The sequence below is a fragment of the Schistocerca americana genome, chromosome 6 (assembly GCF_021461395.2).
Source record: "Schistocerca americana isolate TAMUIC-IGC-003095 chromosome 6, iqSchAmer2.1, whole genome shotgun sequence".
In the NCBI taxonomy this organism is placed as follows: Eukaryota; Metazoa; Arthropoda; class Insecta; order Orthoptera; family Acrididae; genus Schistocerca; species Schistocerca americana.
Window position 1 is genome coordinate 71,808,659 of NC_060124.1, and position 72,089 is coordinate 71,880,747.

The window sequence follows — 72,089 nt, forward strand, 5'->3', positions numbered from 1 at the left end:
TGCCCGGAAAACTTTAGCTTGGGTTGATGAATTACCCCAAAAAATAATTCCATATGACAGTATGGAATGAAAGTAAGCATAGTATTCCCCTATGTCTGATACAATTCGCATTGCAAAGAGAGATTTGTTAAGACGCTTCAGCAGTTTGTGGTGTGCTCCTCCCAGTTGAATTTATTATCAAGCTGTAATCTCAAGAAGTTAACACTGTCCACTTTTTCTATCTGTCTGTCATTTTATGTTGGGCATATACTCACGGGAGACCCCTTACAAATTCTGAACTGCATGTAGTGTGTTTTTTCAAAGTTTAGTGACAAAGAATTGACTAGGAACTAGTGATTAATGTCCACAAATATTTTACTAGCCGCTCTTTCTAAGACTACACTTGATTTGCTATTTATTGCAACGTTTGTATCGTCGGCAAACAAAATGAATTGGGCATCTGATAATGTTACCGATGAAAGGTCATTGATATACACAAGAAAAAGTTAGGGCACTAAAATTGAACCCCACATGTAATTAGTTCCCAGTTGGATGATGCCTGATATCTTAATACATGTCTCTTCCCTAATAACATCTTTTGTTTCCTGCCAGAGATATAAGATTTGAACCATTATGCAGCATTTCCTGTTACACAGTCAAATATCTTTGACACATCACAAAATATACCAGTAACCTGAAATTTTTTGACTAATGAATTAAGCACATTTTCACTGCAAGTGTAGGTAGCCTTCTCAATATCAGAACCCTTTTGAAATCCGAAATGCGACTTTGACAGCATGTCATTTGAGATAAGGTGGTTATAAAGCCGATTGTGCATTACCTACAATTTTTGAGAATGCTGGCAAAAGTGAAATTGGATGGAAATTTGATGCTATGTCTTTATCTCCCTTCTTAAACAGTGGCTTAACTTCAGCATATTTCAACCATTCAGGAAATATTCCACTGATAAACGACAGGCTACACAGATAGCTTGATGTGTTACTTAACTCAGGATCACATTCTTCAATTATCTTTGTTGATATTTCATCATACCCACTAGATGTTTTTGATTTTGAGGATTTTATGATGGACATTATTTCTGCTGGGGTAGTGAGGTTCAAATTCATATTATGGAAGTTACTTGAAATGTCTGGTCTGAGGTATTCCATAGCAGCATCTACAGAACCTGACAACCCCATCTTTCCAGTAACAGTTATAAAATGGTTGTTGAAAAGTTCTGCAACACTATGCACATGTGTCACCAATGTATCATTTACTCTTAATGCTATTTATCCCTCTTCATGTCTGGTTCTACCGGTCTCCTCTTTCACTATATCCCATATTGTCTTTATTTTGTTATCTGATACGACTATATTTTCCTTGTAACATATTTGCTTTGATGTTCGTATTACAGTCTTTAATATTTTGCAGTATTTCTTGTAGTGTGCTATAGCATCAGCATCAGAACTGTTTCGGATTGACAGATACAATCAGAACCACAGGTATGAAACGTGAGTGATGCTCCCCTGTTAAGACGATTTTGGGGAATGAATTTTTTCTCTATAGCAATCAACATGAATTACTCAGACAATCAACGGCGCCCCGGCTGATGTGATATTTCCCACGCTTACAGAAGGCATTCGATACAGTCCCACACTGCCGTTTAAAGTAATAGCTTACTGAGTATCGGACGAGATATGTGACACAGATTATAGTTGGTTCGCAAGGAGGAGAACGGGAGCTCCCGCTTCTCATTCGTGAGAAGGTGGTAGAAATCGATCGACTTCGGCCCGCTAATGTTTAGTGTGCGGCTGTTGCCAACGTCAGCGATTTTAATACAGAACAATGCGTAAGCAGCCATTGTGATGTGATTGTTGCGCCGTATTGTGCTATGTCGCATATTAGTATATTTACTCCCGAGTGACGAAGCGGTTCCTGGACCATCACTGGTAGCGCCAGATGCACTTTCCACTCGTCGGAAGAGAGCAAGCGAACGATACGGAGTGCAGCAATAACAATAATTATTAATGTCAGTGAAAATTGTGAGCAGAGGGGCAACAATAAGGAGTTGCTCCGCCCTCTTTCCCAGTCAATGAAACGAACAGTGATGTACACAGAAGCAAGCTTCAGCACTGTGAGAAGAATTTGGAAACTTTGCTAAAATAATGCTGGGAAACCACCATAAACTCGCAATAAAAGAGGTAAATTTCAATTCAAATTATTCAGGTCGATAGTGCTTTGAATTTCTTCCCCTTTCTCTGAATTACGTTAAAGTGGCTATCTTATGTGTGTGTCTGAAACTGCCGTTATTGACTGGAGGAATTTCTGGTACTGTTTCCCTTATGAGGAGACTTTTTGAAACCACACATGCAGATGTTTAGGTTCTAGTCCCAGCTATTAATACGTCTTACAATCCTTTACCCTGGTGGGCAGTTAGTCGTTTAAGAGTGATAAAGAATTTCCTATGAGTCATCACGTGACTAAAGCAGCAATAACAACGGTCATTATTACCACAATGTATGTCTCACTACCGGCTATTGTTAATTCCGAATTGTTTATGAGAAACGATACGGGATTCGAGCACCTTTATTCAACATGGAACTGGCAGTTTCGATTTTACGAATGTTGTAAACTTTAGTTACGCCGTTGTCTCAGTTTTTACTTTCGCACACGTGGAATGAACAGCAGCTGACAGTAGTACGGCGGGCAATAGATGGCATTGTCAACACCACTTCGAGCATAAACTGACATGCGAGCGCAACTGTAATGGGAGCACTACTTGACGCAAGCGTGACTTATTCCTCCCTCACTGCCCCTTATCACTCGACAGCCTTTTTGCGGAAATCGATGGGCGGAGCTTACTTCCTCCACTCCTCCTCAGAATTGGTTCTTCCTCTTGTGAACTTCCTAACAGATAGAACTCAACACGCCATTCTTAACAGAACTAAATCGACATATGTTAATGTGATGTCAGGCGTAACCCAAGGAAGTGCCGTAGAGTGGTGTGTACAAAACTACCTTTAATATTGGCAGCTACAGCGGAAGTAGTAGTGGTGGAGGTGGGAGCGGAGGGGGGGGGGGGGGGTCGGGAGGAGCCCGTACGGAAGACATCACAGCATTTCGCTATAATCACACAATAACACAATAATATTTGCAGCCGCAGGAACATGCCGAAGTTAACAGACCTCCAGCCCACCACATTTCCCGTTTGCCCTGTGTTTCATTTTCAGGCAGCTTGCTATCGGGTGTAATCGTTGCACCATGTTGAGCCATGGGCGGCTTATGATCGATTTCGCGTGCCTTGATTTCGGGCGTTATCCACTGGCGCTACTATTGGTAGCGTGAATCCATCGTAGCTTGTCGCTGATTATCTCTGGCGGTGCGAATCCTAAAATACGCCTTGAGAAGCTTTGGCGGGCAGTAAGAGCCAGACAGCGGAATAGAAGGCATTACAGGCCGATCTCCTTACATACCGGATATATCGTCTCTGCTTATGTGAAGACTTTGTGTAACTGGTGAAATTGGAGTAAATGGCACTGTTTGTGCCCACTGATTCGTTCGACTTTGTTGTTCCATGCTGAGCGAGACTGGATATTTCTGGGATTATCAAGTATCTGCTACATCGTGTGTTTATGGTTAGTATTTCTCACACTACTATATGCCCACCTCTTTGCCTGTTCTTTGTGGCTTACTGAATTATTTGTTTGAGTGTAACTATATGATTGCTTTTGCTTCAGATTACTTATATTTATGATCAGTAGAATATTTGGCTGTATATATGACCGTGCCTGTGATGGGAATTTCTGTGTACTACTGAGAGAGTCATTGTGGTGCATTTGTGTTGGCTATACACAGTTCGAAAAACTAAATTCAGTGGTTAAACTTAGTGATAGATTTTTCCCATTGCTATGGCTGTCTGCTTTCTTGCGCCGCATTATACTGGAAAAGTGTTGTGACAATAATCAGCGGCCGAAATGTTGCAGGCTTAATTATGATCTGAAATGTTTTTAAGGATTTTGAATTTAATCTCTTATTTCATACTTTTTACTCTAACAGAAATTTCCTGTGTTTAATATATATGTTAAAATTGTGTTGTACATTTCCATGTCTAAATATCAGGAAGCATTGCTTGTAAGATCTGATTATTAAGTTCCGCCTGGTAGAGGTAAGCTTGTCAGTTTCCTTATGTAACCATTTGGTTCACGCAAGGTTCCTTGTCGTGTGGTTTGGCTAAATTACTATCAGCTCTTGTTCTCTGAGAATTTATTAAGTTTTCCTGTATCACATTTTATTCAGCTGATTAGTTTAAGAGACATTACCTTAACCATTACTATGCGTTCTTGATTTTTGTAAATTTGGTTGAAGAAAAATTTTTGAAATTTCGTGGCATATTAAGAGGCCTCATACTGGGCATTTCTGGAGAAGGTGGCTGTTAATACTTTCTCAAATTGTTTGTTTGGCCTATGTTTCAGCTAAGTGTTGTTTGTTAACAGCCCTACTTAGTCTTCTGAGCTTCGTGGTCTGTTTCTGAGTGGCTGTTGGCCGCGGAGGCTTGTTGCTGTTATGCACCGCCTTGGTGTTCATTGGCTGGCTCTGCGGTGCGTCCGCGATTGCCTTAGTCTTCCGGTGCACGCTGCCTGCTAATAAATTTAACGTTAAGTGCTGGCTATATTACTTAATGTTCTGATTTTTTACTTAAAGTGGTACATCCCCTTTGGAATATGCTTGTATTCCCCATATTATGAATTTCGGGCACCTACGTTTTTTTTCTAAGCTTGCTTAAGCACAGGGTACTGTATTGGTTATTATGTTATGCGAATATTTCCAAATAGTTTAACCATAATTACTGGTTTCATCATAAATTGGGATTGTAATTGCCTCAAGTGGGGACAACCTTAATCTATTATGGTGTTTTGGTGCTTGCTAAAATTGACAGTAGATTGTATGTTGATTTCAGCAGTTTATTTGCCCTCTGGTGTGTTAAGGGTCAGTTTGATTAAAATTTTCTTTTTACAGTTTTGTATTTATTCTGGCAGTGTGTTTTGTGGCTTGTTAAGATAAAATCATTTTTAAAGCCGATTATTCCTGTAAGCAACTAATTATCTTTGCCCTGTCACTCGTAATTATTTGTGATCTTTGTATTTATTTATTCACGCTATTTAGTGGTGGTTAAAGAAATTTAACTATCCAAACGACAAATGACGCTGCTATTCTATGTTAGCCCTTCCACGCTTTCCTTCTCCTTCCCATCCTGCTTTTAAGGATTTCACATGTGACTCTATGATCTACGCGGCACGAGTTATTGTTTTATTTGTTATTACTGTTACATGGTGTGGGGCACTGATCAATGTCAGCAAAGAGTTCGTCGCAAGTTTTAAGTCGAAAAGTTTCGCGTATTTCTTGGCCATGCGATTGCCGATAGAGGTCAGTCAAGAGAAATGTTTTGCGCATTAAGTGCCTGCTTGGAGGCTGAATAACCTAATAGCGGCCCGCTGCTCTCTGTTAAGAATGCAATCGATGGAACTGCTGCAGTTCTCAACATAAACGAAATAGGCTGTTGTGAAGATTGGCAAGGAAATGTTCGAGAAATAAGAAGAAGCTGGAATAACATCGACGCTTCAAACTCTTGAAGAATATTGTATGGATAAACGTATCACCAATATAGATTCATTGCCGAGAGTGCGATTCAGTGTCATCTTTATGATTGCAATCGCAGAAACGAAATTCCAACACTCAGCATGTTATTAGTAACCGATAAAGAATCAGGAAGTTTCCAAGGCCCAGTTTTCTCATTTTATTACATAAAACAGGAATAGTGAAATTTCAAGCACCTGTCATAGCAACGAGAGTGATATAAGAGGAGTTTTCTCCTTTATCACCACAGAAATGATGTATAGGCGGAAACATCTGCATTTTTAATTGCTCAGTTCGCATGCTAAGTAGCTACATAAAAAATTATAATTTCGTAAGTTTTGATATTTTAGTAAGAGGGCGGTATCAGCAAGCAATGAAGTTCGTCTCAGGAATTCCGTATACCTAGTGCGAAATAAACATTGTTGTTTACTATATAATTGGTGGAGTACTGAAGTAAATTTTTTGTATCTTTTTGTTATTTCTCCCAATAGTGGCTGGCCTATTTATCATACTTTTCCTGACTGCGATAAACACGCGTAATTGTTATATTTTGTTGAATGAGAAACATGTAAGTGGATCAGAAAAATTAAATACACGTTAATTACTGTATAAAAGTGGCGATCCCCTTCTTGTAACGAAATCATATGAGCGACCACTTAGTACTTGATGCGGGAGCGGACAATTCTGCGTCATATTTATCTGAAATTATCTCATGTTAGGAAATTCTTAACTTTACCTGCAGGGAGAAGGAACGAAAACTTTGAGGTTTGCTGATGACATTGTAATTTTGTCAAACAGAGAAAAACACTTGGAAGAGCAGTTGAATGGGATGAACAGTGTCTTGAAAGGAAGATACAAGATGAACATCAACAAAGGAAAAACAAAGATAATGGAATTTTTTGTTACGATTTTAGGGCGCAAAACTGCTGCAGTCATTAGCGCCATGCTGTGGCTTTGCACTCGAACCCCCAGAGGGGTCAAAATGTTTTGAAGAATGATTCAAGCGACATTTACTTTCGTGACATCTATTTATTTGGCATGTCCTTTCATTATATTAAAAAAACAGGGCATTTCGCCTAATTCATTATCACTTTTTCCGTTTTCACCTTTAAAGCCCAGGAGAGTCATATTGACCCCTTCAGAAAGAAGCTATAATTTTGTTTATAGTTATTCCATACATGTATCTCATGCATCCTCAAGCCTCGGCTACTTTACTCTGTAGTGCAAAAATTTACTTTCGCTCATATTATGGCCGTATGAAATGACAACAATGGACTCGATTCACCGTTGTTTGTCATTCCCTTGTAAGAATCAGTCTTTCAAAGGTGATACTGAGCTGAAGACTGAAAATAATAGGAAAGAGTATTTACGAGTTGAAGAGATTGAAAGAGTTATGGAGTGTGATTCAGATGATGCCGAACATTTTTCTGACGGTGCAGAGGAAGAATTTTTACCACAGACACAGACAGAAAACGAATCATCTTCAGATACAGATAATAGAAGTTTATTATTATTATTGGTGCTAACTTATAATCACCATAGTCTTATCTATGTATAGTGTTTTTGTACTTAATTTAGATTTTATGGTGCCCTTCTTACATTTGTTCTACTATTCGTGCTCTATAAATCGAGAAGAATCGTGCAACAGAAGAGGAGATAATCCAGTTCTTCAGAGTGTAGAACAAGTGACTGATTCTTCATCGTCTGATGAAAGACATAAAGATGGAACAGTCTGGATAGCAGCAGTGCCTAATTCAGTAGGTGGGTATCTTCCTCATCACAATATTTTGAGAGAATCTCCTGTACCTACACCACATGCAAAAAGTGATGAACTTGTATCAAGTGCTTGGCACTTGTTCACACACAGTTATATAATCAAACATATCTTCAAATGCACTATAACTAGATGTACCGGTGTGTACAGCAATCTGAGCCACCGCCTCTGAAGGTCTCGCTGTATGGTCCTACAACATGCAATGTGTGGCTATCATGAGCAATAGAAAGGGCGCAAATGATGTATGTGTTGATCTCTATTCCAATTTTATGTACAGGTTCCGGAACTCTCGCAGCCGAGGTCAATGACCATGGAAGAGCTAGAAGCATTTATTGCAATTATCTACGCTCGTATTATGAGTGGTTGCCGAAGTACAGACCTTCACAGCTGATGGTCAGATTTCTGGGACCCACCATTTTGTAAGGAAACCATGAGCAGAAATAGATTCTGTGAGATTATGAGATGCCTGAGGTTAAACGACAAGTCTACACACTCTGTACGATTACAAAATGATAAGTTTGCATTGGTTTCTGCTGTCTGGAAACAACTCATAGAAAACTAAACAGTGTGTTACAAACCTTGAAGTGACGTAGCAATAGACAAGCAGCTCTTCTCAAGTAAAACTAGGTGCCCATCCAAACAATTCATGGCTTCAAAGCCTGAGATGTATGGGCAAAAATACTGGTTATCTGTAGATGTTGAAAGCAAGTATATACTCAATGGTTTACCTTGTCATGATAAGGATACAGTACGATCCCAAGACGAAAGGATTCCAGATTATATAGTGATGCGTCTTATGGAACAATTTCTGGGCAAAGGCAGAAATGTCTGTAAGTACAATTACTTCACTTCACTCAAACTAGCCAAAACATTGAAAGAAAAATCAGCGTCCATAGTAGGAACAGTAAATAGAAAAAGAAGAGAAAGACCACGTGCTCTGAAGTCCTTGAAGAGTCCTCTGTATTCAACAAAAGTTTTAAAACATGACGAGATTTCCTCGACAGTCTATCAAGAAAAGAAAGCAAAAAATTTGCTAGTAATGTCTTCCCTTCATCCTAGCGTTACCATAAATACAAATGAGGAAAAAGCTCCACAAACAAAATGACCCCTCTGGGCGTTCGAGGGGACAGGCAAAGTCAGGGCGTCTGAGTGTTAGTGAAGGGTAAAAAACCGAAATTTAAATCGGCAGCAATGGGAGCGAAACTCAAGAAGGAACGAAACTAAAAACGGAAGGAAATGTTAGAAAACTGCTATTCAAAGGGGGTTGTTTTCCCCAAAAAAAGCTTCAAATGACCGATATCATCTCACTAAAACTGATAAACTGAAGGACGCGATCGGCTGAGTGCGTGTCATCTGCCAAAAGCGAACATAAATATGGCGACGGCTGTAAACGGGTGCGTGGCCGATTAAAATAGGGGTACTGAAGTAGAAAAATGTCTCACCATCCACATCGGGGAACAGTGGGGACAAACCGGGGGAGGATCGACAATTAAAAGATGTCGATGGCTAAAAACACAGTGCCCAATCCGGAGTGTAGTTGAAATTACCTCCTCCCGACGACGAGGCCGGGATGAAGAGGTCCAAGCACAGGGAAGAGACGATATGTCCCGTAATTTATTATCGGGAAGCGTAGAACAATTTTTGTGCCATAAAACAGCAACAGACGACATAATACACTCTGTAGATCAGCAAAGAGAAACCATGCGAACACCAGGCCGAGGAAGAGGACAGCATCTTTTGCCGTTATATCGGCTGCCTCATTACCGGGGATATCAACATGTCCTGGGATCCAGAGGAATGCCACAGAGGTGCCCCACAAGTGGAGCACGTGGAGGCAGTCCTGAATTCGCTGGACGAGAATGTGGATGGTATAAAGAGCTTGGAGGTTGAGAAGAGATCTGAGCTATTCCGAGCATATAATATAATGTATCCGCTGATGGCGACGGATGTATCGTACAGATTGGAGAACAGCGTAAAGCTCCACAGTAAAAACCGAACTTTGATAAGGAAACCAAAATCTAATAGAGGTGTCGCAAACAATGTAGGCACTCCCGACACGAAAGGTGATCTTGGAGCTGTCAGTATAAATAAATGTGGCAACCTCTATTTGTGCGCATAGATCAGCAAATGCCTGACGATAAAGTATAGAGGGGTACTATCCTTGGGAAGGTGTCAGAGGTCACGGAGAAGGCAGATCTGGGGGTTAAGCCAATGTGGCGCCGTACTCCCATTTGACAAGGAAGTTTTACGAAACTGGAAGGAAAGGGAATGTAGCAGTTGATGGAAGCGGACTCCCAGTGATAGCAGAGAGAAATGGCTAAATCCAAGGCAGCACGGAAAAAAGGTATGGGTCAGATGAGCAGTCATGGAAGACATGACTAATGAAACGAATCAGAAGGACAGCTCGCCCACTGGACAGCGTAAGTTAAGCAGGCTCCCCATGGGGTTGGTGTAAAAAGCTCCAGACGCTAAATGCAATCCACAGTAGTGGACAGAATCTAGACGCCAAAGAATAGAGGGCCGTGCAGAGGAATAAACTATACTTCCATAGTCCAATTTCGAGGGCACTAAGGCGTGATATAGGTGGAGGAGGTACCTCTCAGAACATGGAGTGTGTTGAGGGATCGCCGACAGCGAGTCGAAAGATATGAAACATGGGAAGAACAGCATAGTTTTCTACCAAAAATAAGTCCCAAGAAGTTAGCGACGTCGGTGAATGGAAGAGCAACAGGACCAAGGTGTAGAGAAGGTGGATAAAACTCCATACGACGCCAAAAATTTACACAGACGGTCTTACTGGGAGAAAATCGGAAGCCGGTTTTGATGCTCCATGTGTGGAGGCGATCGAGGCATCCCTTAAGACATCGTTCAAGAAGGCTCTAGTAGATCGCAAAATCGTCGACAAAGAGGGAGCCTGAGACATCGGGAAGGAGATAATCCATAATTGGATTTATGGAGATGCCTAATCGTACAACACTTAGCACGGAGCCCGGGGCACTTCGTTTTCTTGGGAGAAGGTGTGGGATAGAGTAGTGTTCACCTGCACCTTAAATGTGCGCTCTGTCATAAATTCTCAGATGAAAAGTGGTAGCAGACCTCGAAATCCCCAAGAGAACAGTGTGCAGAGGATGCCTGTCGTCCAACAGGTATCATATGCCCTCTCCAGATCAAAAAATACTGCTACCGTTTGGCATTTTCTGTGAAAGTTATTCATGGTGTAAGTGGAGAGAGCAACAACATGGTCAGCTATGGAATGATGCTTTCGGAAACCGCATTGGGCAGTTACTAAAAGGTTTCAGGACTCCAACCTGGTCTAAACGACGATTTACTATATGCTCCAAAACCTTACAAAAAATAAGCGTGAGAAAAATTGGCCGATAGCTGGAGGGTAGATCTTTGTTCTTTCTGGGTTTCTGAATAGGAATGACAATAGGCTCCTGGCATATTCTGGGAAAGGTACTGTCAAAGTCGCTTATAAAGGCGAAGGAGGTAGCACACACTAGAGTATGATAGATGCAGCATCATTTGGATGTGAATACCATCCAGTCCTGGAGAAGAAGAGTCAGAGGAGGTGAGTGCATGTGTGATCTCCTGCATTATAGCTTTCGCGATTTTGAGAGGAAAAAGCAAGTGGTCACTCTACCGCTACCCGTTTCTTTGGGAGGAAGGCTGGTGGGTAATTAGAAGAGCTCGAAATCTCAGCAAAGTGTCGGCCCAATAAGCTACAGATTGCGACTGGATACACTAAGATATCCTGCAAGACAGTTAGCCCAGAGATCGGGGAATAACTGGATGTGCCGGATATCCGTCGGATTCAACTCCAAATGACTGATGAATGAGTGAAGCTATTAAAACGTCTGGTGAAGAAGTCCCAGCTTACTTTCTTGATATCGCCTATGATGTGACGGTATAGCGCATGTAACTGCTTATAGCGGATACAGTTGGCCAATGTAGGATGATGGCGGAAAACGCGAAGAGCACATCTTTGCTCATGTATTGCATTACAGCACGCATTGTTCCACAAGGAACTTCTGGGCGCTGGGGCAAAGGGGAGATTGGGGTAATGAACGTTGGGCAGCTGTAAGATTAACTTCTGTAACATGAGTGACCTGATTGTCGATGCTAGGAAACTGAAAGTCATCAAATGTTGCTAGAGAGGAGAAAAGTGTCCAATCAACTTGGAAAACTTCCAGCATCTTGGGCGTATAGATGGCAGTCATGGCTGTAATCCAAGATCACATGCAAAATGGTCATTTGAGTATAGATCAGCAAGAGGAAACCATTCAAAGTGCTGAGCTAGCCGAACAGCACCGAATGTAAGGTCCAAATGAGAGTAGATTGACGTGGAGGCAGACAAAAATGTAGGTTCTCCAGTGCTGAGGAAAACAAGATCCACTTGGTGGAAGAGGTGAGTTAGGGAGCCTCTCAGACAAGGACGCAGAGATCCCCAAAGTGGGTGGTGGGTGTTGAAGTCCCCAATAAGCAAATAGTGGGCTGGAGCTGACCAAGGGTATGAAGGAGATCCGCTCTTGCCATTGGTGTGGATGATAGAATGTAAATGGTGTAAAGACAGAAGGTGAATCCAGAAAGAGATATACAGCATCAGCTTGGAAGGACCTGTGTAAGTGGATTGGGTGATAAGGGATAGAGTCATGGAGGAGAATCCTAAGTCCCCCGTGTGCCAGAATGCTAGCAACAGAGGGGAGATGAGACTGGACTGATTGGAAATGAAGGAAGAGAAAGCGGTTTTGGGGAAGTAGCTTTGTTTCCTGAAGATAGAAGAGGACTAGGTAGTAGGATCATAAGAGGTTCGACAGTTCATCCCGAGTGGCGCGAATGCTGTGGACATTCCAGTGGATAATTGTCATAGGGTGGATGAAAAGGGAAAAATTTCACCATGGTGGCCGTCAACTCAGCAACCGCTGAGAGCCAATAGCCAACAGTGTAAAATGGCATTCAGCCAGAGGCAGAAGATCCTGATCCATTGGTTGTTTGGGAACAGCTCCTCCCACCAGTGATTGGCTGGTTGATCATCCACCAGTGGTGGGTCTTGGCCACATGGAAGATAACCAACAGTGGCTATTGCTGGGTGGCGCTATAGAAGAGACACGCCATGGCGGAGAAGGAGGGTAACTGTGTTTCTTATGATCCTTCCTGGAAGCAGGACATTAAGATGAAGGAGGAGAGGAGGGTTGTGAGGTCTCAGTATGTAAAATTATTCACTAGTAGGGTCTTTTTTGGAAGTCAGAGCGTCCCATTTTGGGGCCCACGATTTAGCAGGAGCTGAGGAAGGTTGAGCCTTAGAGTGAGTGGGTGATAGTGGGGAGGTGGAATGGACGATGTGTGGCCTGGCCGATCTCTCTGTGTGGTGACCTCCTTAGTAGGTTGAAGAGAGGCGAAAACAGTGATATATTTACCCACTGGGAGCACAGTGGGCTTTCTACTGACGGATAACTTACGAGCAGCAAAGGTAGACACCTTTTCCTTCCCTCGGGTTTCCCGAATTATTCGTTCATCTTTAAAAATAGGACACTCTCTAGAGGAAGCAGCGTTGTCGCCCATACAGTTGATGCAGCTAGGGGATGAGGGTAGACAATCACTCTCATTGGCATACCTGCCACAGGTAAAACATTTGGCTGTAATGGAACATGACTGGTTGGCTGACTGGCTCTGACACTGATAGCAATGCGTAGGGTTGGGGATTAAGGACGAACTGAAATTATTTTCGATGGAAGCTGAAGTCTGGCAAACATCAGGAAGAGAGTGCGGATCTGTGTCAGTTCTTTTGCAACCTGTTTCATTACTCGATGTACAGCCGTTACTCCCCGATCAGACAGGTAATTTTGAAAGTCCTCAATTGATAATCGGTCGAGTGATTGGGTATAAACCACCGCACACGATGAGATTTACTTTTGGTGCGCTTCCACCCAGACAGGGGAGGTGTGTACCAGTGTAGTTCGAAGCAAGTTTTGTACCTGGAGGGCTGTTTCTAACAACAAGGTGCCATTTCGAAATCGGGGTCAAGACTTTACAGGACCTGCAATTGCGTCGACATCTTACTCAATAATGAAAGGATTTACTGTTGTGAAGTCGTGACCTTGATCAGATCGAGAAACAACTAGGAACTTCTGCAATGAGGGAAGAATTTTCTGTTACTGAGACTCATGTAGCTTACTTTTGTGAGCAGAAGTTGTAGAAGTAGAAGAAACCATAGCGACAATATCCCCCTTCATTACTGGCGTCTCTGATGATGCGTTCCTTCCTAGTGGGGGTCCTCTCTGAGGGCACTCCGGCCTTAGGTGACTGTCCACACCTCAGGTCACACCGTCTGAGAAACGGACAGAGGGACCAATCGGCACGTTCAGAAGGTACCAACTCGGGTAATCACCCCTCCCTGGGCCTGGCCTTTACCAGGTGGTATGTACGTCTCCTTCTTGTCAACCCAGCGTAGGGAATTACGCGCTACCCCGTTACCGGCTACGCGTGGAAACTCGTGGGTCGGCCTTCAGACACCCACAGGGAGGAAAGGAAGAGAAAGGGAGGAATAAAGAAAAGAATTTTCAAACACCACAGTGGAGAAGAATGTAAAGAGAAGAATCAAGGAAAAGAGGACAAAGTAAGGACAGAGACTTTCCGCATTAGAGATAAAAGAAGAGAAAGCACATCATACGTTCACAAGCGACCGTGTCCGGACGTAGGCACAAAACATACTCCCAAAGAAAGAGAGAAGGGGAAGGGAATGGGCGGGGGGCCCAGAAAGGAAAGAGCTGCACTAGCTCGGGATCCCGCGCTCGCCACACATGTATCAACAAAAGAGTTGTGGACTCCCTGGAGGGAAAGATAATGGAATGTAGTCGAATTATATCAGGTGATGCTAAGGGAATCGGATTAAGAAACGAGATATTTGAAGCAATAGATAAGTTTTCTATTGGGGCAGCAAAATAGTTACTGATGATCGAAGTAGAGAGGATATAAATTGTCGGCTGGCAATGGAAAGAAAAGCATTTCTAAAGAAAATTGTTAACACAGGGTGTAGATTTCAGTGTTGGGAAGTTATAGCACTGCAGCTGGATTAACGTAACTTGTGCAATCAAATACCAAATTTGGTTTATTACGCACTATGCCCGAACAGAACAAATAGTCCTGTCACGGAAAAGCCCTGTATAACACTAACGTCCGCTACTACTATACTATAGCCTCAAAGCTGGAGGCAGTTTGTATAGTGAAATTATTTTTATTCAAGCAATTATAGTATAAAGAAGCAGAGCAGTGTTACCCTCGGAGAGGAAATTTGTTACGTTGACTGTGTTGTACCTAACGGAGGTGGCTTATCGGAACTGTAAGTCAAAATTACGTAAATGTTTAAACAGTAATAAACAATGTTTTACCTATCTACACTGTTGATACAATAAAGAAAACGGTCGCCAACCTAATTAGACTAGAGAATGAGTAACATTCTTATTCAAGAACTGAAAATAATTAACTTCAATGGGCAAACACAGCCTATACTTTTGTCACTCGAGAGTGCAATGAACTCTGACACCTGCATATGTTCACGGTAAGGTTGGATCTGACAGAGCAGAACAAACTATTTTGCATAAATAAAACAGATAACCATACACACTATTACTTTCAGGGCTTATTCAAACTGAATAGTCTTTATAACATTACTATTAACATTCACTGTAGAATCATAAATTGGACATAGATTCACTATTACATTTCAAACTTTTTCCTATCTGACAAAAAAAACTGTAAATGTAGTTCACTGCAAAGTTATGAACTGGTCATAGGTTAAGTCTCTCTCAGATAAACACTTTTCTATGTAGAATGAAAGTTAAATGTATTTCACTAAAAAACAATTTCTCGCCGAATTTTGAAAAAAAAGTTACTGTTTTCATAGATAGTGGTCTTTCTATTAATTGTTTTTATTATGAGCATAAAGGATAAATATTGGGTCCTATTACACTATTAATATGCACTTTCAATACACAAGAGGAACCCAATATAGTACAGTATTTGACTTGAATAGCAAGAGTAATTAAAACTTTCTATAATTAAGTAACTTTGTACATTTCAACTACTTTCAATGGAGGGGGGCCCTTAATCTTGACCACTGTAGCAGAGCAAACTAAACACAGTTTCAATACACTAGAGAAACAAGTACTTAGCAAGCATGAATATATAACTCTCAACAGTTGCAGTTCTGAACTTTTACTGCAGTGAAACACAAATCTGAGATATTTGTAACATCCTTTCATCAAACAATATTTATTGTAGCACACTCTATTGCCATATTAATTTTAATATGCCTTTAATAAAGGACACTCGGTAAACACTTTAGCGTGGGAGTGACCCTAAGTGGAAATGTGACGGAGGGATAAAAAATCAAGGTAGGTACATAAATTCAGTTATAAATTACCTTATATTTGAGCACACTAACAAATCCAATGAGCTGATCCTTCACTGTACATTACAATAGTTCTTCTGTTTTATTACAGTGATTGCGCAATGTGGCAGCGATTGCATGTTGGTAGGTGGATTTGCAGGTAGAATTGCTGGACTCTGTCATTTCTAGGTGGCGATGATAGATATCAATCCGAGGCATTGGAAAGCGGCACGGAAAGCCTGACTCGTCACCAGCACAATATATAACTTTTACATGAGCAGTTGACAGTTTGGTAGCTCGTTCCCGACTGACTCTTGGCACCACGTTTTTATCCATGCCCACCACATTTTGCACGCACTACATGCTTCCGTTCCCGAGGGGAACCACAACACCCTTTACATACAAATTAACTAAGAACCCTAAGTGGAGGTCAGCAGTTTACATAACAACAACCAAACATATTAAATAAAACAGAACCTTTGCACATATTGACATTTCTATAAAAAATTATTTAAACAAAATTGTTCGACCTCAAAGATAACCAAAGAGATTATGTGAGAAAGACAAAACATATCATTTGCTCATATTTTGCGTATTACAGAGATTACACTTCATTACAGTATCGAATTAATCATACACTAATTACAGAAGTTCAGCGATGGGATGTTGAAAATAACAGAAAGCTAAATGAATTAACAAAGAGCATGTAGTGTGTAAGCTATGGTGTTACAAAGTCTTTTCCGAAGATATTTTTACGGAGTATAGCCACGTGTGGAAATGAAACATGGACGATAAACAATAAAATGTGGTGCTACAGAAGAATGTTGAAGATTAGACCTGTCAACCTTGCAACTAATGAAGAAGTATTGGACAGAATAGGGATTCAAGAAGTTTGCGGCAAAACTTGACTTGATAGGACACATTCTACGACGTCAAGGGATCACCAGTTTAGTATTGGAGGGAAGAGTGAGGGATAAAAATCGCACAGAGAAACCAAGAGATGAATACAGTAAGCAGACTGCGAAAGTTGTAGGTCGTAGCAGTTATTCAGAGATGAATACGGAAGACCACAACAACAATAGGAAACTATGATAGAGTTCCGGTTTGGAATGGATGAAGATTTAATTTACTCCTAGTATTTAATTCGCTTAATGTGATGAATTAACTTCAATAACAAAAAAATATCCCACACGTCGAAAATTCGGTAAAGTCGTTGAAAAATGCAGTTGCATAAACTATTCCTTGTATCGTGTTAATAATTAGCCACAAATAAAACTAGAATGAAAACATAGCACAGCAGAACACATTGATGCAAGTTCCATATTTGTAAAGTGAGTTGTCTGAGTATTTGAGCGAGTTGCATGAACGGAAGATTACAAATGTGTTGAGCGCGGAACGTGGCAACTACGCCTCACGCCTCCACGTGCTGCCTCCGATGTGTGCATCCTTAATTAATTTTGAACAGACTTTATATTGACCGTGTTCGTTATATATAAAGGAGGTAGCGGTTAACACAGGAAATTTTATGAAGCTCTTCACATAAGACGCACCTGTCTCTGGGAAAGTTGCAACGTCAGAAGACTTCAGTGAAACGGAAGAAAGGCCTGCGAAGGGTTTGACTGATGCAGGGACTAGCAATAGACCCTCACTGTACTCGTAAATAACCATACTGCGCATAAACAGGAGTAGAGGTCCATGTCATGCAACATACCTACAACAAATAACACCTATGTTTGTCTGTGAATATGGAAAGGGTTTCATAAATGAAGTCTATTTAGAAACTTCAGAAATCCTCATGACCAATAATAGTTTAAGTACTAATAATGGCGAACACCTGACAATGACCTTACACGTATCAATAGTGGCTAAGTGCCACATTAACAAATTATTGCCTTGTGCTTGTGAGTTGTTTCTTGAATTCCATCTTCAAGCGTAGTTAAGCCATCTAAATCTCTACTGGCTATATAAATGAAATCAGGCCTTGAGTGTGGTAAAATTTGCCATCACCGACGTGAGGGCAGCGTGACATATCTTCTGTCTCCGAGCTGTCGACCAACACTACTGAAATTTTACTCTCGCAGACAGACCTCGTCTCGCTCCCAAGTTTCGCCCTCGTACTGTTACCATCGATATCTGAATGCTTATTTATTTTCGTAGAGAATCGCAGAATCTTACACAATACAAAGAATAGCCTTAACTTGCCTATATTGTTTTCGATACTCAGTGTAATATTCAATCAATGTAATGAAGAGTTTTGACACACTTCTTACAACCGTCACTCAAAGCGATAGCTGCCGTCTAATAAGTGGGAACACCATCCACATAGACCTAAAATGGAACGATCACATAAAGTCTGCAGCTAGTGGTCTAGAGGTTACATTGTGGGGTTCTCGGTTGGAGATTTTCTTCGCTCTGGACTGGGTGTGCTGCCCTAATCATTTCATCTCTTCTTCATCACAAAAGTCGTGCACGTCGCCAAGTGGCGTCCAATAGAAAGACTTGAACCAGGCGGTCATAGAGCTCCGATGGGGTCTCCTGACCAGCCACACCATCATTTCCACGAGCCACACAAAACAAGTCGTACAAAAGGCAGATTCAAGCTATAGAATGCAGAATGGTAGGGAATGTAACTCAACCATGAGAAAACTGGCTCACAAAACAGTTGTTCCACAGATTCTTGAGTATTGTTCGTCACTCTGTGACCGTTACCAGGCTGGATTAATGGAAGTGATAGAGAAGATACAAAGGAGAGCAGTGCGTTTCGTTACGGAATCGTTTAGTTGATGCACAACAAACTTCAGTGGCAGAGCCGGCCGAAGTGGCCGTGCGGTTAAAGACGCTGCAGTCTGGAACCGCAAGACCGCTACGGTCGCAGTTTCGAATCCTGCCTCGGGCATGGTTGTTTGTGATGTCCTTAGGTTAGTTAGGTTTAACTAGTTCTAAGTTCTAGGGGGCTAATGACCTCAGCAGTTGAGTCCCATAGTGCTCAGAGCCATTTGAACCATTTTCAGTGGCAGACGTCACAAGCGAGGCGTTGTGAATCTCGCGGAAGTTTACTGTTGAGATTCCGAGAGTATACGTTTTGGGAAGATTCGGATAACACATTACTTTCTCTAACATGCGTTTCTCGAAATGACCACAATGAGAAAATCTGAGAAAGTAGACTTCATACTGAAGTTTACCGACAATCGCTCTTGAAATGCTATGGAACAGGGAAGGCTTGAGGGTACCAGAAGAAAATTCCGCCACATTATGTAAACTCGGTTGTTGACTATAGATGTTGATACAGAAGGCGATATGTGAACTAAGAACGATCTGTGACCTCGTAGGTTAGATTGGGTGGCTTTTCATTGCTTATTCTCGTCTAAATCTACTCTTATCCAAAACTCCCATTTTGGAACAACTATGCGAAATATCTTTCCAGCATTAGAAGTGACAAATCCATCGTGAATTTTGATTTAAGAACTCATAGTTTTTATGAGTGTAACTCACTTTGTAGTTATAAATTTCACACTATGGAAGTCCCTGTAATACGTGACTTCCCAGTTTCACCAGATTTGTAGCAATTAATACTTTCATTACATATAATCCCAAAATTAAAGGACATTACAGCCCCCTCAACAGGATAAGAATCAGCGGACGATAATAAATCAAACAATTTCCGGGAATCTGGATCATTTCTCTGTAGTACTGCTGATCTGTCAGCCATGTGCTTCTTAGTAGTCTCAAAGGATACGCCTCAAAATTGCTGGACATGGTCTAGAGCGCCAACAACACCTAGTCATGGAAGCAATCCATTTTGCCAGAGTGCCATGTGCTGATCCCCTACCGTGTGCTCAGCAATCAGAGTTTTTCACTGAACGCATCAGGGTCTGTTCTACAATCAAGTTTTGACAAGTAAGTTTGACATTAAGTCCAACTGTCTCTTGTAAACTGTAAAAAAGGCATAACTTCACATCAAGGTAGTGGCGGACGAAAGAGAAGGTGCACCAAAAGGCGGTCATGGGCGCTCGAGAATGCGGCAAGCTTACTTGCGAGCAGAAACTGATTCGTACCGGAACACGGCTGTACAGACTAAAATTCAGAGAGGAACATCTGCCTTCCCTCTCTTCATAGTGGCGTTAAGAATTGGATGAAAATTGGAAACTGTATGAAAATGTCGAGGTTTTTTTCAATATGACTATGGAAGCACCACTTGGAAATCTGGAAAACCGAGGTTAATCATGAAGGAGACAACCTTGAGAGATTAAAACAGTTTCCAGAAAACCACCAATATTTTTTGGGCATTCCCGTCTTTGGATCATTTTTACTGGCCTGTCAAAAAGGAAAATGATACGGACATTCATGTTGTAGTGCATATATACACATATTTTACTACTAATTTATGAACATTATACTACTTATCATATAAATGTATTTGGTCTCTTTTTCTTCTGTAATGGCACTCATATTGTTAGTTAGGATAACACACAGCTGACTATCGTTAGTGGGTAAATCATAAATCGCTGTATGCCTATGAAACCAAAAGTGACTAATGAAAAACAGGAACTTGTCAGACACCGAAAAATGTAGCTACTTCGTGAGTAAACCAAGAGCGATGCTAATTACAAAGTCGTTTCAGTGCTGGGTCTTCTTTTTGCTTTGGTTATCAACCCTAAGGTTGGACTGATCATCATCATTGTCGTCATCAGCAACCATTTGACACCCACTGCTCGATAAGTTCTCCACTGGGCGATTCATGCACTACTGCCCGGAGGTATTATTGCATTCATGTTGCGCCTACTGGTTTTATATGTAATTTACCCACCTTTCATTGGATAAGTGGTTCCGAACTTTTCTAATACCATTACCCTGAGAAAGATGAGGAAATACCTAGCAGCCCCGCCGCTCCCGTCACCATCAACAACATTAGACGAGAAAGTTAACAGTCCATATTGACGTTAGACACATTCTTTCTCTGGACCGCTCTTCGGCCAACGGTGATTGCTTCACCAATATCCTGCACTGACATTTAAGATTAACCAAGTTAAAATGCGTGCACTACACTTACCGTTTGAATGTTTGATTGCTTGAACCCTCTCCTCCGAATTGGCAGAGATCGTAAGAGCTTAGGCTGACAATGTGTCAGATCACCCCCGTTAATAATAATAATGATACTGTGAAGGCCCTGGGTCAATGTGATGGGGCAGTCGACTCCTTATAACAATCGAGTGGTTAGTCGATTCTTTTTTCGATCGGTCGGTTTTTTCGGCACTTGCCGACTGGCAAGACTCAGCACAACCAGGAGCACCTCCGAAGATGTCCAACGTAGCTTCGGACGAAACGTCAGGGATAGAAGAGTTGCATGGACCACGGCCTTATAACCTGGAAGACTTCTCGGCAGCTGAAACTTTCGGTCGTGAAAGCTATCATTGTATAACCAAATGAAACTAGTGCCTGGGGCCATGTCAGCTACTGTAGATGAAAGTTTTCACTCACTCACGGCGTTTGAGATGCTTTACTAAATGCGAGACAACCGATTGAAACAGGTCTCTGTCGGTTGCGACAGTTATATGAATATTTTCCTTCGCTCATAGGGTTTGAATGATTTTACTTACATCTTTTTTAGCCTGTTCAGTTACATTTGAACCACGACTAGGGTTGACAACATTTTTAGAGACAAATGAAGTATCTTATTTCAAGGAGATGAGACTGAAAATAATATTTCTAAAAATAAATTATATTCAAAATGTAGGTATTTACTTACACGAATTTTTGTACTTGTGGCAGTAAATATGAATTTTTTGATCATTTTAAAAGTTTAATATCTCGTGGTGCATTGCAGATTTGTGTATATATAAATGAATTATGACTCTTTATCACGTTTTTAATTGCTCCGTTTCTCGTCTGTTTTTTTCGGTACAAATCTTAACTAGTTTCCCGATAAGCCAGAGACTCGAAACTGGATGACACTGCAATATCAGCTAGCCTTAGAGTCTGGTGTGTGGCGGAGGATACTTTGTTTTTCAGTCTGTCCGTCTGTGTGTTCGGTATAAATTTTGCAATGGATTTTAAACTAGCTTCCTTACAAGCTACAGACTCTAAACTTTCAACTTAACCCAGAAATGGATGAAAATGCAGTATTAACTAGCCTTCTCTTCTGGTGAGAGGTGGATTTTATGTACTTGGTGTACCACTGCTGTTTCCGTGTTTTCTTGTGCTAGCCGCGAATATTTCGCAGTTAAGATCGACTGCTGCAAAGCTTCCCTGTGAGCTCTATTATCTCTCATTTTTACTTTCGCGGTCTTTTCACGAGATATTCCTATGAGGAAGCAATGTATTGGTTGGCTCAGTTCAAGAGAAACAGAAATCACTTTAATTCTACCACATGTCTCTGTAGTAATCTCATGAAAATGTTTTAAATCAGTTGAAAAATTTCGCACACATAAAATTTCACAAAGCAGAAAATAAGTATTTAAACACAGCAACTTTTTAATAAAAACGATTTTAAAACGGGCAAATAAATATTAAATAACCTCTCTTAGCCCCATCCAGATTCCTAACGTCCCGAAAATTTGTGCTTGTGAATGTTTAGTAGCGACGACACTACCCGCTACCCGTAAAACTGAAAACGTCGGTGGCTCATATATAGCTGGCGACGTAATTTTCTGTACAAAATATTTACCTTCCAAACCTATAAATGGCTCAATATTCAAATGACTATGAATTTGTGGACATCATCAGACATTGCCTATAAAAAGGAATGCAAACTGTCGCTAAAACGAGTCAAGATTCCTTTCTTCTCCATATATCATTAAGTGAACCATTGCGGTCATGTATACATCCACAGTTGTGGCTGCCATACATCCGGATTTCCCCGGACTGGTCCTAATTTTGAGGACGTCCAGAGACGTGTCGAGGGATTTTTATGCAACAGTCTTGGGTAAACATGGATTTTTTTCGTGTCTGTGGAAATTCGATTGATTCGAAATAGACTGTAATAAACGTTAGTTAAAATGCAGTAAAGGAGAGCCGAACAATAGGTAGCGTCTTCGTTTTAGTCTTTTAAAAACGCAGCGGCAAGCACGATTAGACACTCTCCTGTAAGCATACAGTATATTCCAAAATGATCTTTACAACTCTGACACAAATATTTTAGAAATCGGAATAGGTAGAAAAGTGCGTTTTACGGCATAATGTTCACATACGCGTAAAACTGTTTTTTTCTTATTTTCACATGTTAATTTTTGATTCCCCACCCTGCACAATGTGTGGAATGGTTTTACAGACCATAATAGAGCCCTGGGTCGTGCGGAACCCGATTACATTTTTTTTCTTCGTGCAGGACTTGCTCGAACTGTGAACTCCCATGGGAGCAGCAATAGCATACTTTAATGAGGACTGCCCAGGCCGTACATGGAACTGGAATATCGTTTAGATAACCTGTGTGCTACAGACGGTCCACGCATTTGAGGTGTCAATCCATCCCTCTGTCCTCCCTTTTTTGTGACAGTCACGATTTTACTAGCTCTGTCCCGAATATTTTCGAAAGTAATTCGGGAGATCTGTTTGTCCTGGATTTAACAATTATGAAATGATTTATCCCGATTTATACGTTCATTTCACCTGTATTGGTATGCTGATGCTGAAAGGATAGTTTCCCAGCTGAGTAACGTATGGAGCAGTGTCAAAACGCAATTTGTTGTAGAAACTACGAAAGCAATGTTAGTGATTAGAATAAATTATGATGAAACTTTAGTTGAATGTTATCATAATGCTGTTGAAGAATACAGACATGCTGAAGAAAATTTACAGCACTGATGAACACTACACGTTTGCTCGCACTCCTTCATCTCAGAAGGTACTAATAAAATATAAATTAATGATTTTTTATAACAGGTTAATGTGATAGTTTGCATTTGTTACATTCAATTAAGACTTTTTTGCGATATAAAAATATTTATTGTGTCCCAAATTTGGCTCCAGAAAATATGGTCACCTTAACATAATGAACTCTGTTGAGCTGCTACTAGATAGAATCTCACGTATGTAAGTAGATTATGCCGCAAACCGCGCTTTTCCACCTATCCTCATTTCTGAAACATATGCGATCAAAGTTGTAAAGACAATTTTGGAGCACCCTGTATTTTCTATACTACTTTATTGAGGCAGAGAGAGGCCGCGCACATAGGGCGATAGCATACACCGCAGCATCTCCCCGCCCGCCGGACAACTGAATATCCTGAAAGTTGTTTGCCTTCTACATATTGAGCTGTATAAAACTGATTTCATTTGTGTTCGTATACGTTACTGCAAATTAGTACTATGTCTGAGCATGAACGTCTATATAAAGCGCCTTCACAAATCCTTGTCACCCTCATGTGTAATTTACATCTGCCGGTCGGATGGAGACGTGCGCCCGCTGACGTCGTCGGTACTGAAACACAAGCGAGAAAACATTCTCATCTCGTGTCCCAGCTCCCCTCGTAACATCGTGGCCATCGACCAACTTATCGTTTACAGACTGTTTGTGTCCAGGAGAATAATCCGATTTGACCCAGATGGGCAGGGTTTTCGAAGTTTTTGTCTAGGATTGGCAATTTAAGTGATTCCAGGCCTACCTCAGTGATACGTGGGGTTAATTAGTTATACGTTAATGGCATCTGGAACAGTTTAATCCTCAACAATACGTGAATTAGTTTTAAAAGATGAAAAGAAAAATTACTCAATTCAGAACATAATTAAATGAACGTGTATCCTGCTTATTTTAACTTCGGCATGCCCCTGAGATATTTCACTTAAGACCACCCTCTGTCAGTACATCTAATTAAATTATTGCAGGCTGGTTTCACTCAGAAAAATGAATGGATAGGTTGGCCATCTAAAACTCTAAGAAGTGGTTTCAGTTAAAAGGATGAACACATGGTTCAACCAACAGAAAAACTATTGATTGTTTTCACTTGAAAAGAAAGAATGAGTAATTCAGTCAATATGCGAAGCTACAACGGTATCGAATCTTTTCAGGCGATTACTACCACTGACTCCTTTAACTCGAAAAAAGTGAATGAATAATAATCCAACCTAGAGGTGAAATTACAACCGACCGACACTATTGTTTTCATTCGGTTGCTCCCACATACAGGTTTCATTCACAAGAATGAATGAGTTGTCCGAGCAACTGAACGATTGTTTTCCTTTGGTTGCTCCCACAGAGTAGTTTCACTCAAAAGAATGAATGAATAATTCAACCAATACATGTAACTACAACCGAATGAGTCGATTGTTTTCCAACAACCGAATGAATCGATTGTTTTCATTCTATTGTTCCCATCACTAAGCAGTCATTACATAGTTACTGTCGTGCTGTGCTGTACTATCGTTTAGCTCGTTTACCTGTCGCAAAGTGAATAGTGAATCAATTTCTGATCCATTGATGGAAGTAGCTACAATTTGTATAAGGTTTTTTCTTGAGATATTTAAGCACATGTCGCGAATATGTCTCAATTTTAGTGTCACAGATGCATGGTGCAAAATATAAAGTAAGTGTATTGTGGATGGACTCACTGAGGATCATGATCATACATTCATTTCACAAGTTGTAAGATCCTCGTACTCTGTCCAGCATTAATGCTAGAATTTGAAAAAAAAATCTTAACTTACGTAATTAGTATTAAAGTCTTAATAAATTATGATAATAGTAATGATCGTTCTATTTTTACCCCTCTGAAATATTTTACACCTCAGGGAGTGATTCCACCCATGCTGAGAACCACTACATTTGATCATAGCCTTGCCGCAGGCGGTGCATGTTATGTTTGCGGTGTTGCACCACTCCCAATAACTTTACACTCATTTACAGCTTTGTCTTTCAATCTTTCAGTTTAATAAAACTAGAATACACTCTTACATATACTAAAATCAACCACCTTCCATCGCTCAGTGTCCTTGTGATCCGTAATCTATAAAAGTTATAAAAATTGATGTGTGTGTGTGTGTGTGTGTGTGTGTGTGTGTGCGTGTGCGTGTGTGTGTGTGTGTGTGTTCCACATCTCCTCCTAAACCTCTCAACCGATTTCAACCAAACTTGGTACAGATATCCCTTACTGTATGATAAAAATTCGCTGTCAGGTAAGAACCATGTATCATAGTTCAGGAAATAACGTCATAAATACCGATATACGCGAAAAACTGCCGCATTTTGTATGACGTTTAAATTTATTATTTCTCTGCTAATAACTCTATTCGCAACACATTTTGCAGACTGTATCCATATATTCCACTAAATGTACCTCCAGAAATATATCATTGTACACTACTTAGTTCATGAGATGAAGGCATAAACACTGATATACGTGGAAAAATGCCACATCATGCATTAAGTTTTAATACATGCTTTCTTTGCTACAAAGACAGTCCATCAGTCGATTCAACTTACGGAAATCCCCTCGCACGTGGCTGCGCTTTTGACAGCCTCCAACTGCGAAGAGTAAACAGCTGTAGGCGAAAACGATCACCATCTACAGAGCTATGAGGAGACGTTGCCATAGAGACATTTACAAAATCGCGTCGTAGACACGAGAAGCAACTGCGCCCAGCGTACAGAAACCATCCGGGATTTGCACAACAAACACAGTTCACTTTTTTTTTTCGTTTCTACAAGAAAATTAGCAAAATGAATACCCGAGAAATGCCATGATTGTCAGCTAGGAGACCAATATTCGCGGCAGGCTTGAGGTCGAACTCGGGGTTTATTAATACTGAAAGACAAACTGAACTTTCGGAGGTAGTGATGAGGGTTTATTATATCTAATACGTGGACTGCTACCTCTGAAGTTACTACTGAGCTTAACAGTCGACACAAAAATTGCAACGAGAAGTGCACAATCAAGAAAGCCAGTGTGGAGGTGCCGTTGTCGAAATAAGTCAATCCAAAGAAAAGCGGTTGGTGGAGCAAGAAATAGAGAACGTGTTTACCTAAACTTGGAAACACGTAATTCGATTGTAGCACCAGTGTTCAGGAAACTTTAATTACTCACGGTACATAGAGACGGGCCTAACCTTATCACGCTACACCAAAATGTCAGCCCCCTCAAAATCGCGTGGAACATAATATAACTGGGAATTATTACATGTTTATTTAATACATTATTATTATTATTATTGTCATTTATAATAGGAATTTCAGAGTAAATAACTATTCTCACCTACAATGTGATATTTGAGCTTTCTTAGCTGCACACGGACGCCTGATTCGTCGCAGAATCGTTGGAAAAGCAATCCTCATTTCTTCATCGATAGATTTGACTCTCTCTCTCTCTGGCGCTTTAATTTCAGTCAACGTCGAGGAGCCAATTTCTTACAAATACGTAGTTCAAACTGGTAGTAATACGTTAACTGCCATCATGGAGATAGTTGGGGATTCACTGCTTATTGACAACCAAAATGTATCCAAAGGCATTTGTGGTATCCATAGAACTGTAGCTGTGTTGTGGCTCACGGTATGGTGTGCATAAGTTTCCTCAGCTGCAACCAGTTTCGTCTCTTCCTTTCCTGGGGTTTCACAAATTACGCTTTTACTATTTACTTATTTAGCCTGGTCAGGTCAGCGCCATCTGGCAATATCTTACATCGGATCAAGGTTTTACATGTACAGTACCTTTTCTACATCATAGTTATCTAATAAATAACGATTTTAATATTACAAATAGTACTGAAATTATCCGAGTGTCTATATTGATGGTGTGAGTAAATAATACTGACTATGAACTGATAAAGTTAATATTGTACTACCTCTTGTTGCTGCCACTAGCAGTCATAACAATAATAATAATAATGACAATAAAGATGACAATAATAATGTGGCAGATAGAAAAAGAATGTTTTCTGACGCAGCGAGTTTTGGGGAAGGTAAATTTAAATGTACTGCACCAGCTAAGAATACTGGGAAATGGGGAAAGTCTGGCTGAAGAAGCGTGCAAGGGTAATCAGAGCGTACAGTGACAACGGTAATCATTATTGTTGCCTTAATAGATATTTCATTAACTGTTTTCTGAAACTGGAGATGTTCTTCAGTTTTCTAATATAATATGGGGGGTTGCTACAGAGTCGAGTTCCTCCTGCGTAGAAAGTGACTGAAAGACAGAGTGGGACAGAAAAGATTTTGCTCTGATGGGAACGGGTGTTTCTGCCACGTTATTCAGACAAGAACGTTAAGTTCAAGGAGAGATGTGGGGCACAGTGCACGTTGATAAAACATTACAGAAGACAGGAAGTATGGAAATCTCTGCACTTGTCTGCAATCAGGATAGATGTTCATATGAAGGTGAAATATGATAGACGAGTCAAACATCACAGTTACAACGAACGCAGGCATTCACAACCAGTTCCAAGCGCCGTGAACTTTCCTAAGTAAGACCTTGCAGGATAATATGGCTGTAATCAATTATTGAAAGGATAAGTGTTTGTACACGTTTATTTTTCATGTAAAGAGAGAGAGGAGCTTTTTGTACTTTTGTAGAGCTTAGAAAGATGCTGATATCTTCTTGCACCATGCAGTTACGTGCTCAGTGCAATTTAGATTTTCAGCTATTGTTACTCTTGGACTCTTTCCTGAGGGAGAAAAATTGTTATTTTTCCCATTGAGGTTTAAATATGGTGGGTGGTTCCGATATTTTGGGCTATTGAGCCTTTGAGTTTGGGATGGGTCGGGCTACGACCCTATACACTGTTCGCATTGTGATAGTGCATATAGGTCGGTACTGAAATTCTTGATAGCTATCTTCAAGTTCTTTGATTTTGCACTTAGATACAACTGAAGCTCATCAGCATATGTGCGATATTTGCAGTAGTACAAAACTAGTAACTCATCATTGGTATACAACGGTAAGACTATACGACCTGATGCGGAAACCTGGCGAACGCCTGATACAAGTGCCACGACTGTGTCTGTATACTGCTGGACATGATGCATTGCTAATGAGAAGTCAGGTATGGGCGAAACCATTGCATTGCACTTTGAGAGAAATTTTGGCTGCTAACTTTGGCAAATAAAATGTCGAAGTCGACACTGTCAAAGACTTTGCTGAAGTCTGAGAAGTATGTGATGGTCTTGTGCACCAATGGCAAGCTTCATATTGTCTGTTACCTTTATTAAGGCACACGTTGTGTTGTAATGTTTACGGAGTCCTGACTGGTATTCGTCAGGTAGGTTGTTTGTAGTTTCGTAGTCTGTTAGCTGTTCGTGCACAATATATTCTAAGGCCTCTGAGCGTGCAGAAAGAATGCGAATAGGTCAATAATCGGAGGGTGCTTTGGCAACTTTTGTTTTGGTAGTGGCCTGTTTCCAGGCCCGAGGAAAAAGGCTGCGGTTAAAGAGTGGCTGAAGAAACATGTTATAGTGGGCAACAGTGGGTCAGTAACAAGTGTGGTCGTTTGGACTACTGCAAGTAACATCTTTAGATAGAATTTATCGTGGCTACGATCTTTTATCCCCATGAAGTAATCAATGAGTCTATGTTTAGTTATGGTTCAGTAGCGGTTGTAGCTAATGTGAAGTACCGATTCAGTTCTTCGCCTAGAACAGTGCGATCAGTTGCAGCTTTTGCTTTGCCTATACCAAGACCACGCATGTTTTTGCATAGGGCAGGTGGTTTATTTTTCGTGTAGGTTAATGTATGGGCATACCTGAGTTTTGGATTTACCAATTCTATCTGGATACGAATTAAAACTCATAACTGTAACGTGTGATCCTCAATACGCAGAGCCGGTTTTAATGAGATGCCTTATAATATTTAAAATGGAGTACTGGGTCAAACCTCAATGTTAATATTATGTTCTTCGTTATTATAGTTAAAGTTAAAGGGCCTGGATAAACTGCTCTTATCGTTGCAGTTCTGGCAATTCGAAAGATGTTTTAATTATGATGAAAATGCTGGCTAAAACATTCACCGACCGGGAACGTGTTTGTATTTTGTCCTTCGGTGAAATTAACATTGACAGCAGGCTTTGGTATGATCAACAAGGACCTCATAGTAACGTTTCAGTTCTCATAGTGCATGGGCTGTTTGCAAGTTGGAAACAGCCCGTTTATTTTGATTTTGATATTCGCATGACGGTTGCCCTCTTGAATAAAATCATTGCCGCCTTACGGTTGTAACTTGCGTAGCCGACATGGGAACAAAAAAGGTTTCCGTTTGGAACGAGCATAGCGTGACACGCGTAAACGGTTGTTCCTCTTATCCTAGCGACACACGGAATCTTGTGTAGGGGTTCGCTGATGTCCCACACTTGCTGAAGCTGTTACGGAATCATTTGCTGAACGGCGGCGTTATTGTAGAAAATAAGGCAGTGACGAAATCCGTATTCGAGAGACTTTTGATTTTAGACAGTGGCGAAATGAAAATGTGCCCAAGTGAACTCAGCAGCACATGACTGTTAAGGGCAGAGACCAACAGGGAGTGCGTTTAACAGCCAAATTGCTATCTCACACGACTTATCAGGACGTTCGGTACAAATCAGAAGGACACGTCCTCAACTCTAGGATATTAGAAAGTAAGAAACCTCCAGCATGTGAATTCGGAATTCATTGCGAAGCACAAGAACAATGTCTGCACAAGTTCTGCAATTACTGTGAGAGCTTACGCGTTGCATCATCAAAACATACATTATCTTTTCAGAAAGGATTCATGAAATGTATTCGGTCACTTTTAGCTCTGTTCAGTGACTTAATAGAATACGATGACAAATATATACTTACCGCCAGGCTGAATCAGGACTGTCTGGAAAACTTCTTTTCTCTTGTAAGGGGTCTGGGATAATTTTATAACCATCCAACTCCAGTAGGTATAAAAACTAGATAGGCTATTATTGTTAAGTGTAAGTGCTTTCGATGTTCCTCCGTGTAACGCCTCTTTTGATGAACCTGATGAAGAAGAACATTTGTGACTGTAGCAGTGTTCAGCAGAATTCTTCCCGATCTGTCTGAAACACTTTCAGCGGTTGAAGGGCAGAAAGAAATTGAGGGGATACCTCTGAGTGCAGAAAATTATGAGAGTTCCTGAGTATCCGTGTGTTCGGACTTTACCGAGGAGGGAATTCCGTACACTGCCGTATACATAGCTCATCCTGGAAAGAGGAAAATCTGTCAGCTGGTTGTACATGATTTCTAGGGGAAGTTTACTTATGCCTTCAGAAACATGGCTTGAGACAATAAGCGAATTCGAGTCGACTTATGCTCAGCTTCATGGCAGTGACGATTTGTCTAGAGAAAGGGGCATTATTAGTAAGTTGCGTGCAACACTTTGTAAGGGGTCCGTAGGCCCTTACTATAAATTTGCACTCGGCACAGGTCGATAGGGCGAACAATCGATTGTGTCGTGTTGCGAGAGCGAGTGTGGAGTTGAGCCAGTGCCATGTTGCGGGCAGAGGTGTGTGGTGGCTAATTGTTGTAATGCGAGGCTTTATCGACAAAGGGAGTTGCCATCGCCGTGGTTTAACCCCTTTGTACTAGAATAATACGGGAAAGTGAAGAAGTATAATTACAGAAGTGGTTAGTGACATTTATAATGCCGATATTTTGGTTTCGCGTCTACCGCGCCGGCATCACCCTGGATTGCAGTGTTGGATTGCAGTGATGGATTAGCGTGTGACGATAATGAAAAACGAAGAAGCCTGTGCTGAGATTAGCCGTAATTAGATATGTATGACGAAGGCAGTGGCTGTCTCCTCCTTTTTGTGTTTTTGAGACGAATATAGGTTCGTAATTAGTGCAACTGTGTTGGTGTTTTTCTTGTTACCAGACATTTCATTATTACAGTATTGAGAAGGACGAACTGGAAAGTAACAACTTCCGTAGCAGTCAATTCCGATTGCCAGCCCCATTAGGTACACGGTCACATTAATAATAATTATTGGGCTGCTATTCGATCAGATCAGGTCGGAATAAATAAACGGAGGTGTTACACCTTGGTGAGCGGTTCGCCAACATACACTATGAGATAATTAGAATTTACACTAGAACTTGCACATTTACTCGTTTGCGCTAGATGTCATTAAAAGACGAGTAAGAATGTCATCAAAAAAAGGGAGAAAACGACATATGTCAGCACAATAATCAGTTCAGTAGTAGTCTTAATTGCTTTGTATATAAAAGTCGTGTATGTAGGTGCATACATTTTTGACTGGTCCCTTGTATATAGAGTGTAGTTGCGTGTTACATTATGTTTGTAAACATATCCCGAATTTTTTCACGTGTTTACAAGACTGACGTTACGAATGGTTTTTCGTATTTACAACACTGCTTGGTAGCTTCACTGCAGAGGAGAATTGGTATGTAAACTTGATTTTTATGTATATAATCGCATTTTACAGCAGCTATGCTCTCATGTAAATTTATGTCAGTGTGATTAAATTAATAGTTTCTGATTTATTTGAGCCAACGTTACTCATCTCAAGTGTGTGTGTCAGTGTGCTTGTGATCTGATATTGTACCGATGCGTAAGGCTTAAGATACTTTAGAATATAACAGATCAGTTTTACATGTAACATTTTAGCAGCAGAATATCAGTTTAGACTGCTAAAGTTTTATATAAGCTTGTGGGCGCCTGTTCCTGCGCTGACGTCACAAAGTCAGTCCGGGACAGAGCAGAGCGCTTAACTGCCCAACATTATCCTTGGTCACTTCATAGACAAAAATGGCTCTCAAGCCCGAGGCAGCATTCGAACCTGCGACCGTAGCGGTCACTCGGTTCCAGACTGTAGCGCCTAGAACCACACGGCCAATTCATAGACATTCTAAGCGCACCGCATTCGGTCACACTTAATTGAGGCGCAATACTTCTTCTACCCACTTTAGTCTTTGAGTTACCATAAGGCTAGTGTGACTTCGGGTATTGTCGTCAAGTAACGACATTGATGGTTTGTTGTTTTGAGCGCTAGATGCGTGGTCGCGTTAGAGGAGTGATGCCTGGGAAGTGATATCTTAAAATACGGCCGATGTATGTGAGAGATACAGAATGAGGGTAGACGCATTTTTGCAATGCTTAGCCTCGGGTGAAAGTTTATATTTCCGACTGTTTCAAATATAACACGAACTGAGATACCGCATATTATTACGGCTGTCACGCTTTACCGAATTTGATTCAAAATTCTTATGTACCGGAGTACAATTGTGACGGACATACTGCGACTGTTGAACACATTTGGAACATTTACTCTGCAGTCTTGTGACCACGAGAGATTGGAGTATCAAATCGAACTGACGTTAAATTGATTATGAGATGACTAATAACCCCATATCTAGAGTAATTGACTACGCAGTTAGAAAGTATCGTAGCTCGAAGTGGGTCACGATGTACTTACTTTACACTCTCACGCTCAGATGAGAGGTGAAGCGAGATTTTTGGCCGTCCACCTCTTGGTACGCTAGCGGCTGCGTGCAGAAGTGAACAGCGATGGGGTCAAACTGTAATTTTCCAGGTCACTGTGGTTGGAGACAGTTCTGAATGACTCGGATGTTAGACTAAGGAAGTACATATGGTGGCTATCGTAAAATGATACTCTGAGTTGGCTTATTGGCCTGCTTTTTTTCGCACGAGTGACGAGGGACCATGCAAATGGTTCAAATGGCTCTGAGCACTATGGGACTCAACTTCTGAGGTCATTAGTCCCCTAGAACTTAGAACTAGTTAAACCTAACTAACCTAAGGACATCACAAACATCCATGCCCGAGGCAGGATTCGAACCTGTGACCGTAGCGGTCTTGCGGTTCCAGACTGTAGCGCCTTTAACTTCGGCCGGCGAGGGAGCATGCAGAAGAGCACAAACATTGAGTTATAAATAAACAGTAGGCTTACTAGATTCTATCAATTACCAGAAAAAATGACCACGTGGCCTCAGTCTTTGTTAAGATTCGAATATACACAGTGGTGTATGGTATTACAGACCACGAAGTATGGAGCTGACATATTCTATTCTTCCAGTGGAACCCTTAAGCCGGCCGCTGTGGCCAAGCGGTTCTAGGCGCTTCAGTCCGGAACCGCGCTGCTGCTACGGTTGCAGGTTCGAATCATGCCTCGGGCGTGGATGTGTGTGATGTCCTTAGGTTAGTAAGGTTTAAGTAGTTCTAAGTCTAGGGGACTGATGACCTCAGATGTTAAGTCCCATAGTGCTTAGAGCCATCTGAACCATTTTGAACCATTAGGTTCAAGTAGTCGTCACAATGTGAGATACAGACGCATGGACGTGTAGACAAATGTGCGAGGAGACCAATAACCCTAGCCCAGAGGTCCGCAGAGAGCAGCTTTGGAAGTTCCGTCTTAGTGCACAAAGTTAACTGAGTGACTGCTCACTTACATAGCGTCTGCCGTAGGCTGTCGGTGGATATCTTGTTTGCTGGAACTCTCGAACTTTCCAACTTTGCCGATCCTTGCTTTGCTTGACGTTTGGATGCATCTATATACTACGCTGAGATTGTTTGCTTATGGATGATGCGCAATCAGTGCGCATGAAATCAGCGGTTTCTCAATGCGTGTGACCCCTTCATGGATTGATGAAAGCGGCTTGCACTGTGCGCCTCTGCCTAAGTTACAATGCTTACAGATAATACTCATAATTGGTTGATTATTTACGTTTTTCTGGCAACATTTCACGATCCGACCATTACAAAAATCAGAACTGTCATTCTTACACTGATCTGCATAATGCAACGCAAAGAATAGTGAAACTAAATTCTTAAATTTACCTCATTTCAATTTTTCCTCTCATTAATAATATAAAATCCTGTACAAGAACTCCAACCGATACCGTATTTCTTAAGGCATAAAGTCATTGCTAGCAACAAATATGATCTGCAGATGTGAGACCCATTACTACTCAAACAGTCTGATTCCTAAATTTTACGAAAGTAAGATGGCAAACACATGTGGACAACTTACAGTACATTTTTTTTATGTTATTACTGATTTGTTCAATCCCGGATGCCAGCGACAGCAACATCTGCGTCACCGAGTTTAGGGAGCTTCTACAACTGCTTGTCCGCGCATTAGACGAAAAAAACATACTGCGCTGAGAGAAAATTATGCATCGAAGGGAGGGTGTTTGCCCGCTGTGGCCGTACATTCATTCCTACTTCCAGCATGGAACACAGCCAGGATAATCTGGACCGCGTCCAAAATGTAGCCCGTATGCACGTCAGCAACACAAAATGGCCAGGGTGGGCGTAGCGCTATGGACTCCGTGCATTCCGCACTTCCTGGCGAAAGGAAATTATTAGCACGGTAGATTCTGTTTTAGTCAAGTGGCCGCAATAAATTGTCACGTAAAAGCCCGAACGTTCATCCTAACCCAGGAGGATCCATACCTAAATAGATATTTCCAGAGTAGATAGAACTATAAACTGCGAGAGCGCCAATTTATGAACATAAAACGAGGCGACAGCTATAAATGTAAATGTAAAAGGTAGTGAATTCGGCCATTATCCTTTCATTTGCGTCACCCATACTAAATAAGCTTACGTTTACGATTTTTGCCATCATGTTCCCCCAACTTGCAGTCATGTACCACGCGCTCGTTGTAAGGACTGACAATTGACATTCAACATGAACAGTCGTTGGAAATAGTCAGATCCATCATATATCTGGCAGTCTACGTACTGAACGGATTATAGCAGAAGGACCAGGTAATATGGAAGGCAGATGCTACTCTGAAATTCACTTGAAGAGCCTTTGGGGAGTAGAGTCCACCCATAAAGGTAAACATTACGAAACCCTCGTTCGAGCGATACTTCGCTATTGCTCTTTAATATGAAATGTTGCCATTTAGAACTTGTAGAGTAAGTAGAGAAAGTTCCTGAAAGAGCAATATGTTTACTCATATGTTCGTTTAAAAAACGCCAAAGTGTAACGGAAATGCTCATGAAATTCCAGTGGCAGACACTGCAAGAAAGGCGTTGTGCATCACGGTGCCATCATAAAAAAAAATACGATCCTATCCTCGGTTGCTATAAAGCTTCCACGTGAGTGACGATGACAGATGATTATTCCGCTATCTTACTAATGACTTCGTAGTTGAGAGAATCTTAAATTTGTTAAACCTAAGCCGGCCGGGATGGCCGAGCGGTTCTAGGCGCTGCAGTCTGGAACCACGCGACCACTACGGTCGCGGGTTCGAATCCTGCCTCGGGCATGGATTTGTGTGATATCCTTAGGTTAGTTAGGTTTAAGTAGTTCTAAGTTCTATGGGACTGATGGCCTTAGAAATTAAGTCCCTTAGTGCTCAGAGGCATTTGAACCATTTGTTAAATCTAAGGAATTATGTATTTCGCTACTGTGTCTTTTAATTGAAAAAAGAGTTCTTTCTCTTGTGTTATCCCTATTATTACATCTTTCTTGTATATTCCTCCTTCGTCTGTGTTCTATCTCTATCAGCTCAAGCGTTCAGAAATGCTGAATCTTCATTGCAAAGACGTATGGGACGTATGGGACCCTTACCAGGTTGGATTAATAGAAGAGATAGACATGATCCAGCGAAAAGCAGCGCGATTCGTCATGGGGACATTTAGTCAGCGCGAGAGCGTTACGGAGATGCTGAACAAGCTCCAGTGGCGGACACTTCAAGAAAGGCGTTACGCAATACGGAGAGGTTTATTATCGAAATTACGAGAGAGCACATTCCGGGAAGAGATGGGCAACATATTACTACCGCCCACATATATCTCGCGTAATGATCACAACGAAAAGATCCGAGAAATTAGAGCAAATACGGAGACTTACAAGCAGTCGTTCTTCCCACGCACAATTCGTGAATGGAACAGGGAAGGGGGGATCAGATAGTGGTACAATAAGTACCCTCCGCCACACACCGTAAGGTGGCTCGCGGAGTATAGATGTAGATGTAGATGTAGATAGTGAGAAGTGTATATGTATGTGGCATAGATTTTCTAATGTGGATTCATATTCATTCCATCAGTACTGCTGCCTTGTAAAACAGGATATAAATTACATCTTTTTGGCACTGTTTTCTAACAGTTACCAAGACACTGGGCTTTGTTAGCAGCGAAAGGGTAAACGCGGATTGCGTGAGTGTGGGTGGAAAGTTAACTTCGAATCACGTACGCTATTTCAAGTAGGAAAAAGTCTCTTTATACACACATAGCAGAACTACGGTTTTTTGAAAGCCTTGGCGAATATTCGCAGCACTGTTCAGTACGCATTTTGAGTTTTCTACTGCTTTACACGTGTGCGTAATCTTCCGAAATTAATTCTGATCACCTGTATTTCCAGCACTAATTGCAGTTTACCACACTACATTCCGGATGTCTTATGTTAACCGATATTTTCATATCGTACTCGTCGATGCGGTATTTATTGTAGGTTTTTCACTCACATTTTACACTGTACAATCAGAAAAACGCTACCACCTGTCAAAAGCCTTAATAACTGGCAGTTGACACTAAATTACGATGAGTGTGAGGTCATCCATATGTGTGCTAAAAGGAATCCGTTAAACTTCGGTTTCACGGTAAACCAGTCAAATCTAAAGGCCATAAATTCAACAGCAATAGATTCTCGACTAGGTTTACATTTCGCGTGTCTCGTGGCCAGGGGAGTGCGTTAAACTCGTCCTGGTACCTTTCGAACCACATACACGCACAGCGAGCTCTGAGTTAACATTCTATTGTCCTACCAGTACATGTCATCGTGTAGAGGAGAAGCGAACTATTAAGGGTGGATGTGGTCCCCAAGGATAGATTCATACTTTTGTTGACTCACTGCGCAGTGACGAGATCACCTCCGACCTGGAACCTTACGACAATTTTTGCAGACGTTTTATGCCGTAAACGCCAACGGCTGTACATCCGATGGAGCATAAAACGTGACTCATCTGAATAGTCCACCTTTTGCCAGGCTGTCGACGTCCAGTTGCGGTATTGGCGTGCAAATTCCAGCCTTCGTTGCCGAAGATAGCAGTCAGTATGGGTGCATGAAAGAGCCATCTTCTGCGGAGGCCAATGCGGAGCAGTAGTAGGGAGTAGGCGGCTCGAGCGCAATTTTGATATCAAACTGATACGCAAATTAATTAAATTGATCGCCGGCCGGAGTGGCCGAGCGGTTCTAGGCGCTACAGTCTGGAACCGCGCTGCTGTTACGGTCGCAGGTTCGAATCCTGCCTCGGGCATGGATGTGTGTGATGTCCTTAGGTTAGTTAGGTTTAAGTAGTTCTACGTTCTAGGGGAATGATGACCTCAGATGTTAAGTCCGATAGTGCTCAGAGCCATTTTTGAATTAAATTGGCCAATTAATCACCCCCGCCCACTCCCACCCCCGATCACGCCCACCCACAGTTGACGTCGCATGTTCCTTCCAGCTGCACGTGTACCCCAGCCTCCTCATCTCCCCTCCGCCACCCTTCCCCCACCCTATCCTAATGGCAGATACTTTGAATTTTGGTGGCAATTTCGAATTTTGGCGGGAATTTCTTTGTCCTAATGCTGTGCTGCCATCCCTTCCCACCGCTCACCCGGAAATTGGCGGCAAATTAAAAACTGGCAGAACCTTTCCCAGATTTCGAACCCTGGTCCTCCTGGGCATAAAGCCAATGTGCACCCCCCTAACACAACTAAATCACCAGAGGCGCTTGGAATTGGCAGGAAATTAAAAGTGGCGGTGCACTCTCCTGGACTCTAACCCTGATTCGACTGGATGTAAAGCCCAAATGCAACTCCTAAGACATGGAAACTGTCCAGATGCGGGAGAGGAAGGTTAGATTAGTATACTTTATCTATTTTCTTCGGGAAACTGACGCATAGATCGATCCTGATTACATAATTAATCACGAAGATCAGTCCTAATTACACAACTATATGCATACTGCTGCACAAGGACGGCATAAAATCGCAATACAGCGCAAAAACTGACGATACCATACAACTGGTGTTATCCTGTTGGGAAAAAATTTCGCAATACCACTCGAAACTGACCCAAATATCGATCCTAATTACGTAATTAATCATAAAGATCGGGCCTAGTTACAGAACTATATGCATAGCGCTAGACAAGGAAGGCAAAAAAGCGCAATACGCCACAAAAACTGACAATACCATACAACTGGTGTTATCCTGCTGGCAAAAAATATCGCAATATCACTCGAAACCAGTGACACAAATACTCAAACTCTATCCTACACATACAAGCTGGCGGGAAAAAGGCTGGGGTGTAAGGTACTATATTTATTTATTTATTGGTAGGATATACAATCAACTGACTTAGATGCTGGTGTTGGGCAGAGAGTAGTTTAAAATGTGTATTATCGGGAAGCATACAGTATCTGTCATTGTTTGACATCGGAGTCCGCTACAGACGCCTACTAAAAATCACTCTACAGCACAGCTAATCGGAGCCAATACACGCAATCACAGCTGATGGAAAAAATACATCACATTTCCAATTACACTTCGAAATTGTCGTGAAAAAACCAGCACTCGTATTGAACAGGTCATACAAGTAAGTCTTCCAGGTACTCCAGACAGAGAAAAGCTTATCGCCTATATTCTGTTCGCATACAGTTTCAATTATCTACGTATAAACTACATGCAGATTCTTAACCCTAATTCCAATAAAGACAATATAACTGTTATACAGAAGTGCTATGTTACAGCATGAGAAACTTATTTTTCTCAGTCTATAATACTGTTCCCATTATTTTTCTCAGTCTATAATACTGTTCCCCATAATACCGTCCGATATAGGTATTGCCCCCCCGCCCCCCCCCCCCCCCCATGAACCATGGATCTTGCCGTTGGTGGGGAAGCTTGCGTGCCTCAGCGATACAGATAGCCGTACCGTAGGTGCAACCACAACGGAGGGGTATCTGTTGAGAGCCCAGACAAACGCGTGGTTCCTGAAGAGGGGCAGCAGCCTTTTCAGTAGTTGCAGGGGCAACAGTCTGGATGATTGACTGATCTGGCCTTGTAACAATAACCAAAACGGCCTTGCTGTGCTGGTACTGCGAACGGCTGAAAGCAAGGGGAAACTACAGCCGTAATTTTTCCCGAGGGCATGCAGCTTTACTGTATGATTAAATGATGATGGCGTCCTCTTGGGTAAAATATTCCGGAGGTAAAATAGTCCCCCATTCGGGTCACCGGGCGGGGACTACTCAAGAGGATGTCGTTATCAGGAGAAAGAAAACTGGCGTTCTACGGATCGGAGCGTGGAATGTCAGATCCCTTAATCGGGCAGGTAGGTTAGAAAATTTAAAAAGGGAAATGGATAGGTTGAAGTTAGATATAGTGGGAATTAGTGAAGTTCGGTGGCAGGAGGAACAAGACTTCTGGTCAGGTGACTACAGGGTTATAAACACAAAATCAAATAGGGGTAATGCAGGAGTAGGTTTAATAATGAATAGGAAAATAGGAATGCGGATAAGCTACTACAAACAGCATAGTGAACGCATTATTATGGCCAAGATAGATACGAAGCCCACACCTACTACAGTAGTACAAGTTTATATGCCAACTAGCTCTGCAGATGACGAAGAAATTGAAGTAATGTATGATGAAATAAAAGAAATTATTCAGATTGTGAAGGGAGACGAAAATTTAATAGTCATGGGTAACTGGAATTCGAGTGTAGGAAAAGGGAGAGAAGGAAACATAGTAGGTGAATATGGATTGGGGCTAAGAAATGAAAGAGGAAGCCGCCTGGTAGAATTTTGCACAGAGCACAACATAATCATAGCTAACACTTGGTTTAAGAATCATGAAAGATGGTTGTATACATGGAAGAACCCTGGAGATACTAAAAGGTATCAGATAGATTATATAATGGTAAGACAGAGATTTAGGAACCAGGTTTTAAATTGTAAGACATTTCCAGGGCCAGATGTGGACTCTGACCACAATCTATTGGTTATGACCTGTAGATTAAAACTGAAGAAACTGCAAAAAGGTGGGAATTTAAGGAGATGGGACCTGGATAAACTGAAAGAACCAGAGGTTGTACAGAGTTTCAGGGCGAGCATAAGGGAACACCTGACAGGAATGGGGGAAAGAAATACAGTAGAAGAAGAATGGGTAGCTTTGAGGGATGAAGTAGCGAAGGCAGCAGAGGATCAAGTAGGTAAAAAGACGAGGGCTAGTAGAAATCCTTGGGTAACAGAAGAAATATTGAATTTAATTGATGAAAGGAGAAAATACAAAAATGCAGTAAATGAAGCAGGCAAAAAGGAATACAAACTTCTCAAAAATGAGACCGACAGGAAGTGCAAAATGGCTAAGCATAGATGGTTAGAGGACAAATGTAAGGATGTAGAGACCTATCTCACTAGGGGTAAGATAGATACTGCCTACAGGAAAATTAAAGAGACCTTTGGAGAAAAGAGAACGACTTGTATGGATATCAAGAGCTCAGATGGAAACCCAGTTCTAAGCAAAGAAGGGAAAGCAGAAAGGTGGAAGGAGTATATAGAGGGTCTATACAAGGGCGATGTACTTGAGGACAATATTATGGAAATGGAAGAGGATGTAGGTGAAGATGAAATGGGAGATATGATACTGCGTGAAGAGTTTGACAGAGCACTGAAAGACCTGAGTCGAAACAAGGCCCCCGGAGTAGGCAACATTCCATTGGAACTACTGACGGTCATGGGAGAGCCAGTCCTGACAAAACTCTACCATCTGGCGAGCAAGATGTATGAAACAGGCGAAATACCCTCAGACTTCAAGAAGAATATAATAATTCCAATCCCAAAGAAAGCAGGTGTTGACAGATGTGATAATTACCGAACTATCAGTTTAATAAGTCACAGCTGCAAAATACTAACACGAATTCTTTACAGACGAATGGAAAAACTAGTAGAAGCCAACCTCGGGGAAGATCAGTTTGGATTCCGTAGAAACACTGGAACACGTGAGGCAATACTCACCTTACGACTAATCTTAGTAGAAAGATTAAGGAAAGGCAAACCTACGTTTCTAGCATTTGTAGACTTAGAGAAAGCTTTTGACAATGTTAACTGGAATACTCTCTTTCAAATTCTAAAGGTGGCAGGGGTAAAATACAGGGAGCGAAAGGCTATTTACAATTTGTACAGAAACCAGATGGCAGTTATAAGAGTCGAGGGACATGAAAGGGAAGCAGTGGTTGGGAAGGGAGTAAGACAAGGTTGTAGCCTCTCCCCGATGTTGTTCAATCTGTATATTGAGCAAGCAGTAAAGGAAACAGAAGAAATATTTGGAGTAGGTATTAAAATTCATGGAGAAGAAATAAAAACTTTGAGGTTCGCCGATGACATTGTATTTCTGTCAGAGACAGCAAAGGACTTGGAAGAGCAGTTGAATGGAATGGGCAGTTTCTTGAAAGGAGGGTATAAGATGAACATCAACAAAAGCAAAACAAGGATAATGGAATGTAATCTAATTAAGTCAGGTGATTCTGAGGGAATTAGATTAGGAAATGAGACACTTAAAGTAGTAAAGGAGTTTTGCTATTTGGGGAGCGAAATAACTGATGATGGTCGAAGTAGAGAGGATATAAAATGTAGACTGGCAATGGCAAGGAAAGCGTTTCTGAAGAAGAGAAATTTGTTAACATCGAGTATAGATTTAAGTGTCAGGAAGTCATTCCTGAAAGTATTTGTGTGGAGTGTAGCCATGTATGGAAGTGAAACATGGGCGATAAATAGTTTGGACAAGAAGAGAATAGAAGCTTTCGAAATGTGGTGCTACAGAAGAATGCTGATGACTAGATGGGTAGATCACATAACTAATGAGGAAGTATTGAATAGGATTGGGGAGAAGAGAAGTTTGTGGCACAACTTGACCAGAGGAAGGGATCGGTTGGTAGGACATGTTCTGAGGCATCAAGGGATCACCAATTTAGTATTGGAGGGCACCGTGAAGGGTAAAAATCGTAGAGGGAGACCAAGAGATGAATACACTAAGCAGATTCAGAAGGATGTAGGTTGCAGTAGGTACTGGGAGATGAAAAAGCTTGCACAGGATAGAGTAGCACGGAGAGCTGCATCAAACCAGTCTCAGGACTGAAGACCACAACAACAACAATAGGTATTGCAGAATTGGGACTGGTTGACACGAGCAACGTTATCCCACAAGTTCTAAGAAAAAGATTAAATGTATCCCACAGACTTAAACAATTTCCCATTAAAGAAATCACCCCTTTAAGTACAGTTAGTGTGTTATGTGCGCAGAAAAGGAAACTGGAAATGGAAGACATCGAAGTAAAGAGAAGAAAACTAGAGTATGCAGAGAAGACAACTGCTATAAAGGAAGAATGTAACCTGCGAATTGAAAAGGAAAGGCTATAGCGGATGTGCAGGCTAGGTTTACGTATGGCTTTAAACACAGTGTATGGACACATCTAGCTACAGCTGGGGAATACAAGATAATAGCGATTACTGTAAAGAGCAGTAGTAAGTGGCCATATGTTGGATTACTGGCCGAAAACGATGGACTGGAGCATGTTTACTATGTTAAAGGACGCACGAAAAATCTGTTTATCAAACTCCATTCCTCCTTGGATGTGCTTTAAAAAGAGGGATACATTGTATCGAAATGTGGTGGGCTTGCTGTCATACACTTAGGAACAGAAGAACCGTTTGCAGAGTTTAAAACAAACGAATAAACTTAAAGCTCTATACAGAAATTCCACAAGAATCTGCAGCAGAAGAACTGACAGCCTACGCCCTGGAGTATGTATAATGTTATAACAACAGTGTCGTGCAGGAAATACGAGAAAAAATTAAAATTCTCGAATGCTATCGTGTAGTAGAACCGCCAGGAGGAACAGAACTAATTGTTAAAGCCATAAAAGAGGTAGATTACAGAAAAAAAGTTTGATATGTTCTGGAGTTCGAAAACATACCCTCTATGCCTTTGTCAAATTACTGGCTGGAGAAAGAAATATATGATTCATAAGTGGATTTAAGTTATAAGTTAAAAATTAAATTTGGCATTATTAAAACTAGATCCAACAAAATCAAGGAAAGAGTTGTTTTCTGTGTGTAAATGTGCATGCAAAAGTTAATATAGATTTGGTACTAGAATATTTTCTTGTCTTATTCGTAAACCTACCAAAGGTCCTAAGACATTTCTACATACAATGATCCATGGGCATATATTTCGGCTGTATGAAGTGGGTAGTCGGATGACCTTGAAAAGTAGTTGAAACCAGGTAGTTGAAAGTATAGTGACCCCCTTTTTGTACCTATATGAGTCCTCTTCTAGCCATTTTTCCCCTCCAGACTGCTGGGGGTGTTGAGGGGTGTTGAGGAGGCTGGGGCACACATTCAGCTGAGAAAAACAGGTGACGTGATCTGGGGGGCGGGGGTGGGTGTGGTCGGGTGTGGGGGTGATTAATTGATCAATTTAATTAATTTACATACCAATTTGATATCAAAAGTGTGCTTGTAAACCCACTGCCCTACTACTCGGAACAACGTTCACTGAACAGTCCTTGAGGAGACGCTGTTGATAGCCTTTGGTTCATCTGGGTGGTCAGATCGTCAACAGTTACACGTCTATTCGCCATCACACATCGCAGCCGTCGTTCAGCCCTGTCATCTACGGATCGTGTTGCAACACAGATGCCTCGATGCTTATTTTAAATAGCGCCATTTTGCCATGCGCGGTGGCGTGTGGAAAGTTTACAACATAGCCTTTTCGGAAATGCTTCCACTCTTCGTCCAATTATCATGCCCATCTGGGCATCAGATATCTCACTCCGTTTCCGTATTGTTACAACGACTGCGCTGTTTCGTGCATTCCGGGACACGCTTTATATACCCTCCACTGCTAGTACTGCCACCAGCCGTATGTCAGTGCCTACTGCACATTGACGTCGAAAGTTGGCTCTGGTCACAATAATCTGATTGTACCATGTATATTCAATAGATCTGAACTGTACCCTCCTTAGGTTATATTTTAAGAGCGTAAATATCTGAATTACATCGTCACGGCGAACAAAGAAGCTTGAAAGTCATGACTGGCTCGTCTTCTGTTCCAGCTGACGATATCTTAAGGCGCATTCTACGCTAAGTAGTAGATTTCCGCAATTTAAGCTCCGGTGCGAAAAGAAAGTTAAAAATTTTCAATTCTCTTACGACGGAATACTTGGATATCTCGATTTGGCAACAAAAGATATCAAATTGGTTACATAATAACACAACAAAGATACCGAAATTTCCTAAAGAGTGTCAAAAGCTATCCTGGGGCAGATATTAAATTCAGGTCACATATTAGTAGTAGCTGAGGTTCTAGTTTTATTGAAAAGAACCTGGAAAGGACTGAAGAGAGAGCACATTAACTCTGAGAAACTGAAAAACAAAGGTAATTGTGAAAAATTACAGATTGCATATTCTGAAATCATGATGCAAGGACGGGAAACGGAATGCACAGAAGCAAGATGGGATTGATTAAAAATTGGATCAAAAAGTCAGCTAAGGAAACGCTTGGAGTCAAGGAGAGGAAAAAGGTAAAGAAAGAATGGGTAACACCAGATGTGATAACCAAGGCAGGAAATGGAAAACTTCAAACACAGAAGAAGGGAAGCGCAACAACAGGAGGTTAAATAATGAATAATGATTTAAAAAGGGAGACAGAAAAAGCAAAGGAGAAATGGCTGACAGAAAAGAGCGACAAGATAGAGAAATTAGAGAACGAAGGAAAATATGATTTGATGTACAAAGAAGCAATGGATTTGACATTCAGGGGAAAGAGAAACGACAATAGACTAAAGGAAGTAGAGGCAGCAGACGGTAAAATGGTGAGTGAACGCCAAGAAATAATGAGAAGATGGGAAGAATGTATAGAATGTCTATACGCTGTAGACAGCCGACCAAGTGAAGAATACCTTGGGATAGAAGAAAAAGATAAAGTTGCAGATGATGACAAAGGAAATGCAATACTAACTAGTGAGATTGAAGAATCTATGAAGGAGATGGCAAATGGAAAGCAATGGGAATTGATGAGATTCCTGCGAAACTGTTAAAGTCATTGGAGAAAGAAGGGAAATGTGTAATCAAATATATGACAGGAAAATGGCAAAAGGACTTTACGGAAAGTATCTTAATACCTATAGAAAAGAAAAAGAGCAGCAAAGAGTATGAGGAATATATTACAGCGAGCCTGATATCGCATGCAGCTTAAGTCTTGCTGAGGACGCTCAACAGAAGGCTATATGGAAAGCTGAATTGGAAAGCGTAATAGGAGATGAACAATTTGGTGTCAGATGAGGACTGGGAACTAGAGGTGCCATTGGGCTACTGAGAGTGATAGGGGAGAGGTACATGGAGAAGAAAAGGAAGGTGTATGTTGTGTTCATTGATCTTGAGAAGGCTTTTGACTGTGTTAGAAGGGACAAACTGATGGATATCCTAAGGAAACATGGAGTTGGCTGGAGGGATAGACGGCTAATTAGAAGTTTATATTTGAACCAGACAGCAAGAGTAAGAATAGGAGGTGTGATGAGTGAAGAAATTGAACTGGGGAGAGGTGTAAGACAAGGTTGTTGTTTATCACCAACAATGTTTAATATATATCTGGAGGAAATTATTAGTTCAAATGGTTCAAATGGCTCTGAGCACTATGGGACTCAACTACTGAGGTCATTAGTCCCCTAGAACTTAGAACTAGTTAAACCCAACTAACCTAAGGACATCACAAACATCCATGCCCGAGGCAGGATTCGAACCTGCGACCGTAGCGGTCTCGCGGTTCCAGACTGCAGCGCCTTTAACCGCACGGCCACTTCGGCCAGCAAATTATTAGTGAAAGTTTTGATGGGAGGAGAGGAGTTTGTATAGGGGGTTGGAGAGTGGAGTATATAAGATTTGCAGACGACATGGTTGTTATGGCAGAGAGTGCAAGAGAGCTGGAACCAATGTTAGATGATCTAAACACAAAATCAGAAGAATATGGAATGAAGATTAACAAGAAGAAAACGAAATGCATGGTAATCGGAGGAAAGGGGAGAAAATACCGTATGAAAATAGGGGAAGAGGAAGTAGAGCAAGTGAATAACTTCAATTACTTGGGAAGTGTAATAATGGACTATATGTATTGCTCAGCAGAAATTAGGAAAAGAATTGCAATGGCAAAAGAAGGATTCAAGAGGAAACAGAAATTACTTTATAGCCCACTAAACGAAGATCTGAGGAACAGACTTTCCAAATGTTACATCTGGAGCGTTGCACTGTATGATGCGGAGACCTGGACATTGAGGAAGGAAGATGAAAGAAGATTGGAGGCACTAGAGATGTGGATATGGGGAAGAATGGAAAAAGTGAAAGTGAAATGGGAAGACCGAATATGGAATGAAGAAGTATTAAGAAGAGTTAGAGAAGAAAGAAACATGCTCAAAGTCATCAGAAAGAGAAAACGGAACTGGATTGGACATTGTTTGGGGAGCGACTGTGTATTGAAGGAAAGAATAGAACGAATGGTGGAGGGAACAGGGGAAGAGCAAAAAGAAGATATCAAATGGTGGACAACATCAAAGGAGACAAATATTCAGAAATGAAAAAACTGGCTATGGACAGACAAAAGTGGAAGTGGCTTAACCTATGACAAGACCTGCCGTAAGGCAGAATACTATACTGCTACTACGTATTTAATTTTACCCCTCAAGTTGAGATGATAAGAAGACCTCACCTGAAGGTTCGTATTCACTGTTAAGTGTGTTTCAGGAGCTTACTCCGTAGGAATTGTAGCTGTTACTAAGTTTTGGCACCATTTCCTTTATTGTTTATGTTCTCTGCGCTGAGAGGTAGACTTTAATCATAGCCCAACAAAGAAGAAGATTTTATTTTCAACGCGAGGTAGATCTATTGCCTGAGGAGCCAAATATTAGTGTTGGTTTTTGCTCCTGGGACAGTGTGTGGATCATGTTGATCGTCTGAATTAAATCGATCGTTACATCGGTTGTTCTGTTGAGAATTCAAATTCAAATAGCTCTAAGCACTACAGGACTTAACATCTGAGGCCATCAGTCCCCTAGACTTAGAACTATTTAAACCTAACTAACCTAAGGACATCACACACATCCATGCCCGAGGCAGGATTCGAACCTGCGACCGTAGCAGCTGCGTGGTTCCGTACTGAAGCGCCTAGAACCGCTCGACCTCAGTGGCCGGCTTGTTGAGAATTGCAAGCTCTTCCCTGGCCAACATTTTGCTTTGTGTCCTGCAAATTAAATTATGAGCTAACATCTCTACCAAATGACATAACATTAAACGTGGTGTAGGCTTTTATTTAATACACTATGTATAAAAGGAATCATCCGATGTGGCACGTCTGTATTTCTGAAACAAATAAACATATACAATGAATTTTGTTTTTTGATGAACTGGAAATTTAAAAAGTTTTTTTTGTATATCTTTCTATAGGTGTTCCAGATGTCCCCCTATATAACGGCATATGTTAATGCGGTATTCAAACTGTTCCCACACTGCAGCGAACACGTCTAGAGTTACAGCTCCGGCAGCTGCTGTTATGCGATGTCTCAATTCATTCATTATTGTTGGTAACGGGGGCACTTAAATAGAGTCTTTTATAAACCCCCACAAGAAATAATCACAGTTAGGTCTGGTGACCGTGGAGGTCAGTAATGAAAGGGTGAATCAATTGGTCCAGAGCGACCAATCCATCGTTCAGTGACCCTTTCATTTAAAAATTCCCGCACTTCCAGATGCCAGTGTGGCGGTGCCCCATTCTATTGGTAAGTAATGTCGTTCGAATCAGTCTCCAACGGTTGGAAAAGAAAGTTCTCAAGCATATACAGATATGTGCTTCCTGCAACAGTGTTCTCTCTAAAGAAAAATGGACCATACACCTTTTCCCGTGAAACTGCACAAACCACATTAAATCTTGGAAAGTTGCTCTCATACTTTACAACTTCATGTTGTTGTTCCTTACCCGATGTTCTCACATTAAGACAGTTCACCTTTCCATTTAAATGGAATGTTGCCTCGTCACTAACAACTAAGCGTGGGAAAAAACTGACATCCTCCATCTTGCCAAGAACGAAAGTGCAGAACTTAACACGTTCTTGTTTGTCTCCTTGACGAAGAGCTTGCAGTAGTTGAATTTTGTATGGTTTCATGTGTAAACGTTGACGAAACACGCGCCAGACGGGCATCGGGGGGCATATTGAGCTGTCGAACTGCATGGTGAACGGATTTCTGCGGACGCCTTGTGAAACTATGGCCGTTGCGTTCGACGTCTGTGTCTGACACTCGGGGACGGCCCGGCGATTTGCCTTTACACAAGCAACCTGTTTCTCGGAATTGTTCATGCTATCTGTGGTGTAGGAGGATCCACACCATACCTAGTACGAAAGTTACGATGAACAGTTATCACTGACCCGCACTGCGCAAAAAGTAGAACACGAAACGCTTCCTGTTTACCAGACACCAGCCGGCCGAAGTGGGCGAGCGGTTATAGGCGCTTCAGTCTGGAACCGCGCGACCGCTACGGTCGCAGGTTCGAATCCTGCTTCGGGCATGGATGCGTGTGATGTCCTTAGGTTAGTTAGGTTTAAGTAGTTCTAAGTTCTAGGGGACTGATGAGCTAAGATGTTAAGTCCCATAGTGCTCAGAGCCATTTGAACCAGACACCATTTTTACTGGATCTGAAGTGGGCACACAGTGCTGCTACCTAGCTGGAACCATGTAAAACTCGAGAGTTTTCTCCTTCCAACAGTACATTGTTCACACACATATCTCAAAGAACATAATAGTTGTGATTTTTGTAACTCGGATTTTTCATTTTGATACACCCGGTGTTACACATTTTCTCTCCTAGGTATTGTTTCGTTGATAATGTCACACCATGGAGAACTTATTTTGGCTCCTCGCATCGGACTGTTGATATTTTCCAGATTTGAGTCCAGTTATTGCGCGGATACGTACGTTCTATAGGGATCCGTTCGAGATATAATGTGAGAAAAAAAAAAGTTCAAATGTGTGTGAAATCTTATGGGACTTAACTGCTAAGGTCATCAGTCCCTAAGCTTACACACTACTTAACCTAAATGATCCTAAGGAGAAACACACACGTACCCATGCCCGAGGGAGGACTCGAACTTCCGACGGGACCAGCCGCACAGCACAGTCCATTACCGCAGCGCCTAAGACCGCTCGGCTAATTCCGCGCGTGACAATGTGAGCACTTTGTAAGGTTTGACATTTGATGTTATTATCCTATCGGGGAACCGAGCGAAACACATGCACCAGCTGGTTGGAAGTTTTGTTAAAATAATGTCTCTCTAGCGAGTATAATGTGAATGGAATTTTTAACACCGAGCAGAAAAACCAGGGCACGTAACGCTGGACAAATTTCTCTGCTCCTCATCACAAAGTAATGGTGGCATTGAGACTTTCCAGGAAGCAGCAGTCTCGACCTGTTTTCTTCAAACTACCTAGTTATCTCTCTACGGACTGCTCCTCGGCTTCATTTGTCCTACTTTACTTCATTCCTGCTGGCGCCAGTTGCTGTGCGACATGTACTGAAATATTTACAAGACCGGTATAAGAGCACAGAGTCTGGAATTCAGAGTCCAGTAGTGTTCATACAATAACTTTACTTCGTGCTCGGCGGGATGGGCAATTTCAGCTAAGAGGTATTGCAAATTAAAACCGCAAACAGTAATGAAAATTTAGAAAACAGAAGACCGCGAACAAACAAAGACGTTGCAGCATGTTTCTTAAGTTTTATTAGTGAAAAAAAGAAGATAGGACGGTGAGATTTGCTATACGGCGCTCAGTCTTACGTAACAAAGCAAACTTCAGCTCATTGTCAGCTGAGAATTGGTGAGCGAGAAACTTTGCAGCAGCCGCCGAGGACTTGGGACTCAAGAACAAACAGCGGCACAAAACTTATCGCTTAAGCAGAAAGCCTGGCATTGCAAACACTGAAAGTTGTGAGGTACTTGGATTTATTTAATTCATTTATTTATACCTGTTATCTAAAGATAGGTTGCATTCTACACAACGTGTTCGAATTTATTTATTTACTTATCGTATGGCACATGTTAACAGTTTCTGAATCACAAAAATAGCTATATATATATATATATATATATATATATATATATATATATATATATATAAAGAGTACTTAACTGCTACATACCAACAATTCAGCACAGCTCTCCAGCGGAACACAAGAGCTATACGTGAACATCAAAATCTTCTATACACAGCAGAAAAAGTTTTGCATCACCCCCTTTCCCAGAACTCCTGAAGACAGACGTTGACTGCGGGTGTTGTATCACAGACATAGTCCCATTGACTGCTCAGAGTTGTCACTAAAACCACCCAAAGATGTAAACAACCATGGTTGAGCAGCGGCTATTAGACGGACGGGAACCGACAGCCGATCAGGTCCAGTCATTCCACCAGAAAGGAGGTACACGACTCGTATTGTCTGTAGTTCAACCATGCCTAGACGGTCAATATCGCGGTCGATAGCACCCACATTGTTACTTTGTGCCCGAAAGGCCACTCAACAAGGGATGTGTCCAGACATCTCGGAGTGAACCTAAGCGATGTTGTTCGGACATGGAGGAGCTACAGAGAGATAGGAACTGTCGATGACATGCTTGGCTCAGGCCACCCAAGGTCTACGACTGCAGTGGATGATCGCTACCTACGGATTATGCCTCGGCGGAACCCGGACAGCAACGCCACCATGTTAAATAACGGTTTTCGTGCAGCCACAGGACTTCGTGTTACTCTCAAACTGTGCGCAATAGGCGACAAGATGCGCTGCTTCACTCCCGATGTCCATGGCGATGCCAATATTTGCAATCACGACATCATGCAGCGCGGTAGAAATTTACCCAACAACATGCCGAATGGACCGCTCAAGACTGGCAACACGTTCTGTTCACCGTTGAGTATCGCAAATGCCGTCAACCAGACAATCGTCAGAGACGTGTTTGGAGGCAACCCGGTCAGGCTGAACACCTTACACACACTGTCCACCGAGTGCAGCAAGGTGGAGGTTCCCTGCTGTTTCGGGGTGGCATTATGAGGGGCCAATGTACGCCGCTGGTGGTCTTGGAAGGTGTCGTAACGGCTGTACGACACGTCAATGCCATCCTCCGACCAACAGTGCAACCATATCGGCAGCATATTGGTGAGGCATTCGTCTTCATGGGCGACAATTGTCGCCCATATGGTGCACGTCTTGTGAATAACGTCCAGGATAACGACATCGCTCTCCTAGAATGGCCAACATGTTCTCCAGGCATGAACCCTATCGTACGTGCCTGGGATAGATTGAAAAGGGCTGTTTATGGACGACGTGACGGAGCAACCACTCTGAGGGATCTACTCTGAATCGACGTTGAGGAGTGCGACAATCTGGACCACGACGAATACAGGCATGCATCAAAGCAAGAGGATGTGCTACTGGGTGTTAGAGGTACCGGTGTGTACAGCAGTCTGGACCGCCACCTCTGAAAGTCTCAATGTACGGTGGTACAATATGCAGTGTGTACTTTTCGTGAGCAATAAAATGTGGGAAATGATGTTTATGTTGATCTCTGTTCCAATTTTCTATATAGGTTCCGGAACTCTCGGAATCGAGGTGATGCAAAACTTTTTTTCTTGTGCATATGTACACTCTAAGACAAAAACAAAATCGACACACCATGAATGGGACAAAAATCAGTAGGCGTGATGTAATTTACAGACAAACAAAATTGGATGATATCTTCAAGAGAAAGAGCTTCACAGATTGACCACATCAGTAAGACGTTGTTCCACCTCTGGCCCATATGCATTCGGCTTGGCAGTGATAGAATTTTTGTCTGTCAACCTGAGGGATATCGTGCAATAGTCGGTTCAATTGGCGCCTTAGGTAGTCAAAACCCATAGATGGAGGGCAGTGCCCATAGTGCTCCAAGCGATCTCAATAGGAGAGAGATCAGGCTACCTTGTTGACCATGGTAGAGTTTGATAAGCACGAAGACAAGCAGTAGAAACTCCAACTGTGTGCGGGTGGGCATTATATTACTGAATATAAGGTCTTGATGCTTTGCTGCAAAGGGCAACAAAACGGGGCGTAGAATACCGTCATGTACCGTGGTGCTGTAAGGGTGCGTCACATGACAACCAAACGGGGAGTGCTATGAAAAGAAAAGGCACCCCAGACCATCACTCCTGTTGGTCGTGCCGCATGGCGGGCGATAGTCAGTTTGGTATCCCACCGCTGCCTGGGCGGTCTCCAGTTATTTCTTCACTGGCCATCAGGGCCTGGAATCTCACTGACTGGAGCACAGTTGCCTTGACTGACGAGTCCCGCTGCTAACTGAGTCCAGTTGATCAGCGAAGATGTGTCTGGAACGTCCCAGAACCTGGGTGTCTCCCGCCATACTGCCAGACAACCAGGAGTGAAGATATGTGGCGCCATTTCATTTCATAGCAAGAAGGACTCCCTCAGTCGTCAACCGCGCAACCCTTACACTACGGCTGTACATCGACGATATTTTACGCTCCGCTTTGTTGCCCTTCATGGTAAGCCATCCTGGGCTTACATCTCTTAAAGAGAATGCCCACCCGCACACGGCAAGAGTTTCTACTGCTTGTCTTCATGCTTGCAAACCCAACCTTGGTCAGCAAGATCGCCAGATCCCTCTGCAGTTGAGAACGTTTGGAATATTATGGGAAGGGCGCTCCAGTTAGCTCGCAATTTTGACGAACACCCCAATAGGACAGAATTTGGCACAACAGCGCTCAGGACGACATCTATCAATGAATGCCAAGCCGAATAAGTCCTTTCATAAAAGCCAGAGGTGGACCAACACCTTACTGATTTTCTCAATTTGCGAAGCTCTTTGTCTGGATATTGCAATCCTTGGATTGTCTGTACATGTACATCACATCTACCGATTTCCGTTCCATTCCGATAATTTTTTTTTTTTTGTGAAGCTTCTTCCCTTTTTGTCTTAGAGTACATAAGGGGCAATCAAATAGTTCTGTTTCAGGTCGTTGCTGCAGCGTATATGCGTCCCAACGCGATTCCGAAGCAGGTGAGAGGTGGCACAAGCCCTCTCTCATATTTCTATCTTACTCTGAATAATTCGATTTTCCTCTCTAATTGCATGTGGTGAAAAGTTGCTATTCCTTCACACGTGGACTTCCCACACAGCTTCTCTCGTCACCCGGGTGGTCCGGTGACAGGCGGGCTGTGCTGATCTTGAAGGGGTTAAGCCGGAGGGTGTGAGGGAGTCGAGTGAATGCTTTTCAGGCGCCGAAATCGGTATAATAGCAGCGGAGACACGCCCGCAAGGGCCTGAAGGAGCGGCTGGGCTAGAGGTTCCGTTACTTCACAGAAACTTAGCGAAAACATTTTCTGGCGGGCCACCAGCGGGGCGTGGGAATGACTTGTGTACCCAGGCAGTCTTGTCGGGCAAATTCCCGCGTTTACTGCAAAATCGTAACTGTGATTGGCTTGCTCAGGGCATAGCTCCGTGGCGTAGCAAAATCGGCGCAGAAATAGGTGCCAAGAATCTCCATTGGTGGAATGGTAGTGCTTTGGCAATAGAGTGGAATTTTCCGCCGGTTTTCGAGTTGCTGATTGGAACGTTTCATCATGGCCACTGTCGTGGGGGTGGGAATGTTCTGTGTTTGGTTTGTACGGGTGCTCTTGTGGTAGTCGGCTCTTGCCTTTCGGTCGGAGTAGGTTACAAGACTGAGCTCTCGCTGCTCTGGACAGCCTGCCTTCTGTTGGTTGTCTAATATACTTTTATTTGATTGTAACTGTTTCACGAAGTTGCTGAAGTTTCGACTTCAACGTAACTTTCCGAGTACAGTTGGCAATTGAGCGTTCTGCGTACAAGCGGCCTATGTTGTCTGTCTTGGGCAGTTTTGGCTAAAGTTGACTGTATCGAAGTTACTGTGTGACTTCGCTTGTTAAAATCAATCACTGTACCGTCAGTGATTGTGTGGCGAGCCTTCTTCGTCTCCCTCAGAGGCGCATTTGTATTGAAAGGAAGTCTTTAGTCTGGAACAACCAGACCAGGACAATTTGTTTCGGGCTGTACTCGCGACATTATCATCACCACGACGGGACGTCGAAGCAACCAGCCATCACTTCCAGTACGCCACATCGTGTCCTTGCAGTTAAGAAGACAGCTTGGTAATGTATGTCCGCAGCACCGGCAGACTAGGGAATTTTCACTGTGATAATCAGAGCTCAGCAGAGTGTGCCTGTTCGTCTTTTCTAATTTTGTTCTGTCTTTGGTGTTCATTATCTGAGTTATCACTACTGTAGCACTATTAATGTTGAGTTGGCTGGGTGTTTCTCTCAAGATTTGAGTTGCAAGGAATTGGCTCCACATACCACTTCATCATAAATGTCAGAATCTACTTTATGGACAACTTCACCTTCACAGCATTTATTTGAGTATCCAATTTGATACAATTTGATGTATTATAAATGTTTCATGTGTTTTGTTTATGATTTAGAGTTTAGTCATAATAAATCAAATTGTTATTTCGGACAGAACTTTCCTTCTGTTAATTGGTAGAGCTACCCTTTCATTTCTCACTACGTTACTGAAACTTTCCTTTATTTAATTAATGTCTATCAAATTAAATTATTGCAGGTGCCAAACTCTTTTATTCTCCACTTGCAGGGTCGATTAGTCAGTTTGCGTTTCTTATTAATCAATGTGCAACAGCAAAAGTAGGAGTTAGAAAAGGGTGGGGGCGCTTAGAGCATCATTTCCATATGAAGATTCGAGAAGAAATTTAGTGTTAAATACACTGCTAGCCCCGGCATCTCACATAAAATGGCGATCCTTAGCCTCGGATCTTTCCTGTGAATCGCTGATAAGCAAACAGTATTCATAGTAGGAACATTCAAATTTTTTTTCTCTCCTTTTTTTTTAATGATTAATACTGAAGTTCTTTTTCTTGTAGTTCCGCGATTAGTGTTTAAGTAGCGGCGCATGATTACAGTTTTTGTTTTAAGTGTATATATTTATGTGTTTGTTCATTGTTTTTTGTGTTTATTTTATGTTGTATCCGTACCATATCACACTTTGTCGGGTCTGTGTTTGGTTTCTGTGCCACAACAAATCGTGCATGTAATTACAGCGTTGGAACGACGTTGTTGAAATTTTATGTTTATGTGTAAAAAAATTTTTGGGAGTAGATTATTTTTATTGTGCATTTTTAGATTTGTTTTTCATGAATGATCACGAGAAGTAAGGCACGACTATTATCGAGCGAAGCTAAAACAAAAGAGGATACATAATGGATAAGGGGCAGGTTACTGATGGGGATAGGTTCGGAGATGAGATGGGCACATTTTTAGCAGGACAGGGTGCCAGGGTCATTGATGAGGAAGGTGATTTGGACGCGATCTTAGAACAACGACTCGGCCGTGATTATGATAGTGAGCTAGAGGATGAAACAGAGACAGGCACACAGGTCGAGACGATAGCAGAAGTTTATAGTCAAACGAACGAGAGCAGACCGAGTCCAACTCGGTCACGTCAGAGCTCTAGCGCCCAGGTATCCAGAGTTACATCGCCCATGTGTGACAAAGATCAAAAAGATGACATTAACCCAATACTGAGCTTCCTACGATCAATGAAAGAAGAAGCTGACGAACAACGTAAGAAGGAGACTCAGACTATAATTTCACATATAGGGGAAATTCGTGGGGAATTACTAAAAATAAAGAAAGAATGTGGAGAGGCAACACAAATGTCAATAATAGCACAAAAAGTAGCAGGCCTAGCCAAAACGGCAGCAACAGGGGCAATGAAAATCGCAAAAGCAACTTCTCAACTCGCAGGGCGCTTGCGACGTGCGACACAAGCCCACTCAAAATCCCTTGCGGTCTTAAAAACTCAAGGTAATATTGCGATTACGAACATCACGAAACGAATGAAAGAAGTAGAGAGTCGGATAGCAAAACTAGAGCGAAACGGGTACACGAGCACTGTGCGTTCGGATACCAATGATGGAGTACACAGAATTGTGTCTCCGAGTAAAATCCCACCGTGCTCTAACCTAGTGACAGAGTGCGGAACTAACAATGCACACGCAGAAACAGCGAGTAATAGCTCCAATAATCGTAGCCAACTTAGGAGAGTGAATTCGGAGTGCCACTTCCTCTGTGATACAGAGGTAGCACATCACAGTTATCAGCAAGATAGATCAGGACACTCAGCAGACGTGCAAGTATCGGAAACGAGTGACAACACCAGTGCGAGGATCGGACAGGGTTTTGATCAAAATCACTTCCTGTCGATACTAAAATTCCAGAAGTTCGAAGATAATGGAGGGTCGATGCATCCGAAAGGCTGGGTGATGCAGTTTACAAATTCATTACCGTCGTCATGGCCAACCCAGGCAAAATTAGAATTCATGTGTGGACACATCGAGGGCCAAGCCGCGGAAAAGATGCGGGGTGTGGCAGCGACGTGTCGGACTTATCAGGAATTTGTTGGTGCGTTCCTGCGGACCTACTGGTCAAAGGAAACGCATGACAGTATTAAAGAGGAAATAATATTTTGTCCGGACATAGGAGCGCAACCAAATTGTTTCATGATTTACTCAAGAAGAATCAGTTTTAGATAGTCCATATAGCAACGGAGAAATCATTAAATTTTGCTTTTCCAAATTGCCAGTTAGGTATCAACAGACACTTGTCGGGAAGTGTGGATCTGACATAGAAGCATTCAAGAGTCTATTGCGCGAACTCGAAGTAGTCATTGATAAACAAGACGCAAAGGACAGGAAGAAGGCACAAAATAACAAATACCACGGGCCAGCAAGGGAAGACGACAACAGATCGCATAATCGCACTGGTCAGTTAGGAAACCAGGGTTACGAAAATCAAGGTTACGCTATTCAAGGTTATGGAAACCAGAGACACGGAAACCAGAACGTCAGGGAACAGGGTCAATCTAGACAAGGAATTTGGGACAGGAGGAATAATGAACGGCAAAGCGACCGTAATTGGAGAGAGCGGAACCAAGGACAACAGGAGAACCAGGAGATTGAAATTAGACCTGCAAATCCTAATGCACGTCAGAGGAGGGGGAGTCTGACAAGGGATTGGCGCTAGTCCATAGGACTCCACAACATAGTAGAATAGGCAAATATATGAACCTTTCTTAGGGGAACAATAATCGTTGCATTAATAGATTAAGACTGCTAAAGTATTAACACGCTGCGTTGTCTCGCATAAGAATTTACTGCTGCTATCCTTTTTTGTTTATGTTCGCGACTTCCAATGTCGATGGAGTAGGAGACACTACCTTTCCATGAGCAATGTTTTTGTCCTTTCCTGTCTGGTGTCCATGTTGAGGGATAATGATGAGTGAGGAGATGTCGCACAAATGGGCGCATACAAGAACGGGCTCTTAGAAGCGTTCTGAGAAGTCGTGATACGCTCCATAGCGGCCACAACCAGTTCGTGAGACGCTCATACCAATGCTTGCAGGCACGCGTCAGTGCACTGCAAGATTGTGGTATATTGCGTGATTTCGAGGATGAATATGGGCAGTATAGTTTTTACAGTGATACGCCAGCATCGGTGTCTTACAAGTCGGGATGAACCTGTGAGCGTTTGACTCCAATGGAGCCCTAGACGGTAGAAATGCGGGCGTAAAGCCTACCATGCCAATTTGCTGGTTGGGGATTTAGCGTGTTGCTCGTGACTGTCACAGATGAATAGCCAAGGAATTATACTTGGAGATTCGTGACATACCGTGTAGCTGTCGCATGGTGGGCGACTGAATCCTCAACAGAAGCCAGTTCTAGATTGGTCATATTACATTGCCTCTGGGAAGGTGCCCTTTGATCGCTAAAAACAGCATCACATAGAAAAAGGAGTTGCAACTGTAAATTTATTGTCTTGTATAGCCATGGATAACCCAGTCTCTGGAGTTTCAGTGAGGCGTAGTGAGAACTTGGAGGCTGTGTCGTACGGCGCGCACATCACTGTCGTCGTCAATAGCGGCGAGCAGCGAGACATCTCAGCGTAAAAGGGATTATGTAAGAGATACACTAGGATAAGTTAAACTTTAGGTTTTAACAATAACTAGATCCTTAATATTGTGGGGGTTTTCTACCACAAGTGTTTGGCGCGCACCAGATGGGTTGCTATTTTTCAGGTCACCAAACCACAGACCCAAGATGGAGGGACGATGGGCGAGTGAAAGTAGAATAGTTGCATGTTCTTTATAGCTCAGTAAAACTTCAACCTGCATAATAACATAATTTATTCAAAAGACATAGAATGTAGATCGTTGGCAAATGGTTGTTAATTCTTGAGCTTGTCTACTGTCGATCTATATAAGTAATAGTAATATTAGTGCGGGCCCGCACATTTAGTTGTCCATTCAATATAGCGTCACACACCATGTACAGTAGTGAGATCGGTCTCTACACAAATATCAAGATATATTATTTCCATGTCTAGATTAGATACACCAAGATTTTCTTATAATGATAGCCATAGATTAATAACTATACAATTGAAATGGGAGTGTCTGAAATGACAGACCATCAATGTATCATTAAGTAAATTTACTATAACATAGAAGGTCATGGGAAAAAGTTAGGCATAGGATTTTTGTCAGAGTTGTGCAGATGACAGGTATCGTGGCAATGCGGAGACCGGCCGGAGCAAGGACGGGAGGTTAACGGCTGTCTGCAAGAAGGGGAGCGTCAGCGCGCCACCTGACAAGAAGGGTGCGGCAGCGTCCAGTCCTACAAGCTGACAGTCACCGGGCCGTATACCTGAGGGATTAGGCGGCAGACAGCCCTCGCCGGGCCACAAGCGAAAGTGTGTCTGGCCGTTGACAGTGACAGGCGACCAGCACGCAACAGCCAGCTAGCTCTCCAGACACGGCAGCCGTTTGGAGGGATTCCCTGCGGCAGACCACGTTGTCGTGAGTACACGAAGATCACATAAGGTGTCAGAAGCTGCGCCTCATGTGCCTCAGGACAGAAAGGGAGCCGGCCGGAGTGGCCGAGTGGTTCTAGGCACTTCAGTCTGGAACCGCGCGACCGCTACGGTCGCAGGTTCGAATCCTGCTTCAGGCATGGATGTGTATGATGTCCTTAGGTTAGTTAGGTTTAAGTAGTTCTAAGTTCTAGGGGACTGATGACCTCAGATGTTAAGTCCCATAGTGCTCAGAGCCATTTTTGAACAGAAAGGGACGCTATATAATCACCTAGTTGAGTTTTTACAACTCACTAGCATTGGCCGATCTGCATACACAAAGCAGTATCGTGCCACAAGCTCTAACAAATGAATTGTCTCATTTCTAACTTCTCCTCTCACTTAGAGAACAGTTGTAGCAATCGTCGCTCCTAGTTCGATCCTGTCTGGATGACCTCACACACTTGTGGAGTCACTCCACGTGCCATCATCCCTCATCAAACTGCAATATTGGGAAACGTAAAGTACTGTCCAGGAAGAGAAGAGACCTAGACTAGTGATGTATCCCAACAAGTAGACCTCAGACACAATTAATCGACGTGAGGGGAGCCTATCACTATGTCTTCCTACCGTACTGCCATAAACATATGTGTGGGTCCTGCTGGAATCTCAACAGAGTACTGCAGATGCTCCAGCACACCCTATGGCTGTTGCAACAACGTAGCAACAACAGCCGACATTTAGCCCTATGTGATGTCAGTACTGTGGCCCCATCCCAAAAGCCCCCCTCCGATGCTCAAGACATGGAACCACATGCATCAATGCATATGACTCAACATACCAACCCCCTCAGAGTAACTAACGAATTTGTGAAATGCTTCGAATATTTCTAACAATGTGATTTAGTGCCTCATTCTCAGCACAGTCGCGAACACTGTGCAATGTGCAAGCACGGCTTGACACCCCATGAACCTTATTTTTTTTCGTAAATTTCTTTCTCTAGTGTTGTTTTTGTAATGCATGTTATACCTTGTATGTGTTTGTGAATTTGTACTGTAATTCTCATGTAAGTGATAGAGTAGGGTCCACAAATTACAAATTACTGTATTGTTCTCCACACCATGTTTTTTTGTATTCTGAATTTTTTGTTGTGTGTATGCAAATAGTGTGCCTGAAGTCCCCATAAATTGAAGCAGATACCACTACTGTCATTGTGAATGGACCATCAGTTCAGGGAACATTTTGTAAAGGTTATTCTTGATGCAGGGAGACAGAATGAATCGGAGGTTGTAATTAGATTCTGAAAGCTCACAACGAGATTGTTATCTTAAATATTATCATTTGTGTTTGAGTTCAGATTAGTTTAATGATTGAAATTGTTGTAACATCTTGGGCATTTAATTGCGGAGCACCCCAACTTTGATTGTAAAGAATAAACTGCTCCATATTTGGCTCACGTGCCCAGGCCATACTTAGAGCGTGAATGTCTGTGTGAATCGCTGTTTGGAAGGGGCTCCCTGGGTATTGATGTGTGATGTGAGTGTTAGAGTTCCATATTAAGAAGGTGAAGTTGGCTATATCATAAATAATCCTCCCTCTATGAGCTGCATTTTTCAGTTGCAGTGATTTTTTTTTGTAGAGTGCGGCATGTGGAGTCAGTTTGTAAGACTGTTCTTGGACGATTCACTCACTACCTTGCTCCTGAATGAGCCAACCACTCACCAATTACAATCTAAAATGGCATTGGGGCTATGAGAGGTGGCAGCAGCCCCCTCTCATATTTCTATCTTACTCTGGGTAGTTCGATCTTCCTCTCTAATTGCATGCGGTGAAAAGTTGCTATTCCTTCACACGCGGACTTTCCACGCAGCGTTTCTCGTCACCCAGGTGGTCCGGTGACAGGCGGGACTCATGATCTTGAAAGGGTTAAGCCGACGAGTGTGAGGGAGTCGACTGAATGCTTTTCAGGCGCCGAAATCGGTATAATAGCAGCGGAGACACGCCCGCAAGGGCCTGAAGGAGCGGCTGGGCTAGATGTTCCGTTACTTCGCAGAAATTTAGCGAAAACACTTTCTGGCGGGCCACCAGCGGGGCGTGGGAATGACTTGTGTACCCAGGCAGTCTTGGCGGGCAAATTCCCGCGTTTTCTGCAAAATCGTAACTGTGATTGGCTTGCTCAGGACATAGCTCCGTGGTGTAGCAAAATTGGGGCAGAAATTGGCGCCAAGAATCTCCATTGGTGGAATGGTAGTGCTTCGGCAATAGAGTGGAATTTTCCGCCGGTTTTCGAGTTGCTGATTGGAACGTTTTATCATGGCCACTGTCGTGGGGGTGGGAATGTTCTGTGTTTGGTTTGTACGGGTGCTCTTGTGGTAGTCGGCTCTTGCCTTTCGGTCGGAGTAGGTTACAAGACTGAGCTCTCGCTGCTCTGGACAGCCTGCCTTCTGTTGGTTGTCTAATATACTTTTATTTGATTGTAACTGTTTCACGAAGTTGCTGAAGTTTCGACTTCAACGTAACTTTCCGAGTACAGTTGGCAATTTAGCGTTCTGTGTACAAGCGGCCTGTAATGTCTGTCTTGGGCAGTTTTGGCTAAAGTTGACTGTATCGAAGTTACTGTGTGACTTCACTTGTTAAAATCAATCACTGTACCGTTAGTGATTGTGTGGCGAGCCTTCTTCGTCTCCCTCAGAGGCGCATTTGTATTGATAGGAAGTCTTTAGTCTGGAACAACCAGACCAGAACAATTTGTTTTGGGCCATACTCGCGACATTATCATCACCATGACGGTACGTCGAAGCAACCAGCCATCACTTCCGGTACGCCAGATCGTGTCCTTGCAATTAAGAAGACAGCTTGGTAATGAATGTCTGCAGCACCGGCAGACTAGGGAATTTGCACTGTGATAATCAGAGCTCAGCAGAGTGCGCCCGTTCGTCTTTTCTAACTTTGTTCTGCCTTTGGTGTTCATTGTCTGAGTTATCACTACCGTAGCAGCAAACAATGTTGAGTTGGCTGGGTGTTTCTCTTAAGATTTGAGTTGCAAGGAATTGGCTCCACATACCACTTCGTCATAAATGTCACAATCTACTTTGTGGACAACTTCACCTTCACAGCATTTATTTGAATATCCAATTTGATGTATTATAAATGTTTCATGTGTTTTGTTTATGATTTAGGGTTTAGTCATAATAAATCAAATTGTTATTTTGGACAGAACTTTCATTCTGGTAATCGGTAGAGCAACCCTTTCATTTCTCACTACGTTACTGAAACTTTCCTTTATTTAATTAATGTCTATCAAATTAAATTATTGCAGGTGCCAAATTCTTTTTCTACTCCACTTGCAGGGTCGATTGGTCAGTTCGCGTTTCTTCTTAATCCATGTGCAACAGCAAAAGTAGGAGTTAGAAAAGGGGGGGCTTAGAGCATCATTTCCATATGAAGATTCGAGAAGAATTTAGTGTTAAATACACTGCTACCCCCGGCACCTTGCACAGGTATATAACCATTGACACCTAATCAGTGGCCTTCGAATGAAAACATTTTGATCGCCCCTTACAGTCTATCACACTACTTACCACAGTCAGAAAATCTTCGAAAGAACCGTTGTAGGCACGTACGGGGCATGTTAAGGTAATAGGAGCATCTATCTTCTATTCCACACCACAGTCAAAAGATGGTGATAAAGATTTGCTCCACTTGGGGAGAGTGTACGCAAATCTTCCATGGTCCGAACGGATTTTATTCGGGGTAGTCCAAAGTGCCCAAGGGTGGTCAAATCCAGGGGCTTTCTCCTGGATGTAGGACAGTTTCAGGCGTTGTAGAGGTCAGCATTTCCGTTCATCGATCGTATAGAGTTCAAAGTAAGATAAAAGTGATATTGCATGTGGCATGGCTGGGATCGCCGGCCAGTGTGGCCGAACGGTTCTAGGCGCTTCACTCTGGAACCGCGGGACCGGTACGGTCCCAGGTTCGAATCCTCCTTGGGCGTGTGATGTCCTTAGGTTAGTGAGGTTTAAGTAGTTCTAAGTTCTAGGGGACTGATATCCTCAGATGTTAAGTCCCATAGTGCTCAGAGCCGTTTGAACCATTTGAACCAAGGCTGGGAGCCCACCTGTGGGTAGCCCCGCTTCCTGGTGATATGTCTTACTTGACACCACTTCGGCGACCTGTTGGTTGATGAGGTAGAAATGATGACGAAGACAATAGAACATTCAGCCACCGAGTGGAGAAAATCTCCAACCCGGCTGGGAATCGATCCTGGAACCGTCGCATGGCATTCCGCCGTGTTTACCACTGGCTGAGATAAGAGGAGATGTCTTAATCCTTATCTTTATTCCTCTATAGGGAATACGTCATTCAATGTTAGAAACTCTCGGGGCTATCAACAACTGTGTAGTATGCACAGAGTTGCGGATTGATTTGTCTGATACCAGCAGGCGGAATGTGACTCAATACGAGCGAACAGTATCTGGGAGTAGATAAGTGTTCGAAAGATTTACATCACGCAAGTAGATTGGTTATATTAACAATTCAGAGCTAATAGTACCCAAAAAGCCGTGACAGTGCGAGTAGGAATCATGCTCTGAGAGTTCCGCACAAACTTAATTACGTACATTGAGGTGACAAAAGTCATGGGGTAGCGATATGCACATATGCATATGGCGGATGTATCGCGTAGACTAGGTATTAAAAAGCAGAGCATTGGACGAGCTGTCATCTGTTCTCAGGTAATTTATGTGAGAAGGCTTCCAACATGATGAAGGCCGTACAACGGGAATTAACAGACTATGAAGCGGAATGGTAGCTGGACATTCAGTTTCGTAAATTGTTAGGGAATTCAATACTGCGACTTCCACAGTGGCAAGAGTGTGCCGAGAATACCAGATTTCAGGCTTTACCTCTCACCATAAACAACGCAGTGCTCGACGGCCTTCAGTTAACGAACGAGAGCAGCGACGTTTGCGTAGACTTGTCAGTGCTAACAGACATGGAACACTTCGTGAAATAACCACAGCAATCAATGTGCGACGTACGACGAACGTATCCGTTGGGATGGTGGGGCGAAATTAGGCGTTTAATGGGTTATTGCAGCAGATGAGCGACGAGAGTGCCTTTGCTAACAGAACGACATCGCCTGCAGCGCCTCTCCTGGGCTTGTGACTCTAGACGACAGACGAATGGAAAACCGTGATCTGGTCACAAGAGCCCAGATTTTGTTAGTCAGTGTTAATTGTAAGGTTCTGGTGTGGCACAGACCCCAGAGAGCCATGGACACAAGATGGCAACATGGCACTGTGCAAGCTGGTGGTGGCTCCAAAATGGTGCAGGTAACGTTTACATGGAATGCACTGGGTCCTCCAGAAAGACTGAACAGGCCATTGACTGGACATGGTTATGTTCAGCTACTTGCAGAGGATTTGCAGCCATGCATGTGTAAGTAGGCTGTTTAGGTTTTTATGTTGGTAACGTCACGTAGCGCTCTGTATGAAAATCACTGACTGTGCTGTGTGCAGTCTGTGGCTGGTTGGCATTGTTGCAATATCCGCTATTGTAGCGTTGGGCAGTTGGATGTGAACAGCGCGTAGCATTGCGCAGTTGGAGGTGAGCCGCCAGCACTGGTGGATGTGGGGAGAGAGATGGCAGAAATTTGAGATCGGACGATCCGGACGTGTGTCCATCAGAAAGAGTAAATTTGTAATATTGGATATCATGAACTTATATATATATATATATATATATATATATATATATATATATATATATATATATATATATTCCTGGAAATGGAAAAAAGAACACATTGACACCGGTGTGTCAGACCCACCATACTTGCTCCGGACACTGCGAGAGGGCTGTACAAGCAATGATCACACGCACGGCACAGCGGACACACCAGGAACCGCGGTGTTGGCCGTCGAATGGCGCTAGCTGCGCAGCATTCGTGCACCGCCGCCGTCAGTGTCAGCCAGTTTGCCGTGGCATACGGAGCTCCATCGCAGTCTTTAACACTGGTAGCATACCGCGACAGCGTGGACGTGAGCCGTATGTGCAGTTGACGGACTTTGAGCGAGGGCGTATAGTGGGCATGCGGGAGGCCGGGTGGACGTACCGCCGAATTGCTCAACACGTGGGGCGTGAGGTCTCCACAGTACATCGTTGTTGTCGCCAGTGGTCGGCGGAAGGTGCACGTGCCCGTCGACCTGGGACCGGACCGCAGCGACGCACGGATGCACGCCAAGACCGTAGGATCCTACGCAGTGCCGTAGGGGACCGCACCGCCACTTCCCAGCAAATTAGGGACACAGTTGCTCCTAGGGTATCGGCGAGGACCATTCGCAACCGTCTCCATGAAGCTGGGCTACGGTCCCGCACACCGTTAGGCCGTCTTCCGCTCACGCCCCAACATCGTGCAGCCCGCCTCCAGTGGTGTCGCGACAGGCGTGAATGGAGGGACGAATGGAGACGTGTCGTCTTCAGCGATGAGAGTCGCTTCTGCCTTGGTGCCAATGATGGTCGTATGCGTGTTTGGCGCCGTGCAGGTGAGCGCCACAATCAGGACTGCATACGACCGAGGCACACAGGGCCAACACCCGGTGTGGAAATTGAAATAAGAACACCGTGAATTCATTGTCCCAGGAAGGGGAAACTTTATTGACACATTCCTGGGGTCAGATACATCACACGATCATACTGACAGAACCACAGGCACATAGACACAGGCAACAGAGCATGCACAATGTCGGCACTAGTACAGTGTATATCCACCTTTCGCAGCAATGCAGGCTGCTATTCTCCCATGGAGACGATCGTGGAGATGCTGGATGTAGTCCTGTGGAACGGCTTGCCATGCCATTTCCACCTGGCGCCTCAGTTGGACCAGCGTTCGTGCTGGACGTGCAGACCGCGTGAGACGACGCTTCATCCAGTCCCAAACATGCTCAATGGGGGACAGATCCGGAGATCTTGCTGGCCAGGGTAGTTGACTTACACCTTCTAGAGCACGTTGGGTGGCACGGGATACATGCGGACGTGCATTGTCCTGTTGGAACAGCAAGTTCCCTTGCCGGTCTAGGAATGGTAGAACGATGGGTTCGATGACGGTTTGGATGTACCGTGCACTATTCAGTGTCCCCTCGACGATCACCAGTGGTGTACGGCCAGTGTAGGAGATCGCTCCCCACACCATGATGCCGGGTGTTGGCCCTGTGTGCCTCGGTCGTATGCAGTCCTGATTGTGGCGCTCACCTGCACGGCGCCAAACACGCATACGACCATCATTGGCACCAAGGCAGAAGCGACTCTCATCGCTGAAGGCGACACGTCTCCATTCGTCCCTCCATTCACGCCTGTCGCGACACCACTGGAGGCGGGCTGCACGATGTTGGGGCGTGAGCGGAAGACGGCCTAACGGTGTGCGGGACCGTAGCCCAGCTTCATGGAGACGGTTGCGAATGGTCCTCGCCGATACCCCAGGAGCAACAGTGTCCCTAATTTGCTGGGAAGTGGCGGTGCGGTCCCCTACGGCACTGCGTAGGATCCTACGGTCTTGGCGTGCATCCGTGCGTCGCTGCGGTCCGGTCCCAGGTCGACGGGCACGTGCACCTTCCGCCGACCACTGGCGACAACATCGATGTACTGTGGAGACCTCACGCCCCACGTGTTGAGCAATTCGGCGGTACGTCCACCCGGCCTCCCGCATGCCCACTATACGCCCTCGCTCAAAGTCCGTCAACTGCACATACGGTTCACGTCCACGCTGTCGTGGCATGCTACCAGTGTTAAAGACTACGATGGAGCTCCGTATGCCACGGCAAACTGGCTGACACTGACGGCGGCGGTGCACAAATGCTGCGCAGCTAGCGCCATTCGACGACCAAAACCGCGGTTCCTGGTGTGTCCGCTGTGCCGTGCGTGTGATCATTGCTTGTACAGCCCTGTCGCAGTGTCCGGAGCAAGTATGGTGGGTCTGACACACCGGTGTCAATGTGTTCTTTTTTCCATTTCCAGGAGTGTATATATATATATATATATATATATATATATATATATATATATATATGATGACTTTTGAATATTATTAAGGTAAATACATTGTTTGTTCTCTATCAAAATCTTTCATTTGCTAAGTATGCCTATCAGTAGTTAGTGCCTTCAGTAGTTAGAATCTTTTATAAGGGGAAAGATCTATGGAATGAAGTTTTGGGTTGGGCTGCAGTACCATATGTTACACTGAAAACAAACCCTGTCCTTTCCTTTTGTGTTATTCCGCTATGTGTTTGTGTACCCTTGTGTATTTGTGTTTTACCTGTCTTTATGTGCTTAGCTGATAAGCGTTATGCTACAGAATTTTTCTAATAATATGTTATTTACTTTGTAAAGATGTTTAGACATTATTTATTCTGTTTTGTTTTAATGCTCATGTGTGAAGTTGATGTTTCGAAAGTTATTCTGATCTTTTATGTATGTACTTACGTCATAATTTCTGTAACACTGATGTATATGTCATTTCGATTCTTTTGTAAAGCCCGTATTACAACAAATGTTATCTGTATTATTATGATTTTTAATGATGTTTTCTGTACCTTTGTAATTGTATTCTCATGTTATAAAATTGTAATTGACACCAGTTCATCAAATAACGTAACTTGTAAGCATTCATTTCAGTGCACACATTTCTGTTGGTCATAGTATATGCACAAAATGTGAGGAGTAGGAACTGTTAGTGTTTGCACGTGTGTTAATAATTCAGCAAGCAAATGGTTAACAGCATTGCTGGTTCTAAGGACAATTCAAAAATCTTTGTGAGTGCACAAGTGGTGGTTTATGGACTTGCTATATCGTCCACAAGACCCTTCGATGGTGATTGTGCACCTGCGCAGTCGCAACAAATGGCTGCTGGCCATCTCTACAAGGACTGCAGTGGGTCTGCACCTTTGATGGCCCACCAATACCACACTCTCTACAAGGACTACAGTGGGTCTACACCTTTGATGACTCACCAATACCATTATCTCTACAAGGACTACAGTGGGTCTACACCTTTGATGACTCACCAATACCATTATTTCTACAAGGACTGCAGTGGGTCTGCACCTCTGGTGGCCCACCAATACCATAATCTCTACCAGGACTACAGTGGGTCTGCACCTTTGATGGCCCACCAATACCACACTCTCTACAAGGACTACAGTGGGTCTACACCTTTGATGACTCACCAATACCATTATCTCTACAAGGACTACAGTGGGTCTACACCTTTGATGACTCACCAATACCATTATTTCTACAAGGACTGCAGTGGGTCTGCACCTCTGGTGGCCCACCAATACCATAATCTCTACCAGGACTACAGTGGGTCTGCTCTGTGATGACCTACCTAGCAATACTCTTCAAAACTTCGACTGACTCAGTTGTGGGTTTGCTCTGTTGTGGCACATTACCTGTCTGCATGTGAAGAGACAGCACTGTCTTTCCGTTGGAAGGACAACACTACATCTTCAAGACTGCATGGAAATCCATTAATTCCGTGTGCATTTTCTTTTTCTGATCAGACTTTGTGCAATGCAATTACTACTGTGATGAATGATCAGGACTGTCTTTATGAGAACAATTTTTGCTTTTGATAAACAGTACATCAACAAGTGTGTGCATTTGATATCTTTGCTACTGTAGTTATGAAATTTTTTTTTCAAATCTGTGTTGGCCACTGCCCAAAAGAATTTGTAAAATTTTTTTTGGGGAGTATGGGGGTTATGTAAGTAGGCTGTTTAGGTTTTTATGATGGTAACGCCACATAGCGCTCTGTATGAAAATCGCTGACTGTGCTGTATGTAGTCTGTGGCTGGTTGGCATTGTTGCAATATTCGCTACTGCAGTGTCGGGCAGTTATATATATATATATATATATATATATATATATATATATATATATATATATATATATATATATATAAAAAATTACTTCTGAACACTATTAAGGTAAATGCATTGTTTGTTCTCAATCAAAATGTTTGATTTGCTAAGTATGCCTATCAGTAGCTAGTGCCTTCAGTAGTTAGAATCTTTTATTTAGCTGGCAGTATTGGCGCTCGCTGTATTGCAGTAGTTCGAGTAATGAAGATTTTTGTGAGGTGAGTGATTCATGAAAGCTATAGGTTATTGTTAGTCAGGGCCATTCTTTCGTAGAGATTATTGAAAGTCAGATTGCGTTGCGCTAAAAATATTGTGTGCCAGTTTAGTGTTGATCAGAATAGGTAAAGAGCGAAATGTCTGAGTACGTTCAGTTCCGCTTAGCTGTTTGAAAATCAAATAATGTGAGAGGTTTATGAGCACAGTAATTCATAAATTTTTCAAAGGGGATGTTTCACATGGACTAAAGGTCTGCAAAAATAAATAAATAAATAAAAATAAAAATAAAATATGAAAAGAAAAAAATGCGCCATGTCACTGGGACACAATAGTACGCGACTGGTTTGAAGGACATTATGGACAAGTGGAGTGAATGATTTGCCCATTCAGATCGTCCGACATGAATCCCATATAACGTTAGTGGTACATGATCGAGAGGTCAGTTCGTGCACAAAATTCTGCGCCGTCAACACTTTCGATATTATGGACAGCTATAGAAGCAGCATGGCCCATTCTTTCTGCAAGGGTCTTACAACGACTTGTTGAATCCATGTCACGTCGAGATGCTGCACTACGCCGGGTAGAAGGAGGTATATCAAAACATCTGTCACCTCAGTGTCCATGAGAGACGCCGCGGCAGCGACGTGCGGGCCAATGCGGCCCGCTTTCGATGAGATGGTGGCCGTCCCCTCAGCATTCTTTCTTGTAATTTTTTTTTCGTCTTTCATTCCCTCCCGAAAAGTATAGGGCGTGCCCTCGCAGAACTTAGTTCTTCTGAACCACGCCAGTGTAGGTGGCTTTGGGGCAGGGGTTGCCAATTCGGAATAATAACATCCTTTATGGCAGATTATTTTTGAACTTGCGCACTAGCAGCAATCCAGTCGTGGCAATGCAGTCGTGGCAAGAAGAGCTTCACGGGGGCAGCGGGAAATGACTTTATTTAGTCATCAGTGGTTCGGGTATTCTTCAGTCAATAATTTGCGTCAGTGAGCTTCTGCAGACTACTCATTAGTTCGTTGATTTGATTGCGACGGAGGTAACCAACGTTTTTATGTCTGTGAACCTATAAGAATATCTTTCCCGATTATCGATCGGTAACAACAAACGACAAGATTGAAATTTAAATAAAATGAATACATGTGAAACGTTTGATTTTCTTTATTCATTTTATTTACGCCTCAATTTCCGTAGGACCAAACTGAGGAGCAAATCTCCAAGGTCATGGAACGTGCCAGTACACGAAATTGCAACATAAAGCAATAACATACAAAAATAAAATATTTATGAACCCGAAAAAGTCAAGCCAAGCCATAAGTTTAAGTAAACGCAATCAACAATTCATCAAGAATAAGGTTAATTTTTCGAGGAATTCCTGTACAGAATAGGAGTGACCCATGACGGAACCCTTCAGTTCCGATTTGTAGATTTTTGAATTCGAGTGGTAGCTTACTGAAAATGGATCCAGCAGTATACAGCACACCCTTCTGCACAAGAGTTAAGGAAGTCCGATCCAAATGCACATTCGATTTCTGCGGAGTATTAACTGAGTGAAAGCTGTTTATTCTAGGGAATAAACTATTATTCTTAACGAGAAATGACAGAAAGGAATACATACATTTAAAGGCCAATGTCAAAGTACATGTGGTGTCACCGCCAGACACCACACTTGCTAGGTGGTAGCCTTTAAATCGGCCGCGGTCCGCTAGTATATGTCGGACCCGCGTGTCACCACTGTCAGTGATAGCAGACTGAGCGCCACCACACGGCAGGTCTAGAGAGACGTACTAGCACTCGCCCCAGTTGTACAGCTGACGTTCATAGCAATGGTTCGCTGACCAATACGGTCTCATTGGCCGAGACGATAGTTAGCATAGCCTTCAGCTACATTTGCTATGACCTAGCAAGGCGCCGTCTTCAATTGATATTGAGATTCTATTAATGTATCATCAAGAGCGATGTTCTACAAAGGTGGATTAAAGTTAAGTATTCCAAAAGCTACGTACTTTTCTTTATAGCATTCATTATGCATACTGTTTCAGACCTCACGCCAGCCTGCGTGAGTTTAAGCGCGTGCCTTTCGGCTTCCTCTCATTGTGTCTGGGCTGTCTTGTCTAGACACAACATATTTGGCGACAAGGATGGGATGGTCGTATTGCTCTAATTTACCTGTGTAATGGCTTCGCCACAATCTCCAGATGTACTGTCCGGATTTTATCGCTTGCAGAATCAGCAGACGCAGGCCTTATAGGATGCCCTTGGACAGCTCGTCCAG